This window comes from Meriones unguiculatus, chromosome 3 (genome assembly GCF_030254825.1).
Source record: "Meriones unguiculatus strain TT.TT164.6M chromosome 3, Bangor_MerUng_6.1, whole genome shotgun sequence".
In the NCBI taxonomy this organism is placed as follows: domain Eukaryota; kingdom Metazoa; phylum Chordata; class Mammalia; order Rodentia; family Muridae; genus Meriones; species Meriones unguiculatus.
The window spans coordinates 74,537,348-74,599,961 of record NC_083351.1 but is presented as its reverse complement, the minus strand read 5'-3'; the positions used below and the strand labels follow the sequence as shown (position 1 = coordinate 74,599,961).

The 62,614-nt window shown below is 42.1% G+C and overlaps 2 protein-coding genes across 9 annotated transcripts; both read left to right on the top strand.

Moving 5' to 3' along the window:
* The first annotated feature begins 12,582 nt into the window (after window positions 1-12,582).
* LOC110547519 (aldo-keto reductase family 1 member B7-like) lies at window positions 12,583-26,561 on the top strand. 8 transcript variants are annotated; one of them, XM_021635116.2, is made up of 10 exons: window positions 12,587-12,759; window positions 16,090-16,257; window positions 17,159-17,275; window positions 18,414-18,491; window positions 22,263-22,385; window positions 22,617-22,723; window positions 23,113-23,194; window positions 23,637-23,720; window positions 24,299-24,381; window positions 26,225-26,561. In XM_021635116.2, exons 1-10 carry the CDS (start codon window positions 12,694-12,696, stop codon window positions 26,265-26,267), a joined length of 951 nt encoding a protein of 316 aa, XP_021490791.1. In that variant the 5' UTR covers window positions 12,587-12,693; the 3' UTR covers window positions 26,268-26,561. The 8 variants fall into 8 exon arrangements, 6 of the variants coding, with proteins under 6 accessions (XP_060236191.1, XP_060236190.1, XP_021490791.1 ...); XR_009590761.1 differs by lacking the exon at window positions 24,299-24,381 and having other exon boundaries at window positions 12,583-12,759; window positions 23,605-23,720; XR_009590760.1 differs by lacking the exon at window positions 26,225-26,561 and having other exon boundaries at window positions 12,583-12,759; window positions 23,605-23,720; window positions 24,299-24,363.
* A 17,564-nt stretch (window positions 26,562-44,125) lies between these two features.
* Window positions 44,126-56,746, top strand: LOC110547521 (aldo-keto reductase family 1 member B7). The gene is made up of 10 exons (XM_021635121.2): window positions 44,126-44,418; window positions 46,896-47,063; window positions 47,625-47,741; window positions 48,828-48,905; window positions 51,406-51,528; window positions 51,760-51,866; window positions 52,278-52,359; window positions 52,814-52,897; window positions 53,392-53,474; window positions 55,091-56,746. The coding sequence occupies exons 1-10, from the start codon at window positions 44,353-44,355 to the stop codon at window positions 55,131-55,133; spliced, it is 951 nt and encodes a 316-aa protein (XP_021490796.1). The 5' UTR covers window positions 44,126-44,352; the 3' UTR covers window positions 55,134-56,746.
* Window positions 56,747-62,614: the final 5,868 nt, after the last annotated feature.

Sequence of the window (62,614 nt, the reverse complement as noted above, 5' to 3'; positions counted from 1 at the left end):
CCTCTTCTCTGCCTCGTCTCCCTGCGACCCCTTACCCCCTTCCCTAATAAACCTCCCACGTGGAACGATCTCCTGGTGTGATCTGTGAACCCGCGTGTAACCTCTACAGGAGCCCAATTCCTAACACTCATTCTAAGCATCCTGTCTCAACTCCTGTGTAAACAGGAACAAAATAAAAGCAACTAGACACAATGTTGAGCAGGGAGGAGCCAGAGGACAGGAAAGAGGGGAGGAGCCAGAAGGCAGGAGAGGAGTGGGAGGAGAAGGAGGAGAAGGAGGAGAAGGGGTGAGAGGAGAGCAAGGAGAGGGAGCTGGAGGAGAGATCTTGGAGGATGTGGAGCATGAACCAGACCTAAGATTTCACAAAAAGCAAGTGTAATGTGGGAAATCTAAATATTAGGAAACTGAGGGCTTGGAGGTTTAGGAGGGAGTAAATATTGCCCAGCATTGTGTTCTAGGTTAACTAAAAACCCAGTCTCTGTGTGGTGATTTGGTTATACAGCTGTTTAAGATTAACAGCAAGCTCTACTAGAAGATAAATCAATAATAAATATTAATTATCACTTACAACAAATGGCACCCAACTAATCTAAGAATCCATACCATTTAAATCATACTTAAATATAATTTGGAGGGGGAATAAGCTCCCAGTGATAAAACCTAAACTTAAAACCTAAAAACTCCCAGGTTAATTACTGTCTCTTTAAGAGAGACTGTTAAACAGGCCTTGGAGCAAAAGGCAGCCTACTGTGGGCAGACCCCAGACTTAACATAACAAAACTAGCGCCACTACAGTCTAACAGGATGGAAGAAACAAAAAAAAAAAAAAAAAAAAAAAAAAACAGACTTCTTGGAACTTGGCTGATAACCTATTCTATGGTTTTAAGACTGAAATAAAGGAAAGTCTAGAAATTGTAACTATGCCTACATTCATAGCCCTCAATTTAACTTTAATCATTGCATTAGCCTTTTATGTCTTCTCAAAGGCAAAGGCTTTAGAAAAGATACTAGAACATTATAAAAGAAAAAGTGAAGGTTGGAAACAGGACATAAAACAAGAAATACAAAAACATGCAGAACGGAATAAACAACAGGAAGGTAGGGCAGAGGTTTTAGAAGAGATACTGGAACAGCACAAACAACTAGAACAATATAAAGAAAAAATTAAAGTGGGAAGAGAGGCATAACACAAGAGATTCAAGAGATTATTGAACAAAACAAACAACAGGGAGATAGGTATGAAATGTGGGTGCAGACCTTAAGAGAAGAGTTTAGAATACTAAGTAAAGAAAATACTCAGGCAGAGGCAAAAGACAAAAATAAAGAAAGCCTACCAAAGGTGGTTAAAAAACAAACATTGGCTTATCCAGTCAGTATACAGCAGAGACCAGTAGATGATGATCATCCACTGAATTATCATGAAGCTGAATGGCGCCCTGTGGAAGTGCTAGATCTGAGGAAATTTAAGGAAAGTGTCACTAATTTTGGAATGCATTCACCATTTGTAAAACAAATGCTGACTTCCTGGTCAATCAGAAGTAAGGTAATCCTAAAAGACTGGAAGGAAATGACAAAGCAATATTAGAACCTGGGCTATATTTACAATGGCTTTCGTGGTGGAGAGAGAGCACACAAAAATAGAGCCAGAGGTGTTGGTGTTTCCAAGGAACAGCTGCTTGGTGATGGCCAGTATGCTGACAAGGAGATACAAGCTGTATATAATGAGGAAACCTTAGCATTATGTTGCTTAGCAGCCTTAAATGCTTGGGACAAGGTTGAGGAATCAGGAAAAAGGCTTGAGCCATTCTCCCAGGTCATACAAGGTCCAACTGAAACATTTACTAACTCTTTGCAAAGATTGACTTCAGCTGTGGATAGAAGTATATCAAATCCACTAGCTAGAAGAGCACTAATAGAATCTTTAGCTTTTGAAAATGCTCATACTGAATGCAAAGAGGCAATAAGGCCATTACGAGCAAGATCTGCTCCAATAGACGAATGGATTAGAAATATGATTGACATTAGACCTCATTCACCCAATTTGACCTTGATAGGAGAAGCTACCCCAAAAGACCTTGGGAAATGTTGTAATTGTGATGGGCGAGATTACTACAAAAGAAATTACCAGGAAAGCCAAAATAATTCAAGAAGGGAGCCTATGTTTCCTAGAATATGCAGAAGATGTGGCAAGGGTCGTTCGTCACTGGCCTAGTGAATGTAGAGCAGTCACAGATAAATGGGCTAATCCTTTATCAAAAAACACCCAAGGGGGCCTCTCGCAGGCCCCAGAACAGGACAGGATACTCCTCCACAAGAAAATTAAACACCACTGCTCTGGGAATAAACATTAAAAACTTAGACGAGGCCAAAGCAGATTCTATAGATAAATCAAAAAACCAGGAAGAGAACAAAAAACAAATATATTGGCAAGCCTTTATAAATGATCAAAGGCCAAAGTTAAAGATAATTTTAAATAATACTGAAATTGAAGGCATGGTAGATACTGGGGCTGATGTCACAATTATTACTTCTAAATCCTGGCCCCCAAATTGGCCACTTCAAGAGGTGGATATTCAATTCCAAGGAGTTGGAACTTTATCTAAAGTGAAACAAAGTGTTAGATGGCTTAAATGTACAGGACTAGAAGGTCAAATAGGAAAATTAAGGCCATACGTGGCTGAGATAGCCATAAACTTACGGGAAGAAATCTGTTACAACAATGGAAGACCCAGATTAACATCCCCCCACGTTCTGAAACAAGCCAAAAAACAGGTAATACTCCTGATAAAGAAGCTAAAATTATTAAACAGTGTCATCAAAAACAGTTTCAGACTGTCCAGGCTGTCCATAAACAAAATACAGCAGAGGCCGTCTTTTCAGCTGCTTGTTGGGAAGCCACTGCTGATAAAATCCCCACAGCCTTACCACTAAGGTGGTTGGCTGACCAACCCATTTGGATTGAACAACAGTCTATTAGTAAAGAAAAATTACTGGCACTAGAACAGCTAGTCCTGGAACAGCTGGAGGCTCAACATTTAGAGGAGTCCAACAGCCCTTGGAATTCCCTGTATTTGTCATCAAAAAGAAACCTGACAAATGGAGGATGTTAACAGATCTAAGAGCAATTAACAAAATTATGTAGCCAATGGGATCGTTACAATCTGGAATCCCATTGCCTTCCTTGTTACCTAAAGAATAGCCTATTATAGTGATTGATTTAAAGGATTGCTTTTTCACAATTCCTTTACATGAACATGATAGGGAAAGGTTTGCTTCCTCAGCACCCACTTTGAATAGAAGCTGTCCGATAAAGAGATATCACTGGAGGGTCTTACCGCAGGGGATGTTAAACAGTCCTACATTGTGCCAATATTTTGTACAACAACCGTTGGAGGTAATTAGTAAGCAGTTTCCTCAATCCATAATTTACCACTATATGGATGATATCTTATTAGCTGATTCAGATACGAAAACATTAGAAAATATTTTTGATGAAATAAATAGAACTTTGCCTTGTTGGAGATTACAGATTGCTCCTAAAAAAAAAATACAAAGAGGAGATTCTATTAATTACCTAGGATATAAAATAGGTCTACAGAAAATTCGACCACAAAAAGTACAAAATAGAAAAAACCAGTTAAGAACTCTTAATGATTTTTAAAAATTGCTGGGAGATATTAACTGGCTACAGCCTACCTTGGTTTAGCTACTCAAGAGCTAAGTAACTTATTTCAAATCTTACAGGGTGATAAGGACTTAAATAGTCCAAGAACGTTACCAGCTGAAGCTGAAAAGGAATTGGCTCTGGTAGAAAGGAAATTACAAGATGCATGTATAGACCGTATTGATCCAAAGAGGGCCTGTATTTTGGTTATTTTGCCTTCCACTCATTCTCCCACAGGAATTCTTATGCAGAGGAAGGACTGTATTTTAGAATGGATATTTTTGGCACACAAACAAAATAAAAAAACTAAAAACCTATATGGAAAAGGTTTCTGAATTGATCCTAAAAGGAAAAATGAGACTTTGTCAACTGGCTGGAATAGATCCAGCTGAAATTGTGGTGCCCTTTACCAATGCTGAGATTGTGTCATTATGGGCAGACAACGAATATTGGCAAAGAGCTTGTTGTGAATTTTTGGGAGAAATCAACAACAGATACCCAAAAAGCAAGTGACTTCAGTTTATAAAAAGAACAAATTGGATTCTCCCTCATATAGTAAAAGAAACTCCAATTTCTGGAGCTCCCACATTTTATACGGATGCCAATAAATCACAAAGGGCAGGTTATAAGTCAGAAAATCTGAGTAAAGTGGCGGAGAGTCCTTATGATTCAGTTCAAGAATTAGAATTATATGCAATTCTCTTGGTGTTATCAGATTTTCAGGAATCTCTTAATATAGTCACTGACTCTCAATATGCAGAAAGAGTTGTTCTGCATATAGAAACTGCTGATCTAATGCAGGATAATTCAGACTTAACTTCACTGTTCCTTCAATTACAAGTAATCAGAAATAGAAATAATCCATTGTATATAACACATATCAGATCTCACACGGGTCTACCAGGCCCTCTAGCACAAGGCAATGATGAAATTGATCAACTATTGATAGGAAGCATGTTAGAGGCCTAAGAATTCATAAAAAACAACATGTTAACAGCAAAGGTTTAAAAAGAGAGTTTTCTATCACTTGGCAACAAGCCAAAGAAATTGTGAGAAAATGCCCCACTTGTTCTCTATATAGCCAAACTTCACTACCTGCAGGAAGTAACCCTAAAGGGTAACCAAAGAAATGAAATTTGGCAAATGGACGTGCTTTATTTTACAGAGTTTGGTAAACTGAAATATGTGCACCATATTATAGACACATATTCAGGGTTTCAATGGGCAACAGCCTTAAGCTCTGAAAAGGCTGATTCAGTTATTACCCATTTATTAGAAGTGATGGCAATTATGGGCATACCTAAACAAATTAAGACTGATAATGCTACAGCATATGTCTCTAATCAAATGGAAGAATTTTTTTACATATTACAAGATAAAGCATGTAACAGCTATACCTCACAATCCTACTGGCCAAGCAGTCATTGAAAGGTCCGATCATACTTTAAGGGACATGCTTAACAAACAGAGAGGGGTATTAAAAAACCCCAGAGATAGATTACATAATGCTTTATTGACCTTAAATTTCTTAAATGTTAATGAACAACAAACAACAGCTGCGGAGAGACACTGGGTTATAAAAAAAAAACTGCTGAGTTATTTCAGCCTATATATTTCAAAGATACCCTAACTTCACAGTGGAGAGTGGGGAATGTGTTACACTGGGGAAGAGGTTTTGCTTATGTTCATGCAGGAGAAGAGAAATGGGTTCCTTCAAAACTAATAAAAATCAGAAATGACAGTGGAAGACCACCGGAAGACCAGAAATCAAGATCAAACAGAACAGGTAACATAAATTGATAATCCCTTTACCTGGAAATACCTCTGAAAATGACAGACATAAAAAATGTCTCCAGCCAGAACTCCATCAATACTTGGCCAATAAATCCTTGGCTATAATATCTTCAACATATATTATGCTAACCTTTTAATTGATATAGATTAAATTGGCTTACAGTTTAGTTTCATCCTGCACATTTCATACATTTATAATTTTAGAACTCTATAATGCTTGTGAGAAATTATATGTTTGCAGAAAAAAAGAACTGGACACCAGAGATGCTGGATCAAACCTAACAGAATCATTCTTCAGCATGATGAGACATTGACACATCTGTTCCAGCATCTTGCATGTTCCAGCATTCTGCTTGTTCCTGCCTCAACTGCTTCAATTGCTGTTTTCTCATCAAAGCCTGCTCCCAAAAGAACTTTGAAGAAAGCTACTAATTTTAACTAATCCAGCATTTTAGACTGTTCCAAAAAGGACTTTTATTAAGCCTGAAATTTTTCAACATTCAAATGTTATTGCTTGCTTAATTAACCATTTTTTATACACACAAACACACATACATATATTTTATAATAATAAGAAGCTCAGAGCTTTGTTGTGTGTGAATTAATTAACCATTTTTATTTGGGCCCCCTACAAAATTTTTACATGTCCAAAATGTCAGCTAGAAGAAATCTATGAGAACAGCGTCCAATTTTCCTTAAGGAGGGTTGGGTATGTTTTTGGTTGTTTGCTATGGCTATGAAATTTTATTGTCATTGGGAGATGTTTATTATTAACGGTCTTATTTAAAGTAAAACAAGGAATATACAGGGATATTTTATAGAAATAGAAAAAAGGGTAGATTATTGAATCTACTCAACTTAAGGTTTTAGTTGTTATTCCCAAATAAGGTTAATTTTAACTCTGGCATAGGATTTTGCATATTGATGCAAAAATAAGTATTTTTGATATATTGGTATAAGCTTTAGTATATTGATAGAAAGTCAAGGTTACTTCCAATACTTTTAAACTACTGTTAAAAGGTGGTTAGGATATTAGGTATGCAAGTTAATTGTTAGTTATTCAACTCATAGTCATGTCAGACACTAGTCTAATTTATCACAGGAGTATACATCATAGGTTTAACAGATAGATATGATTTTGTATACAAAGCGATTACATAAAGATAGAGAGTCTTCAAAAACTTCAGAGACCTACAGAATATGGCATTTAAAATGTTCTTATTATTTTAAAGATTCTTTGACAATGAGACAAGTCATCTCCTGGCAGCACCCTACCTAACTCAAAAAAGATAATGAGCATCGAAGAACCTCCATATGGAGATGGCTTCAAATGTGGCAAACAAGCTACTTGGGTAAAGAACATACCCTCGCTTCACAACAGACAAATTCTGCCTAAAATGGGCAAGCTTAAATGCAGGACAAGTCGACTGCTGAACTCTGCCAAGACAGGGTAAGCAAGTCCTAAATAGTTCCTGCTTCACGTATATGTCTGTCAAAATATTCTGAGCCAAAAGGCTGAAGATGATGCTCCAACACTATAGAGTTATGGGTGACTGTTAAGCAGCAAACTGTCTTTGTCAATTTTTTATTTTTTGGAAGCTGCTAACATGCACTTCCTATTTATTCTCATAACTAATTTTATTTCTTCTCAAGTCTCTGATGGGGTTGAAGACCAAATAGTTACAGTACCACATTTAAGTTTAAGTTGTTTAGAAGTTAAGAAATCTTTTCATATAGGTAATAATGATAATATAGGTCTCACAGCTCAGGAGTTCAAGATCGTGCTCTTCCCAGAAACTCCCCCAGACCAAGACTCGTTGCAAAAGCAAGAGGTTTATTAACCATTGCACAATGGGGTCGCCCCTGCCAGTCAGCAAAGAGTGGCACTGGGAGACAAAGGCCTTTAGGTTTTTAAAAGAAAAATTGTGGGAAATTTGAAGTTGCAGTTTTGGCAACTTAGGATTGGATGAGGAAGTTATAAAGTAAGATAATTGGTTAGTCTTAGGTGCTCAAGCTTGGCCAGTCCTGTCAAGTGTGGATGCAGCTGCAATTGAAGGTGGGGGTGGTTAGCTCATCCTTGAAGATTAGGGGCTACAGACTTTTGGCTGGAGGTCAAAAGCTACTCAGAAGAAGTCTAGGTTCGTTGCCCTCTGACCTCTAAACTTTGTAAGGTAACAGGTAACAAAGGACCAGACAATCACAGCTGTTTTCCATTGAGATTTTCAGTCAGCTATATGGACCTTAAACTATAGTTCTTCAAATCCCAGGACTCTATTCTGGATTATCTCCCACCAATGTTACAGGGGTTTGTGGGAGGACCATTGTGGGCTAGGTTACTACTGATGAGTTGGTTCTGTTAGGCCCAGCATGAGCCTAACTTCTAGAGGGGACGAAGAGAACTCAGGAGACCGGATTTCATCCATGCAAAATCGCAATTTTAACCATTGCACAATGGGGTCACCCCTGCTGGTCAGCAAAGAGTGGCCCTGGGAGACAAAGGCCTTGGGTTTTAAAAGGACAAGGCATGGGAATTTTCAGGGATTGCAGTCTTGGCAATTCAGGATTGGATGAGGAAGCTATAAGGTAATATAATTGGTTAGTCTTCCAGTCCTGTTAAAAGTGTGGATGTGGCTGCAATTACAGGTGGGAGTGGAGGGTGATTAGCTCATCCTTGAAGATGGGGGCTTCGGGCTTTTGGCCGGAGGTCAGGGGATACTCAGAAGAAGGAATGAAGCCATCTGGGTTGGTTGCTAAGAACTCAAAGACAAGGGCCTGGTCATTTTTTTTTTTCCTGAGTGAAGGTCACTGCTTGCTCACTTTTTTATCTCTGTCCTCACAGATGGCAAGGGTCACATTCCTCCATTCTCTGGAAAGGTACTAAGAGGCTTTAGCTTAACTTGGGGCTAAAACTCAAAAATATAGGCTTTATAAGACATATAGGTTACAAAGTTAGTCTAATCCTTTCAGTTCTGTGGGATGGACAAAAAATTGTATGTCCTGGAAAGAAGACCCAGAAAGATAAGGGGAAGGCCACTGGAAAGTGAAAGGACAACAGAAGAAGAGGGCAGCGGATGCAGGGGACACAAGAATGGCTATCCTCCAAAGTGAAATGACAGTTGGAGATCAAGATGGCCTCAGATGCAGAGAAGGCAAAAGCAGTCGCTGCCTCAAAGTGACAGAGATCAGCAGAAGGACCAGCCACATGCAGAGCAACAAAGAAAAAACCAAGTCTTCATTAGGACAAACAGCTCCCACCAAGGAGATGGGAGGGGCGCCAGGGGTGAGAGTCTGCTCAGGGGCTCTCTTGTAGGCTTCCAGGTCAGCCTCCCTCCTGGTAAACTTTTTTTTTTTTTTTTTAAATCCCTGATTGGTCCTGTCCAGGGTATCCTTCCTTGGGTATTCTCTTTCCTCCTGCCAGCTGAGCAGTAAGTAGTTTGTAACAGTTGCATTCTTGTGGTTACCCTCAGGTGGGGAGCAGTGCATTTAGGTGGAGGAAACAAGCCTGGAACCTAGGAGCAGCCCTCCTAAAGGGCCCCAGCCCTATTTTCTCTGAGTTCTCTTGTCCCTTATTCAGTTGGTGGCTAGAAATGTGTCAAGTTCAGAGATACATTCTATCAGGTCAGATACTGAAGTAGATGTTATTGAGGCTGTTAGCCACCTAAGCTTGTTTAGCTCTTGCTCTAAAACTTTGTAGGCCATTGACAGGCAAGATGAAGGGGTCTGCAGCATCTTTGATATAAAGGTAGCTTTTTCAGGATAGTTCTTCCCCTTCTGTATTTCCTTTTGACTCCTGTTTACTCTCTAGGTTAAAATCTGCTGCATTTAGGATTTTTCTATTGTTATGCCCAGATCTTAAAGTCTCCCAAAACCATCAGGAGCCAGACCACGCATGCAAGAGCAAAGAGCTTTATTCAGGCTTAAGCTTGGTCTCCCCATCGTCACCAATGCAGTAGATCAGAGAGGAGAGCCCTGAGCAGCAGGGTTTTTATTGGAGTTTGAGGAAGGACTGGGAATTTCCAGCTTAACAGTTACACAATTGGCTGAAATTCAGCAAGGGCAAGCTTGTTACAAAGTGATTAGCCAACTAACATAACTAACATTGAGCGAGCTATCTATAGACCTCAGGAATGTTAGGTATTTCTGTGCCGTGAATGTTCTACAAAGTCAGTGGGCTGCCCAGCACAGATGCCCCATCCTGAAATAAGATACTGTCCCATTCTTGTGGTTACCTTCAGACTGTTACTCGGGTAAGGAATTTTATGGCCTTGTTCCTGGGACTGATGACTTTTTTTTTTAGGGGGGGTCGGGTCAGGCTTGATCCTCACTCTGTAAGTAACCCCAATACAGTCATTAGTTTACTAGGTACACTTACTGTCTCCGGGTGTTGTTGCTAAACTGTAGTGAGTAGATATTTGGCCCTTTAATGAATTGTCAGTGAACTAGGCTCCAGAAATTCTATCCTAGTCTTGATGTTTTCTCTCAGGCTCACTTTGAGACATGGGGTACAACTGTCCTATGATTTAAGAACCTCAACTCAGCTGGATATCCCCTGATACAACCTCATGTTATTAGTAATAATCATCTCTAAACTGGAGATTTGGAGTTTAATTTTCTTAGATATTTTCTATTTTCTGTCTCTTTTTTCTTTTCCCTTTTATAACAAATATTAGCTTTATACATCAATTAAATGAAGTTGAGAATTCTTTACAATGATTATTGAAATATAAACAAGAGTATGAGACTGTGTTACTCTATAAATGGCAGTAGGGAAAATCTACTTGAAAAGAGATTAATTAAGATACAGATCTCAGGATAAACAGGTAAATTCCAATTTCTGAAGATCTAGCTGAAGGAAAATGTCTCAATGCTTTGTTTACAGTATACACCTTAACATATATTCACATTAGAAGCTGGCTGGAAAACAACTCCAGATGTAAGTACAGCGAAAAATGATCGAAGAAATGTCCATAAAACTGTACCTTCAAGAACCACTAAATTAAAAAAAAAAAGAACCACTAAATTGTTTGATATAAAAGCAATTTAAAATGACTTTTTACAAATGTGGGGAAAGTTTGTTTTACAGTATTAACTTTAGAAATACGCATGTATCTAGGAACAGACACATCCGCACATGCGGTCAACTGTTTGCACAGATGAAGTAAGACAACATTGGGCAGTGCCAGCTTGAGAAGTCTGGCAAAACCATCTTTTCATACTTACACACATCTTTACGGTTCATAATCTCCATACCATGTATGTAGAACATCTTAAAACCACAGAGGGTTTTTTATTATAGGTGCAGAATTTTTGAAGTTCACTATGAACAAAACTGGTCAAGTCATCAAATCTGAAAGACAAGCAAAGAAGAATGAAATAAAAATAAGGAAGGGAAGGGAGGAGGAGAGAGGGAGAATTTTGGTAGTAAAAGGTCATTTCCAAATGACTAATAGGTAATTTTTACTTTTCGAACAGTTCCACCCCTACAATCTTACAGCAGCTGTGGTGTTGTGGGGTCTGCTTAAACCCAACATGACTCTGTAAGACCTGGGGTCTCACAGCTCAGGAGTTCAGTCGCGCCCTTCCCAGAAACTCCCCCAGATCAAGACTCGTTGCAAAAGCAAGAGGTTTATTAACCATTGTACAACGGGGTCACCCCTGCTGGTCAGCAAAGAGTGGCACCGGGAGACAAAGGCCTTTAGGTTTTTAAAAGAAAAATTGTGGGAGATTTGAAGTTTTAGTTTTGGCAATTTAGGATTGGATGAGGAAGCTATAAAGTAAGATAATTGGTTAGTCTTAGGTGCTCAAGCTTGGCCAGTCCTGTCAAGTGTGGATGCAGCTGCAATTGAAGGTGGGGGTGGTTAGCTCATCCTTGAAGATTAGGGCTGCGGGCTCTTGGCTGGAGGTCAAAAGCTACTCAGAAGTCTAGGTTTGTTGCTAAGAAACACTATCTCAAGGACAAGGGTCTGGTCGTTCTTTTGCTGAGTGAAGGTCATTGCTTGCTTGCCCTTTTTTTATATCTGTCCTCACAGATAGGGTCACATTCCTTCACTCTCTGGAAAGGTACTAAGAGGCTTTAGCTTAACCTGGACCTAAAACTCAAAACTATAGGCTTTAGAAGACATATAGGTTACAAAGTTAGCCTAACCCTTTCAACTCAAGTACTAGAGCAATGCAGAGGATAAAATGTACTGTAATCAAGCCATAACCAATTGGTGGAGTTTAACTGCAACCCTGAGGGGATGTTGTCCAGCATATTTAAAAGATGAAACCATAAAGTGAGGGAGAGCAGGGTGGGCTGTAGCATTGTCCAATCATATTTTGGCATAAGGAGTTGAGCAAGGGAGGGTAATCAGGGTAACAGTAGGTTCCTGGGCCTGGGAACATGAACTTAATTTGACCCTGCCAGCAAAATGGAGAAGCTGTCCTCGAGATGGCTGGACTCAGACAACTGTTTTCATACAACAGGAGGGTTCATCTACTGGGGTGTCCCCAGGTCCCCTAGGGCTTGGAATGTTGAACTTAGTTTCTACCTGCGGTTAAGTGGAGGCTGGAAGTGGAAAGGCAGTAACTTAGAGTGAGCTTCTTTTGCTTGTCCCCAGCAGTGTGAACACAGACAAAATCACAGAAATTCCCAGAGCCACAGGGGCTACTATAACCTCACATAAAAATTGTTCTGCAAGGACATTGGCCAACTGTGTTAATCTCACACTGCCATCTCTTGTTAGTAATACTGTAGCTAATGACATAGTGATTTCAAAAATAATTGATCTGGCTGGTCTGACAGTAGCTGGCTCTCAGTATTAACTCACATCAAAATGATTGCTCTAAGCCTCCTTGTTTTCCCTTGAAATTTTTCTCTCACTGAAAACTTCTTGAATACCCACAGGGTTTACCTGGGTATGTCCACTCTCATAGCAATGGCCTTCCTCAAATAAACTTACCAACTCATCTTTCACTTCGTGTTATTTATGTCCACAGACCTGTGTGGGCGCTCCTGCAGTAGCCTTGAATTCTGCAGCAGGGAGACTGTGTTCTGCAGTGTTTAACTTTTGTTTACACTGATCAGTCCTCGGAATAACTGAAATGTACTTCCTGTTCCAGCACCCGCCCCTAGGCTGTGGCTGCTTGCCAGCAGGAAGAAGAGCCTGCCTCCTCAAACACACAAAACCTTTTCCGGACCCTAAAGTAGGCCAGAAGCGCCTGGCTGCTCCCTCAGAACCGTTTCTGCAGCAACCATGGCCACTTTCGTGAAGCTCAGTACCAAAGCCAAGATGCCCATTGTGGGACTGGGCACTTGGAGGGTGAGTGTGCAATCCTGGGACACCTGCTTTTTTCAAGTGGGGAGGGGGCCCCCCTGGCATTTCTTCCTCTTTGCACGGCATTTTCTGGATAATGGTCAGGAGAGTGGGTGGGTGGTGGGAGGGAGGAGGGAAAATGGGGCGGAGTAAGGTTGGAACTCTAGAGCCAGGCCCCAAGTTGCTTTCAGCTTTTGTTCTGCTTCCGGGCTCTGGGCTCAGACTGGCTGGTAGCTTCCCTAACGAATGTCAGGTTTCCAGCAGTTCTGTACTAGACAACAAACAATAAAATACAACAAAACAAACAAAAACAAAACATCTCCAGGCAGTTCATCTTTTCCCGAGCTTTTCCTCTGAATTACATCTCAATTTACAGGTTTGAGTTGTGTATTTATTTCTGGTTAATTTATTTGGAATGAGAACACAGAGCTCCAAATAACACAGCTCCCTTTGCTGCCCGTGGCGAACGGCTCGGTTTGGCAGTTCTAAGCAGTCTGAGACTGCGGAAATGCAGTCTCAGCCCCCAGCCCGGGCTACCAAACTAGCACCTGCACTGTAGGAAGATCCCCACTAGTTTCCACACATGGACGCCTGAGCAGGATCAGGATGACAGAGGGGCTGGGCAGGGAGTCACCACCTGGCTAGGCTCACCTCTCCTGGCAAGTTACTCAAGGCCCATCCATACTTAGTGACACAGTTTTGCTCCAAATCACAATTTCACATCTCTCAAAACCACAATCACTTGTGGGTCTCCAGGGAATCTATTCACATGGAAAACTGCATAGAGATGAACTTTCAGAATTTCAACAGCAGAGCCTGGAAGGAAGTCATTTTCAGGATGAGGAGCACCTGCAGTAGGGTGGGGCTTTGAGCCTGGACCCCAGCGCTTCTGAGAGGCAGGCAGCAATTCCTGGTCCTAGAGATGGTACAGCTATTGATCTCTGCTGCATGTGCTTCACCATGTCCGACAACTACAGAAAGGGTTTCTCAATTTTGTGAGAGATTAATTTATTTATTTATTGTTGTCTGATGCAGGCTCATCAGACAACGTGTAGTCCAGGCAGCCATAGAGCTCATTAGGCATTTGAGCCTGGCCTTGACTTCCTGACCCTCCTACGTTGCAAACGCTTGGAATTACAAGCATTAACCACCCCACCCAGAAGTTGATGTGTTTTTGTTTTTTTGTTTTGTTTTGCTTTTATTTTTAATCAGGCAATGATGAGTTCCTTGCTGGCCCAAACTCCCTGTCCTTTGTCTTTGTCTCCCCTGTGCTGGATTCAGGCTTGCACTATTAAACCTGGCTAACAGTGAGGGTTTTTTAAATTTATTTTTATTATTTATAGTTTATTCACTTTACATCCTCCTCATACCTCCCTCCCTCCCTTCTCCCCTTCCACCCTCTGTCTTCTCCACTCTCCCAGTCCACTGATAAGGGAGGTCCTCCTCCCCTTCCCTCTGATCCAAGTCTATCAGGTCTCATCAGGAATGGCTGCATTGTCTTCTTCTGTGGCCTGGTAAAACAGTGAGTTTTGAGGTTTGTTTTTGAGGCAGAGTCTCACTGTGAAGCTCTGTGAGAGACCAAAGACTTAAAAATCAGTGGGTTTTGTTTTAAAGTTTAAAGCCTGAAGGAAGGCTAGCTAGGTGGAGACATGTCCAGTCATGCCCTGAGGGGAAGAACTGGCCTTACTACATTCTTTCCCTGCCCACTAGTTATACAGTTGCTAGGAAACTGGCCCATTTCCCCTAGGGAGGGACACCAGATCATTAGTGGTTTGGGGCCCTTCCTATAGCCAATCAATTCAAAATGCAATATCCCTTTTGTGTTTCGACCAATAGATGCTTGCCAAGGAGGAATTCTGCTTTGGGTGCACTGGGAGAGACCGGAATCTTTAAATCACCCAACTAACTCAAGCACGAGGCTCTCAGCTCTCACTGTTTCCGCAGTGAGGGGTGTGAGCCCAAGCTGCAGCTTGTAATAAAAAGATCTTCATGTGTTTTGCAACGGACTTGACTCCTGGTGGTGGTCTTTTGGGGTCTTGCAATTTGGGCATAACAATGGCTAGTGTGGGACTTCTTATGTAGAAGAGGCTACACTCAAAATCAGAGAGCTCAACCTGCCTCTACATCTACATGCTGGGTTAAAGGCACATATTACCACTATGTCTGGCATAACTTTTTAAAAAATTTATTTGTCTGTTAGATGTTTGTGTGCATGCAAACATGTGCATAAAGGTACTCAAGTGTCATGGTGTGCATGTGGCCTTTGAAAGAATAATTTGCAATTTCTTCTACCAATTTCTTCAATCATGTGGGTTCTGGAGATTGAACTCAGGCCCTAAGATTTGGCAGCAAGCCCCTTTATCCTATAAATCATCTTGTTTGTCCTGAGATGTGAATTTTAAGTGTTTATTTTCCCAATCCAATATCTGCTTGGCTAAGTGAGAGCAGAAGGTGGTATTTCAAATGATCTTTTTTTCTTATTGGTGGAAATAAAAATCCATTGCTATGTAGTTTCCTATTTGTTTTTTTCCCTGAAACAGTGGTTATATTATGGATTGTATATGGACTATCTACAATGCCCAAATAAGTGACGTGATATACTAAAATCTTTACACTCTTTGTGGCAAGCAAGCATCACAAGGACCTCCTGGGCTCTCTGTCTCTGCTGCTATTTTGCAGTCAAGTTTTAAAAAGACTGCAATCTGCTCAGCCTCAAATGCTTGTGGTAAAGTTCATATTAGCTTATAATGACTGTAGTTTACGTGCTTATAACTGTCTGGGGTCTGAAATTCCTCTGGGACTCTTTGAAGTTGAGTTTAGCCTTTAACAATTTATAAGGGGAGCCATTTGTCCTTCCAAGCAACTAGAGACCCTTCAAGATCAGCATAGATTAGAGAAGAGCTAATTTTTTGTCTAAGAGGACATGGGCGATAATCATAAAATTAATGTTTAAAATAACACATATGAATGAATGATAATCCATAAATGAAACCAGTTATATTATATGCTAATAAAAATCAATCTTTTGTTTGTTTGTTTGTTTGCTTTTTTGAGACAGGGTTTCTCTGTGTGGCCTTGGCTATCCTGGAACTCACTCTTTAGACCAGGCTGGCCTCAAACTCACAGGGATCTACCTGCCTCCACCTACCAAGTGCTGGGATTAAAGGTGTGTATCACCACCACCTGGCTCACTCTTTTTAAAAGTTTTCCCCCATCGCACTGTCCACTTAAAATAGATCCTAGCAAGACTGTGGTTTTGAGAATCTGGTCCCTGTGGACCTGTTAGAGGAGGAGTTGGAAGAATAGCTTTTAAAGGTCTTTTCTATTACCTTTCAGTCTCCCCCAGATAAAGTCAAGGAGGCTGTGAAGGCAGCCATTGATGCTGGGTATCGCCACATTGACTGTGCCTATGTGTATCAGAATGAGAATGAAGTGGGAGAAGGGATCCAAGAGAAGATCAAAGAGAAGGCTGTGAAGCGGGAAGACCTCTTCATTGTCAGCAAGGTACGGTGACCCACTTGGTGGACATGAATTCAAGACAAGTGGAAGTATATGGGTTTGGACAGCTTCAAGAGCTTTATCAGTCTTTCCTATTTGTAGTAGTCTCCCAGACTCTCCCTCAGCATCGTATCTCTGCGTGTATATCCACACCAAGTTAGTCTTAGTAAGAAATCGCTGATGCTGGACCTCCAGCCTTACCGGTTGTTATATTAGAAATGGCTCCGTTGTACCTCCTGGTGCTCTTGACCTCCCTGTTTTCTGTCAGTGGAAACTACCCTCCAAGTGGCAGTAAGGGGTACAGCCCCTGAGCCCTACTGCTCAACACTGTGGGCTCCCTCAGTGACTGTGTTCCTGACATTCTTAGACACGCCTATTTTGGAAATGATATGAGCATTTTTTTATTGTCATGTAGGAACCTCCCTTTGTTTCAGGTGTTAGTTTGACATATTTGAGAAGCTTTGACTTTGCAGTGGACACAGCATGCTAAAACGCTCTTGTTTCAGGAAGCTAACTGGTGTGACAGACAGACTCACTGCTGGAGTGGTCATGCCTGATGGCCTTCGAGATCAGAGAATACTAACTGGGTTAACTGCTCCCAGTGGCAACGGGATGAACTTTAAAGGCCAGACACAATGCCTGCCCCCTGAGAGCTGACAACCTAGGAAGAGAATAACACAGGAACATCACAGTTGTTGAATGTGCTAAATGAAGCAGAAAACCAAGAACGCGTATGACTTTGATTTGCTGAGTGCTGGTCACCTACTGCTTTGTCTTTCTTAACTAACCTTATTAAGTATGAATGGTTTTTCCTGGGATTAGAGCAGCTGCAAATCTCAAAGCAGGGAAATTGACGCTGGCTGGCCTTGTCTCCGGAATCCTAAAGTCTTCTTGTCACACCCTGCAGCTGTGGGCCACCTTCTTTGAGAAAAGCCTGGTGAAAAAATGCTTTCAGAAAACTCTCTCGGATCTGAAACTGGACTATCTGGACCTGTATCTAATTCACTGGCCACAGGGATTTCAGGTTTGAGGCTCTTTTTGCCCCCTCTCCAGCTGCTAAGCAGATGCCAGAAAACATTATCTATGCCAGAGCTGGGGGTGGAGAATGGGCTGTATCAGGAGCTTTGTGCACAGCAGAAAGCCAGTGCCTGTAGAGCGGTCTAGGGCCGTACTGGGAGCACCACATGTTTATGGTTTTGGTTTTTTGTTGTTTTGTTTACAGTTGATTTGAGAGAAACTGATCTTGCAGTTCAGACAAACTGCAAATTGGCCTGTCACCTTCCTAGTCATTCCCAGCCGAGGTTCCCCTCTTGTAACAAATTTTAAGGACCAACTCTCCTGTCAATTATAGCCCCCCCACACTGGTGAGGAGCACCCAGGAGCAAACCCCAAATATAGCATTAGCAGACAGTCAGTATAATCCGGAAAACTGCAGCTCAGTGCTGCTCCTCAGAGTTGAAAGGGGTCGGGGGGGGTCTGGAGAGATGCTCTGCAGTTAAGAACTCTGGCTGCTCTTCTAGAGGACGCGGTTTGACTCCTAGCTCCCACGTGGAGGTTCACAGCTGCCTATAATCCCAGTTCCAAAGGATCTGGCATCCTCTTCCGGCCTCCACAGGCACTAGACAAGCATGTGTTACACTGACTTTGAAGGCAAAACACCCATTCACAATATGAAAAAAAAAGAAAGAAAAGAAAAAAGGAATTGAAGGAATGTGAATTCGCATTCTGCTGCCCACATGACCAGTTTGGGTGATGATAGCATGCTATCCAAACTTCAGGTTAGAAGCTGAGTAGAATCTCCCCCTGCCAGCCATGCCCTTTTGATATAACCTTTGACTAATGACTTTGAAACCAACATGCCTCAAGTTTCTATGGATTTGGGTGTGTTTCTGTGGTGACAATGATGGCTATTATAACATATTAAGGCCAGATGGTGAAACAGTGTCCCTCAGTGTCAGACATACAGGGTTTACATGCCACAGTGAATTGATACATATATTTTATTGACATTTGCTGTCTAAAATGTGTGACAAATATGCTATGCAAGTGGGTTTTTGTTTGGTTGTTTGGTTTTTTGGTATGCCATTTTCTTCAAACCTTGCCCCACAGATCCAGATAGATACTCAGATGTAGATCCTAATGAGCTTTTTTTTCATTTACAGTCTGGAAATGTCTTTTTACCCACAGATGATCAAGGCAATATTCTCACCAGTAAATACACATTCTTGGATGCCTGGGAGGTAGGTTCCAGCTTCGCCAAGTATGCTCAGGGAGAAAAATTTCTGGCAGTGCTCTGCCCAGTTCACAAACCCCAAAAGACCAGGAATAACTAGACTCCACTGTAAATACATGAGGTTCTTTTTATTGTAAATTACAAGCTGCAGCTTGGGCCCACACATCCCACCAACAAAGCGGTGGGAGCTGAGCGCCCTGTGCCCAGATTAGTTGGGTCATTTAAAGATCCTGCTCCATCCCAGCATGCCCAAGGCAGGGGCAATTCCTGCCTGGCAAGCATCTATTGGTCAAAATGCTACATTTTGAATTGATTGGCTATAGGAAGGTCCCCAGACTATAATGATCTGGTGTCCCTCCGTAGGGGGATGGGCCAGTTTCCTAGCAACTGTGTCTCTAGCGGCTAATTTTTAATCTTTTGGTCTCTCAGCAGGACCACTTTAGTCCCACCCTGGCTTGAAAAAGCTGACGTTCACTGCATCTAATTTTAATGCTATTATTTGTATGTTTTTTTTTCCCTCTCTTTTCTAAAATTCATTTATCCACTTAGGGGAGAATCACGCTTGTGTAGGTCAGAGAACATTGTGGAAGTAGACTCTCTACTTCAACTGTTGTGGGGTTCTCTTAAATCCAACAGAACTCAAACACCAGGTCAATGTAGAGGACAAAAACGAACTGTAATCAGGCTATAATCATCCATCAGTAGATGGATGAGGGACGCAGAACAGACTCGGGAGCTGAACTGCAGCCCTGAGGAGATGTTGTACAGAATATTTAAAGGATGAAACTATAAAGCAAGAGGGAGTGGGGTGGGCTGTGGTGTTGTCTGATCGTATTTTGACATAAGGGGTTGAGCAAGAGAGTTTCCGTCAACCAGGGTAAGAGTAGGTTCCTGGGCCTGGAAACATGAGCTTAATTTGGCCCTGCCAGCAAGATGGAGAAGTGTCCTTGAGATGGCTGGACCCAGACAACTGTTTCCTTACAATAGAAGCTGTTGTCCTGGGATGTCCCCAGGTCCCCTAGGGCCTGGGACCTTAAACTTAGTTTTTCCATATGATTAAATGGAGTCTGAGACTGTTATGGTAGTACTTAGAGTAAGTTTCCTTTGTTACCAACACAACTATGTGGGTTTTCAGGAACTAACTTTGGTCGTCAGTCTTGGCCTCAAGCACCACCATCCACAGAGTATGAAACATTTTAAAGGAATAAAAAGATAATAATGCTGAGCTGGATATGATTGGTGCATGCCTTGAATTCCAGCATTCAGAAGAAAGAGAGAAGAGAGAAGGCAGATATTTATGATTTCCAGGCAAACCTGTTCTACATAGCAACTTCCAGGTCAGCTGGACAGACACAGTGAGACCTGGTCTAGATAGATAGATAGATAGATAGATAGATAGATAGATAGAGGTAGGTAGAGAGAGAGAGAGAGAGAGAATCTTGGTCAGTGTCATATTGCTGTAAAGAGACACCATGACTGAAACAACTATTATAAATAATTGATGGCTTGCTTACAATTTTAGAGGGTTAGTCCATAATCATCATTGTGGGAAGCACACAGGCAGAAACGGTGCTGTGCTGGAAAGTAGCTGAGAGCTACGTCCTGATCAACTGGTTGAGAGAGAGACTCTGGGTTTGACATGGGCTTTTGAAACCTTAAAGTCCACCCCCAGTGATACACTTCCTCTGATAAGGTCACATTTACTTCAACAAGGACATATCTTCTAATTCTTAAGTAATGGCATTCCTCGATGGCTAAACATTTAAATATTTAAATGGAGGCTATTCTTTTTTATTAATTTATTTATTTTCCATCCGTATCACAGTTTCCCCTACCCTCCTCCTAGCCCTCCCTCTCACCTCACCTCCCTACCATCCTCTAATCCTCCCTTTTTCCTCAGAAGAGGCTCAGAAAAAGGGAGGCCTCCCATAGATATCAACTCATATGGGGGCCATTCTTATTCAAACCACCACAGGTAGGTAAGTAGGTAGGTAGGTAGGTAGATAGATAGATGTAGACCAGCATGACCAGAGATGTCACATGAGGTGGTAATACAGACCTACAGCTAATCCAGTAGAAACCTCACTGACCACAATTAATAACAGAGAAAGAAAATCTAAAATAGCATAAAGAGGTCAATATGAATCATAAACCTTACTCAAACCTGACCCAGGTCACAGAATAACATTGCTCTTATTTCAATGGGAAGTTACTGGGACACTTAGCTCTCATCAGTGCTAAACTCTCGCCTAGAAAAGGTCTTCCTCACTCACCTGGTGCATCTCAACCTGGTACACTGAAATCTCCAGGGGCCATTTTGAACATCCTAAAATCCACTCTGCATCCCAAAGAAAATCAGTAAGCTGCCCTGGGAGTGGAGCCTGAAAACTCATTTCTTTTAGAGCCTCCGGATGGCGCAAGATGCAGCCAAGTTTTAGAAACAGTGGACAAAGTGCCAGCTCAACACACCGTGCTTGTCCCTGCCTCTCAGGCTTCTCCTCTCCTTCCTTCCAATCTGCCCATGATTTTACCACCTTCCTCCATGTTACTTTTCCAGGGCCGCAAATGTCTCTCCTGGGATTAGACAATTCCTTCCTTTCCTCCCTTATTCCTATGCTATTCAAACTGTCTAATAAGCTGAGGTAGCCTAGCACTAAAGCTGACAGCTCACTGACAGAAAACTTAGCACTTAAATTTTATATATTTATATTCTAGCAACTCCTGGAAAGGAACTTGCAATAAATGAATTATGAATTCATATCTATTTTGTGGCTGCACTATAGGGTTGGACAATTATCTTTGGACAAGTTTAGAACAAAATCACTGTGGATAATAAAAATAAATAAATGCCAACTTTTTGGGTTGATTCCATTTTGGCTAAGCAAGTAGTCAACCGGATGGATTTCAGCCCAACTGCAGCCTCAGGTGAGGTGCTCCCATTAGGATCCAGATATCTTCAAGGCCTACCTCAAAGTGTACCATACCATGTTTGGCAGGGAAGAGAGGAATTATGCCTCAGGCAAGCAGATGAGCCAGGGTAGGCGCATAATCACAGTTTTATTGGGGACTGGGGTGGGAGGTTCATACCTCAAAACCTACCTGGGCTGCAGCGTGAGGTCAAAGGCTATCTGTTTGACCTAGAGAGACCCTATCTCAAAACTGAACTGAAGAAAGTCTGGGGGAATAAGGATGTCATCCAGCCATGAAGTGCGTGTCCAGCTCATGAGGAACTTCAGGTTCAATCTGCAATACCATAAAATAAAAATCAAAAAGACAGCCAAGAGAAGAGATTCTTGCCACAGGGCCTGTTTTCTGGATAACCAGGTTTAGGTGAGTTGAGAACAGAAACCTTCCCGTTATGTCTGAGCTGGGGGTGAGGGAGCCAGAGGGGCTGAAAGCAGCCCTAAGGGCACCACCATCTGGACCAAAATTCTCCTTTAGTGCTTCTCTCAACCTTGTGTAGAAGCTGTTCCTTCTATCCAAGGACAAAGCTCGCCAGCATCCCATATCCTCCTACAGCCTTCTAAATGAGCAGTTCTTAACCTGAGGGTCAAGATGCCTTTGGGGCCTGAACAACCCTTTTACAGGGTCACATATCAGCTATCCTGAATATCAGATATTACATTATGATTCATAACAGTAGCAAAATTACAGTTATGAAGTAACAACAAAAATAACTTTATGCTGGGGGTCAGCCAAACACGAAGAACTTTACTAAAGGGTCGCAGTGTTAGGAGTTGAGAACCATGGCTCTAGATGATACTCCTCACTGTGACAGGGCATGGAGGAACTGGTGGACCAGGGGCTGGTGAAAGCCCTGGGCGTCTCCAACTTCAACCACTTCCAGATTGAAAGGCTCCTGAACAAGCCTGGACTGAAACATAAGCCAGTGACCAACCAGGTACATTCTGTTTGGTGCAGGGTCCTGCTCTGTGCCTGCTTCAGCCCTGGGAGGCCAATGGACCGAGCCACCTTTCAGGGATCAGTGTTTTGAATGCTCAGGGAGGTGGGAGGCAGATCTCTGGGTCTGGTTTGTAGCTCATCTGTCAGTGGGTTGTATTTGGTCTTTGTTTGTCTTTTCTTGTATGGAAGAGGCCTACTTCCCTAATAATGGAGGTGTTCTCTCTGGCAGGTTGAATGCCACCCCTACCTGACACAGGAAAAACTGATCCAGTACTGTCACTCCAAGGGCATCACCGTTACAGCCTACAGCCCTCTGGGCTCTCCAGACAGACCTCAGTAAGGCTTCAGAGCACTGGCTCTTTCTTTCATCACTCTTAAAATTATCATTTTATAATTTGTTAATATTAGCATGTAATTTTCAGGGCACAAGGAAAAGTGTGTCTATCTTGGGCAACATGTTGGGCCACCCAAAAGGTAATGCAGCTATAATAATGTTTGGAAAAACCAAACAGTCGTCATGGTTCACACTCAGAGAACATGCCATCTCCATCCTGCAGTACTGCTGAAGCTCCTAGTTCCATAGATGGGCTCATGGGAGAGACACAGAACCTTCCATCTTTTTGCCCATCTCACAGATAGAGGTGGCTGCAATGTTTAGCCTTGACACTGTCCTGGCAGTGATGTTTATGAGCATGTAGCCATGGTGATTTTCATTCTTCCTCTAGAGCCAAGCCAGGAGACCCTGTAATCCTGGAGATTCCCAAGATTAAAGAAATTGCTGCAAAGCATAAGAAAACCGCAGCACAGGTAATATGACCTGTGTTTCCCCCTTTCCCTTTTTATCTAGCAACCTCTTACTGCAGTCATGTGTTTTATTCGAATTGCCTTCTTTTAATCTGCTGGAGAGGAAGAATTGAGGACTGTAAGTCTGTTGGGATCTCCAAGGAATACAGCTGGCATCAGAGAAGGGTTGCCCCTGTCCATCAGCTTCCTGGCAAGCTCCTGGGCTCAGCCTTAAAAACATGGCAAACCAGAAAGTCTCAGCCTTATGACCACAGGCTACCCTCCTTCTTCCTATCTGAGGAAATTTCAGCATTGCTCCTGGGTGAGGGGTCATAGGATGAGGACTGGCAAGTGTCTTTAGTAAAGAGACACTTAAAGAGACAGTTAAAGCCACAGAGAAATGTTGATATATTTTATTATTCACTTCACTGTAGGTGAGTGCCTGCTTTTCCCTCTTTGTGCACAGGTTCTGATTCGGTTCCACATCCAGAGGAATGTGGCCGTGATCCCCAAGTCTGTGACACCCTCCCGCATAGAGGAGAACATTCAGGTAAGACCTTTTCATCTGATAGTTCTCAGAGGAGTTGGCTAGGGACAATCCTATTCTTAAGCTTCAATCCCATCCCTTCATTGCCAGTGTGTCTTCCCTTCTTCCAACTATCCTATCCTCTCTTAAGCTCAGTGGCTGGCCTCAACAGAGCTGCACTGATTACTTCTGGGTCAAGGATGGGCTGGAGGCAGACACTAGCAAAGGCACGTCAGGTCTGAGCACAAATGTGCTTTATCCCAGATAAAGATGTCGGCTTACCCTTGAGTACTCAGACACTGCCCACAGACTTTCCGGGTCACCTGCAGACTGCCTTTGTCTACTTGCCCACTTTTTTGCAGAAGGGCATGGAATGGACTGAAGACCATGCCTCTGACAGGCCATCAGGGATTTCAGTCATTGCACATATTTGCATACCTACAAACCCTCCCTGTTCAACACTTATCCCTCTAAACAACCCAGTGGTAATTTACAGAATAATTTGGATGTATTGTGTACATATTGGGAGAAACACCTAGAACCTCAGATTCCTACCAACACTTTGCTTACTAAGGATGTTTTCGGAACTCTGGCTTTTCTAGGTCTTTGACTTCCAGTTGAGTGATGAGGAGATGGCCACCATCCTTAGTTTCAACAAAAACTGGAGGGCCTGTGGCCTGTTTGCGTAAGTGACATTGAGAGGTTGATCAAGTCTTTTTTCTAAGGCTTTAAAGGGTTAGTAGGAAGGAACTGAAGGTATGTAGAATGACTTTTGTCTTCAAATAGTATTTTCTGGCAGTTGTGAAAAAGTTTGAGTCTTGGGGAATCACTAATAGAGACATTGCTATTTGATGCTCAATTTCTGAATATTGCACACAGAGCTAGGGTTTTTGAGGAAGGAGTTGTTACTATTATGTAGGAGTCAGTTCTCAAGCTCTCTTTCCCTCAGTAACTCACTATCACGTGCTATGTGCCAGGAATGATCTAAGTATTCAGGACATCACACTATAAACTTCCTGTTCCTGGTCTTATATTCTACAGAGGGAAAAAGTGAGGTAACTCCAAATACGTATGTCAGAGAGTAACAAATGCTATAAAGAAAAATGAAATAGGGCAAAAAGCACAGGAAGTAGTGAGCCCTGGTAACAGATGCATTGACACATGACTATCCAGGGGAAGCTTCCGTGACAAAGATACAGCTGAAGGAAGTGAAAGATGAGCCACAGGGCTATGTAGGAGAACTGCACTGTTGGCAAAGAAAGCAGGTGGTAATGCCCTGATGCAAGAGGATTAGAGCACTTGAGTCAGAAAGTCAGTGATGCTGGAGCAGAATGAGTGAGGGCTGCTACCGGAGGGAAGGACAAGTCAGAGACAACTTTAGGCTACAAACATACAGTATATAGACCAAGAAGACCCTGATTTTATATCAGGAGAAACTGAGAATCCAGGAGAGGATTTTGAGCAGAAGCTGGCAAGAGATGACATGATTTAAAATGTCATATTGACTTCTGCATTGAGAATGACAGGGTGGTACTATAATAATCCAGAGAGGAGGACAGTCATTGTGGTGGAGATGAGGAAGATCAGATTTGGGATAAATGGAAAAAAGCTATTTGAGTTTGAAAAAAAAAAAAATTTGTTTGCTTATTTTTGTTATTGTTTGAGAAACTCAAGAACAGAATTTTCATAGAGAAATCAAGAATCTGCTTGAGATGTATTTTTGATGTTTCTTTGGCATCAAGAAAGACTGGCAGATGAAATTGGGTATGTGAGTGGAGATCATAGATTAATGGACTTGAAAGTAAACTAAACTGCCTTGTACTTGAAACTCCACCACTTATTCATTAGCATGGAGGCCTTGGGCAGTTTGGGTGATGTCACCAAGTTGCTTTATGATGATATTAATTACAGCAAACATTCACTGAGTATTAGTTTAGGATAAAGCAAACACGTTAAGCTCTTTGCTTATATTGGTATCTTATTTACTACTCATAACCAATTTATCGATTTCTTTTCTTTTCTTTTCTTTTCTTTTCTTTTCTTTTTTTTAAGACTGGGTTTCTCTATGTAGTTTTGGCTGTCCTGGACTCATTTTGTAGACCAAGCTAGCCTTGAACTCACAGAGATCCACCTTCCTCTGCCTCCCCGAGTGCTGGGATTATGGCGTATACCACCACTCCAGGCTTGATTTACCAATTTCAGTAGTATTTCCCACTTCACAACTGTCTGAGAATAAATTGAGACAGTTCTGAGGCCCTCAGCTGTGTGTCAGTTTGCTCATGGTTCCTCCTTATGATGATTAACTGGTGACCAGGTCCCTGCTGATTTGCAGGTCCTCCTTTTTCAAATACTTCTCTCACTTTAGGGAGAGGACCATGGTCTGTGCGCCCCATCTCATTTCCCCAAGCTCTTATGGGAGAAGAGGCTGAGGGAGCACAAATATGGCTGAATGTATCACCTAAGAATGCCTCTTAGATCATGCTTGTTGCTTCTGTGGAACCATTTCTTCTTCCTGCTTGTTGCTGCAGGGCAAGCCATAGTGAGGACTTCCCTTTCCACGCAGAATACTGAAGCTGAATCACCTGATGGGTTTGCCTGGTGGACCTCTTCACTGATATGCAACTCACTCCTCCTGAGTCCTATTTTTTCTTTGCTACACCATGAGATGCCATACTGAGCCAGCCACGATAGGGCAATTCTGCATTTAAATTCTCATGTTCAACTAGAAGCGGACTGTCACAGGGAAATGTGACTCAGCAAAGGACAACGGCTTTCACTAATTTGCTCTGGCCAAATGTTTGTCAAACACCAGGACCACTAGCAACATTGAGGATAAAAAGAATAATAAAATAGAAAGGAAACGCCCAGCTGAGTGCAAAGGCTTCATTTTTTTAAATTTCTTTGTTTCTAGATCTGTTTTTCCAACATGCCCTCCCAAATTGTAAGCTAGAAAAACTATATTCTCTGCTAAGTTATTTTCTGATAAGCATTTTGTTATACTCAGGTCTTAAGGTCCCCAAAGACCACCAGGAGCAAGAGCAAAGAGCTTTATTTGGGCTTAAGTTCAGTCTCTCCACAGTCACCAATGCAGTGGATTAGAGAGGAGAGCCCCAAGAAGCTGCACAGTAGGGTTTTTATTGGGGTTTAACAGTTACATGATTGGGTGACCAAGGGCATACTTGTTACAAAGTGATTGCCTAACTAACATATAACATTGAGCGAGCTATCTATAGGCCTCGGGAATGTTAGGTATTTTCTGTGCCTTTAAATGTTCTATTACAGCGTGGGCTGCTTAGCACAAATGTCCCACCCTGAGATAAGATAATTTCTCATTCCTGTAGTTATCCTCAGACTGTTCCTTGGGTAGAGAATCTTATGACCTTGTTGCTGGAATTGGTAACCTATGGCCTAGTTCCTGGTGACCTTTGGGGGTGTCAGGATCAGTTCGCTCAATTTCACAACAGAAATGAGAAAGGGAGCTAACACCTATCCAAGGTCAGCTAAACCTCAACACCAGAGATAAATGAAAGAGAAGAACACAAGAAGCCTGGGACTGAAAACCAAACAAGAAAGAGTTAGTACAATGCCAATAAAGAAATGCTGTGAGAATCAACATGAGCTAGAAGCAGCCTTGTATACTTTCCACCCTAGTAAGGGAACCCAAGATGGAATGTTATATTCACCTTAGGAGAATCTGACCCCTGTGTACCAACAGCACAAATGATCTTGAAGCCATCTCTTTGCTTTGCTTTCTTATATTCCCTGACTCACAAATGATGTATTTAAAATTCTCTCACTATCTAAAAGTTATAAATACATAACACCTAACTCATTCTTTTATATTAAGAGTTTTCTTCTAAACGTTGTATGCAGTTTTAACCAAGTAAATTTTATTATGCACATATATTCATCAGAAAAAATGGTAGAAAAATAAGTATTGTAAAAGTATAAACCAAGAGTCAATTGGCAAATTCACAAAGCTAGAAGTACATAAACAAAGATTTTATTAAACACTCTGAGGTTGATTGAAAATAGCAACAACTTCTTTACAATAAATCCCATCAAGAAGTGAAGTCTCTTTCTTATCCTCAATTTCCTGCTGTTTTGGAGACTTGCTTGGCCAAGAGAATGTGGCAGAAGTGAACTACATATATCTGATAAATAAAGACACTGAAATGCTATTTCCTCATGACTTCGTGAATAAGTCCAAGCCAGTCTCCCAGCAGATGGGAGAAGACCCTTAGGTAAAGGAGTTCCTCTCTCCCCTTGAAACTCCCTGCTCTGCCAGGTGCCTGTAATATCCAGTTCATGAGACCCCTGAAAGACGATCAGTAATTGACTCCATTGCAAAACACGAGGGTTTTATTTTGAGCTCAAGCCTGGGCCATAAGCCACCTTTGGGAACAAAAAAGCAAGTGACCCCTTCTTCCGGGAGATCTGGGTTTTTAAAGAGAAAAACTGCAAACAGAGAAGTAATAGCCTTGGCGTTAGAGGATTGGGTAAGAGGGTCTCTAGGGAAACTGACCTTTAAAATGATTGGTCTGTTTTAGGCACCAGAACCGCAAACAGTTAGGCCTGGCTACTTGGGGGACATCTGATCTTGAGAAATACCTGGAATGTCCTGTTACATGCAGATTAGGCTGTAGCCATCCTGTGGGTTTTCTTAGGGGCAAGGCAACATGACTCCAGTCACACCCTGAGGTTTATCTGGGTGGAGGACTGCTGACCATCTGGTCTGGTTACTAAGCAATGGTGTTTCCTAAGTATGGAAAGAATGTGGTCTGGTGGTCTCTCTGCCACTGGGTGGGTCTGCTTTATCTTATCTGATTCTTTGCCTATGACCCTGCTCCCAGGACCCTAGTTACATTGCCCTGGGAATTTAAGACTTTAAACTTTCAGGGCCTCCCAGTGCCCTGGGACACATTCAGCTGCTGAGGTGCACACTATCTCCTGACTTCCATTGCTGGGCACTAGGCCCATTTTCACCAAGCCGGATACTCCAGGACCATCCAAGCCCTGCTGCAGCAGGAACATCCAGCACAGGGCTGCCCACTGGACACCCACCACACCAGAATCATCCAAGTTAGACCCACCTTTCTGATATCTGCTTCACCAGGAACATCCAGGACAACCAGATGATTGAAGGACAGCATAAGAACACCATCAACAAGAGCCAGGGCAATATGGCGCCTTCAGAGCACAGCTATACTACTGCAACAAGCCCTGGTTATCCCAACAAAACTGAAGCACAAGAAAATGAACTTAAATGCAATCTAACAAAGCTGATAGGGACCTTTAAAGAGGAAATTAATAAATTCCTTAAAGAAATACAGGAAAATACAATTAAACAGGTGAAGGAGATGAATAAAAACTGTTCTAGACTTGAAAATGGAAGTAGAAGTAATAAATAAAACATAAACTAAGGGAATCCTGCAGTTGGAAACCTAGAGAAGAGAACAGGAACAAAAGATAGAAACATCTCCAACAGATTATAATAGATGGAAGAGAGAATCTTAGGAGTAAAAAATACCATAAAAGAAATTACCACCAGTCAAAGAAAATGATAAATCTAAAAATTTCTTGACACAAAACACCCAATAAATCTGGGACACTATGAAAAGATCTAACCTAAGAATAATAGAAATAGAAGAAGGTGCAGAGTTCCAGCCCAAGGACAAGAAAATATTCTCAACAAAATCTAGAAGATATTTCCCCCAACTTGAAGAAGGAAATGCCTATAAACATACAGGAAACTTCCCAAACAATACTTAGATTGGACCAGAAAAGAAAATCTCCTGCCACATAATAATCAAAATACCAAATCTACAGAACAAAGAAAGAATACCAAAAACTGCAAAGGAAAAAGGCTGAGTAACATATAAAGGTAGACCTCTCAAAATTATATCTGACTTCTCAACAGAGGTTCTAAAAGCTAGAATGATCTGGACAGGTGTCTGGCAACCCCTAGGAGGCCACAGATTCCAACCTAGCAAAACTCTCAATCACCAAAAATGGAGAAAACAAGCTATTCCAAGATAAAACAAAATTTAAACAGTATCTATCCACAAAGCCAGCACTATAGAAAATACTAGAAGGAAAAATCCAACCCAAGCAGATTAACTATACCCAAGAAATAGGAATTAACAATCATTGGTCATTAATATCTCTCAATATCAATGGATTCAATTCCCCAATAAAAAGACAGATTAACAGAATGGATGAGAAAACAGGATCCATTATTCTGCTGATAAGAAACACACCTCAGCAACAAAGATAGACACTACCTCAGAGAAAATAGCTGGAAAAAGGTTTTCCAAGCAAATAGACCCAAAAAGCAAACTGGAGTAGCCATCCTAATATCTAATAAAAGACAATTTCAACCAAAGTTAATCAAAAGAAACAGGGAAGAACGCTTCATAATCATCAGAGAAAAAATCCACTAAGATGACATCTCAATACTGAACACCTATGCCGCAAACACATTCATAAACATTCATAAAGAAACAAAAGCTTAAGTCATACATTTAACCCCACATGTTAATAAAGGGAGATTTCAACACCCCACTCTCCAATCATCAAGATAGAAACTAAACAGAGAAATAATGAAACTAAACAGTGTTATGAATTAAATTGACTTAATGGATATCTACAGAACATTTCACCCAAACACAAAAGAATATTTCTTCTCAGCACCTCACAGAACTTTCTATAAAGTTGACCATATAGACATCCACAAAGCAAACCTAAAAGATACAAGAAAATTGAAATAACTCCTTGCATCTTATCAGATGACCATAGATTAAAGCTGGACTTCAACAACAGAAACAACAGAAAGCTTATACATTCATGGAAACTGAACAACTCTCTGCTCATTGGTCACTGGGTAAGGGAAGAAATAAATATATTAAAGACTTCTTAGAATTCAATGAAAATGAGGGCATATCATACCCAAACCAATGGAACACAATGGAAGCAGTGTTAAGAGGAAAGTTCATAGTACTAAGTGCCTTCATAAAGAAATTGGAGAGATATCACACAAATTTAAAAGCACACTTGAAAGCTCTAGAACAAAAAGAAGCAAAAATACCCAAGAGAAGTAGGCAGCAGGAAATAATCAAACTCAAGAATGAAATCAATAAACTAAAAACAAAGAGAGCAATACAAAGAATCATCAAAACCAGTTGTGCTGGTTCTTTGAGAAAATCAACAAGCTAGACAAACCCTTAGCCAAACTAACTAAAAGGCAGGGAGACAGTATCCAAATTACCAAAACCAAAAATGAAAAAAGGGACATAACAACAGACACTGAGGAAATAAAAAAAAAAATCATTAGGTCTTATTTCAAAAACATGTACTCCACAAAACTGAAAAATCTAAATGAAAAGGACAAATATCTACATAGATACCACTTACTAAGTTAAAGCAAGATCAGATAAACTATTTAAATAATCCTATAGCACCTAAGGAAATAAAAGCAGTCATTAAAAGTCTCTGAACCAACAAAAAAAGCTTAGGGCCAGATGGTTTTAGTGCAGAATTCTACCATACTTCCAAAGAGCTAATACCAATACTCCTCAAACTATTCCACAAAACAGAAAGAACATTGCCTAACTCATTCTATGAGGCCATAATCACCCTGATACCTAAATTACACAAAGACTAAACAAAGAATTTCAGACCAATTTCCCTTATGAACATTGATGCAAAAATATGAATACAATACTCACAAACCAAATCCAAGAACACATCAAAGATATCATCCATCATCATTATGCAGGCTTCATCTGAGGGATGCAGGAATGGTTCAATATTCTAAAATCCATCAATGTAATTCATCATATAAACTAACTGAAAGAAACTCATACAGGTATCTCATTAGATGCTGAAAAAGTCTTTAACAATATCCAACACCCCTTCATGGTAAAAGTATTGGAGAGATCTGGGATACAAGGCCCATACCTAAACATAATAATAAAGGCTATATACTTCTTTCATAAGATTCCCTGCACCTCTGCCCAAAGGTTGCCTATAAGTCTCAGCATCTGCATTGATAGTCTGCAGTGCAGAGCCTTTCAGAGGCCCTCTGTGTCAGGCTCCTGACTTGTTCCCTCTTTTCTCCTTCTTCTGATGTCCAGCCTCTTTGCCTTTCTGGATAGGGATTGAGCATTTTAGCAAGAGTCCTTCCTCTTGATTAGTTTGTTTAGGTGTACAGATTTTAGTAGGTTTATCCTATACTATATGTCTATATGAGTGAGTATATACCGTGTGCATCTTTCTGCTTCTGGGACAGCTCACTCAGGATGATCCTTTTTAGATCCCACCATTTACCTGCAAATTTCATGATTTCCATGTTTTTTATTGCTGAGTAATATAACATTGTGTAGATACATCACAATTTGTGCATCCATTCCTCCACTGAGGGGCATCTAGGCTGTTTCCAGCTTCTGGCTATTAAAAATAAAGCTGCTACAAACATGGTTGAGCAAATGTCCTTATTGTGTACTTGAGACTCTTTTGGGTATATGCCTAGGAGTGGTATAGCTGAATCTTGAGGAAGCGCTATTCCTAGTTGTCTGAGAAAGCGCCAGATTGCTTTCCAGAGTGGTTGTACAAGTTTACATTCCCACCAGCAGTGGAGAAGGGTTCCCCTTTCTCCACAACCTCTCCAGCATGTGTTGTCTCTTGAGTTTTTGATCTTAGCCATTCTGATAGATGTAAGGTGAAATCTTAGGGTCATTTTGATTTCCATTTCCCTGATGGCTAATGAGGTTGAACATTTCTTTAAGTGTTTCTCTGCCATTTGATATTCCTCTATTGAGAATTCTCTGTTTAGCTCTGTTCTCCATTTTTTAATTGGATTACTTGGTTTTTTGCTGTTTAACTTCTTTAGTTCTTTATATATACTGGATATTAGTTCTCTATCAGATATAGGGTTGGTGAAGATCCTTTCCCAATCTGTAGGCAGTCGTTTTGTTCTGACGACAGTGTCCTTTGCTTTACAGAAGCTTTTCAGTTTCATGAGGTCCTATTTATTGATTGTTGATCTTAGAGCCTGTGCTGTTGGTGTTCTGTTCAGGAAGTTGTCTCCTGTGCCAATGAGTTCAAGGCTCTTCTCCACTTTTTCTTCTAAGCGGTTTAGTGTGTCTGGTTTTATGTTAAGGTCTTTGATCCACTTAGACTTTAGTTTTGTGCAGAGTGATAAGTATGGATCTATTTGCATTTTTCTACATGTAGAAATCCAGTTAGACCAGCACCATTTGTTGAAGATGCTGTCTTTTTTCCATTGTATGGTTTTGGCATCTTTGTCAAAGGTCAGGTGTCCATAAGTGTGTGGATTAAGATCTGGAGAGGGCAGAAACTCTACAAAGAGAGCAACAGAACCAAAAAATCTGAGCACAGGGGTCTTTCGTGAGGCTCATACTCCAACGAAGGACTATGCATGAAGATAACCTAAGACCCCTGCACAGATGTAGCCCATAGCAGTTCAGTATCCAAGTGGGTTCCATTGTAATAGGAACAGGGACTGTCTCTGACATGAACTGATTGGCCTGCTCTTTAATTACCTCCCCCTGAAGGAGAGGCAGCATTACCAGGCCACAGAAGAAGACAATGGAGCCACTCCTGATGAGACCTAATTGACTAGGATCAGAGGAAGGGAAAGAAGACCTCCCCTAGCAGTGGACTTGGGGAGAGGCATGCATGCAGAGGAAGGGAGGAATTGGGACAGGAGGAGGGAGGGAACCACAGGGGGGATACAAAGTGAATAAAGTGTAATTAATAAAGAAAAAAAAGACACATATAATTTTAAAATAAAAAAAAAGGCTATATACAACAAGCCACTAGCACACATCAAATTAAATGGAGAAAAATTTAAAGCAATCCCACTAAATTCAGGGACAAGAAAAGGCTGCCTACTTTCTCCTTATCTATTCAACATAGTACTTAAAGTTCTAGCTATAGCATAAGACAACTAAGGGAGATCAAGGGGATACAAATTGGAAAGGAAAAACACAAAGTATTGTTATTTGCAGATAATATGATAGTATACATAAGTGACACCCAAAATCCTACCTGGGAACTCCTACAGCTGATAAATACCTTCAGCAAAGTGGCTGGATACAAAATTAACTTAAAAAAATCAGGAACCCTCCTTTATACAAATGATAAACAGTCTGAGAAAGAAATTAGAAAAACAACACCCTTCACAATAGCCACAAATAATATAAAATGTCTTGGTGTAACTCTAACCAAGCAAGTGAAAGACCTGTATGACAAAAACTTTAAGTCTCTGAAGAAAAAAATTGAAGAAAATAATCAGAAAATGGAAAGCTCTCCCATGCTCATGGATTGGTAGGAGTAAATAGTAGAAAATGGCCATCTTACCAAAAGCAATCTACAGATTCAATGCAATTCCCATCAAAATTCCAACATAATTCTTAACAGAACTGGAAAGAGTATTTTCCAAATTCATATGGAAAAAACATTTTAAATCTAAAATAACTAAAACAATACTGTTCAATAAAAGAAACTTCTGGAGGTATCACCATCCTTGATTTCAAGCAGTACTACAAAGCAATACTAATAAAACCCGCATGGTACTGGCATAAAAAAAAAAAAAAAAAGACAAGAAGCTCAATGGACTCAAATAGAAGACCAAGAAATAAACCCACACACCTATGGACACTGGATTTTTGATAAAGAAATCAAAACCATACAATGGCAAAAAGAAAGCATTTTCAAAAAACAGTGCTGATCTAACTGGATGTCTGCATGTAGAAGAATGCAATAGATCCATATATATCATATTGCACAAAACTCAAGTTCAAGTGGATCAGAGACCTCTACATAAAACCAGATACACTAAATCTAATAGAAGAGAAAGTGGGGAATAATCTTGAACTCATTGATACAGGAGACAGCTTTCTGAACAGAGCACCAACAGCTCAGGTTCTATCAACAATTAGTAAATAAGACAACAATTAATAAATTTTCATGATACTGAAAAGCTTCTGCAAGGCAAAGGACACTGTCAATAGAACAAAAACTGCAGCCCCCCAAAAAAATAAAATAACAAACAAACAAACAAAAAATGCAGCCCACAGACTGGGCAAGGATCTTCAACAACCCTACATTCCCTACAGAGGGTTAATATCCAAAATATATAATGATCTCAATAAATTAAACACAAAAACCCAAATAACCCAATTTTAAAATGGGATACAGAGCTAAATAGAGAATTCTCAACAGAAGAATATAGAGAAGTGAAGGAGTCTGGTAATTGGAATTCTGCCTCCTGGCCTTGGCAGATGCGGGTCTTATCCATTTCTCAGAGACTGTCCTTGGCAGTCTCTGCAGGCGGGGCGCTCTGAAGTAGATAGCAAGCTCCCTGCAACCTTGGGAAGCAGACAGCAGACTTTGTGTTACCTTGAGTGAATTCTTGGATGCCTTGCCAGGTGGCACAGATATGTTGCTACTGTGAAAAAAATTTGCTTGTACCCTTTGCTTTATAAGTGTTGTTTGCACGTTCAGTAAACTGAGACTTGATCAGGAATCTGTCTTGTCTCCATTCTTCGCGTCTGACCTGAGACCCACCCCGTAGGTGGTGCAACCCCTGACACTATTAGTGATAGTCTGCTATGCTTGCAGATAGGAGCCTAGCCTAACTGCCTTCTGAGAGGCTTCTTCCAGCAGCTGTTGGAAACAGACGCACAAACCCATAGCCAAACAGGCCAAACTCAGATAGTTTTGTGGAAGAGTGGGAGGAAGGATTGAGGAAGCCAGAAGAGTCAAGGACACCACCAGAAGACCTACAGAGTAAACTAACCTAGGCCAGTGGGGACTCAACAGAGACTGAACCACTAACCAAAGTACATGCATGGACCAGACCTAGGCCCCCTACACATATGTAACAGAAGTGCAGCATAATCGACATGTGGATCCTGTAACAATGGGGGTAGGGTCTGTCTCTGACTCTGTTGCCTACCTTTGGAGTCCTTTCCCCTAGCTGGGCTGCCCTGTCAGGCCTCAGTGGGAGAGGGTGTACTTAGTCCTGCTGTGTCTTGAAGTGCCAAGGTGGGTTGGTACCCCTTGGGGGCCTTCCTTTCTCTGAGGAGAGAAGGGAATGGGGGAGGGGTGTGAAGAGAGAGGGGGGGAGGGAGCTACAATTGGGCTCTAAAGTGATTAAATAAAATACATTAAAATATATATTGTGATACACAGTATATGTACATCTTACAATCAACAAATAAAAGGTCTTTTTCTGCATTAAAAAAAAAAAGGAGGCCCAGCCCTTTCTGTAATCAGATCCAACCAATTAAAGCCAAACCTGAGAGGGAACCTGACTAATGCCATGTGGACCAAACCATTACAGTCAAAACCTCATACCCATAAGAACTCAAACAAAAATGGGTGCTGTTACAATGAGCTGACATCATACCCAGATATTGCTAACTGCTTGTTCCCAATTACCCGGCAAGAGTCGCCTTCTTCACTGACTCAGATTTGATCGCCTAAAGAACAAATATGAACAAGAATAATACACCTTTCTTTACTTTGTGATTCACAGAGGATTTCCAAATTATATTATAACACTTGCACTCTCATGCCACCCAGAGTGCATAGGGAGTGGATTTAGGAGACTTTGTTCTGTACTCTGGTGCCACCAGAGATATGCAGGTATTATTAATGTTGAAGTAAATAATTTAGCAAGACATTATGGTGTGTGCTAAGGTTTTCTACCTATAGATACAAAATGTCATATCAATAGACCCTGGTAAACAGTGACATCATACACTATCTGGGAATTAAAATCTGCTTCAAGATCTAACCAGAGTTAACAAATGAGGGTGCACTAAAGGCAAAAAGAATCACAAAAGAATAGAAGGAAACACACCACCTATTGTCAGCCCCAAATAATGTCACACCATGGCAACACCTATATCCTTTCCATGGGCTACTGGCTACTCAAATCAGGTCAGGACTTGTCCATCACTAAACTGAATCTAGAATTGTAATCTTTAAAGTCAACAAATAAAATAAAACGTCTTTTTCTGCACTGAAAAAAAGAAGCCCCAGCCCTTCCTGAAACCAAAATCCAACTGATTAAAGCCAAGCCTAAGAGGGAACCTTAGATTTTCTCTACTCTCTTTCTGGACCTCTTTTTGCACAGGAAACACCCAATGGGCCAGAAAAGCCTCCTCTTCCCTTTTTTCTTCCAGTGACTGAGTTCCTATCTACATCAAGGAAGTTTTGCTTTCCAACAGTCTTGTATGCTAAACTCATGGTGAACAAGCAGAAAAAGGTCCAAAGTCCATAAACATGGAAGGAACAACTAAGTCCTTCCAGAGGTAAATGGACACACAAAAGGTGGTATAATTGGTGCTGGAGGGATGGCTCAGTGGTTAAGAGTGCTTCCTGCTCTTTCAGAATAACTGAGTTCAGTTCAGCACCCATGTCTGGAGTCTCACACCTGCTCAGTAATTCCAGGTCCAGGAAATTGGGATGCTCTCTTCTGGTCTCTAAATGTACCCACACATGAATAAAATTTAAATATGATACATACAGACAATGGAACAATAATCCTAATGAAATAGAAATGACCCATCATCAGGGCACTAAGAGGCACAGAGGTATTCTGGGTTTACAACGTTAAAATATGGACATCAGCTGGGCATGCTAACACATGCCTGTAATCTCAGCATTTGGGGAGGTAGAGGCAGGTGGATCTCGGTGGATTTGAGGTCAGCCTGGTCTATAATTCGAGTCCAGAGAAACCCTGTCTTGAAAAACCAAAAGGAAAAAAAAAATGTACATTTTTCATGAATGAGTTTTTATGCTAGCTACAGGACATACTTGGAAAGAGATAATATAAAGATAGGAAACAGACTCACATCAGGAATCCAGTATGTAGAATGTAGACGCATGAGGATTAAGACTCTTAAGTTCATCCTCAGGTATATATCTGGTTCAAAGCCATCATGGACTACATGTGACTCTGTGGAGCTGAGAAAAAAAGAAAAAAGAAAAAACTAACAACAGCTTTTAAATAGAATTTCTTCCAGGCATGGTGGCGCATGCCTTTAAACCCACCACCTGGGAAGCAAGTTCATCTCTGTGAGTCTGAAGCCAGCCTAGTTTATGTAGTGAGTTTCAGGAGAGCCAGGGTTATGTAGAGAGACCCTGTCTCAAAACTAAATTCAATTTTGCTTCTTGGTTTATGAAACAAAGAGTTACTCTTTGGGCAATCTGAAATTTAAACTTCATAAAAAATAGATCAACTTTGATGACTCAGTTTTAATATTTTCAAGGGAGTCTCTTTGTAGGGGAATCATTCAAATATTAATAGCTGGTGATACTCTCAAGATTGTGGAACTTCTGGAGGCCATCCTGCTCTACATAGCAAGTTCTAGAACAGCCAGAGCTTCAAAGATAACAAAAACAATAAAAATTATTGACGTTCTAGTTAATGATTAAGAAATCCTACTTTCAGCTCGGTACAGTGGTACAAGCCAGTAATCCCAGCTCTCAGGGAGGCAAAGGCAGGCAGATCTCTGAGAGTTCGAGTCCAGCCTGGTCTACAAAGTGAGTTATACGCCCAGAAACCTGGTCTTGAAAAACAAAACAACAACAAAAGAAATCTTAGTTTCTAGAGTAGAATAATCTCATCCCTGCACTGAATGAGGAGTGGATGGCTTACCTATCTAGTGTTTTAGTTAATACAGTGAGCTGATGTTTTCAGACTCTGAAGACTTACAGTGTCTGGGAATCTGTGTGGTGCTTTTGGGGACTTCATGAAGCTAAAACTTTTCTGAGGCATTTTCTTCTATTCTGCATAATGACATCACCAATCACCGTACCAATCTGAATGGGGGAAATCTCACAGGGCCTTGCCCCTTAGACAAAATGCTACATGAAACCAATGGTTGCTGGAAAAGAATCAGTCTTATTCAAGAATGAGCCCTTAATATGTCATCCACTCCCAAGTGGTGAGATTTAAACACACATATATATGAGCAACACTAAATGGACTCAGTAAGTTTATATATATATATATTTTTATGTGTACGTGTGTGCATTATGTAATAGTATATACGTGTGTGAATTTTAAAAAAAAAGAGGCCATGAATTTGAGAAAAATGGGGGTAGATGGGAGAAGTAGGAGCAGGGAGAAAGGTAGGGTAGGAATGATATAAATATAGTACTCCTGGATGATACTAGGGTGATAAATGGAGAAGGGGTTAGAGGAGATCCAACTTCCAGCAGTCTTTAATGAAAGCGTACACTCAGAAGTTAATGCACAGTGCTCTTTCGAAGGACTGGAGTTCAGTTCCTTCCACCCACATCAGGCAGCTCATTGTTGGGAACAAGCAAAAGAAACTTATCCCAAATGCAGCAGCTGGCAAGAGGCTGGGCCAGCTTACCTCCTGCTCCCGTGTCCCCTGGGTCAGCTCTCCTAATTGCATCCCTCCCCTGCCCCGCTCAGACATATGAGTGGCAGCTCAGCTCTCCCATGGAGTAGGAGCTCCATGGCCTTGGAGTAGGCTCACTCGTACTCCTGGGCCTAGGGCCCACTCCACTGTGCTGCCTGGGAGAAGATCAGGGCTCTCTCCTTTGACTGCTGCTTCCAGTGAGAGGTGGGGCCAGCTCTCTAGAATGTTGCAGCCAGTGAGGGGCAAGACCAGTTCTGGACAGCCCCTGGACATCTATGTGGTCCTTGACAGCTGCGCTGGTCAGGGAATGTGCTCATGTTTTCTAGTGGTAATATGAGCTACAGAGCCCTGCCGGTACACAGCTATTGCTATGGGCTCAGACATGGCCCTCAGCACTGGCTCAGGCCAGGATTCAGGCCCCAGGTGGCAGGGCTGCCACTCACAGCAGCCTAGTCCTCTCTACCCTGGAGTCTCAGGTTCCATCTCTCTTCATAATGCTTAAGCCGTTCCACTTCTCTCTCTCTCCCATCTGTACACACCTAGGCAATGTGATGGCTTCTGCTACAAGATGGAAACACAGCTGTTGGGCCCCTGTGTGACAATCCTGCATGTTGTGGTGGCAAGCAAGGTGTCTATAGCCTGCCTGTGCAAAGTGCTGGGGCATGACAGTGGTGGCAGGCTGTCTGCAAGTCTCTGTCTGTCTTCCCCCTGCTACACTGTGCTGCCTGGATTTGCTCTGCTAGGTTTGATTACCAAGCCAAGCATCAAGCTAAGAGGTACAAAGGACGGCCATCTGCTCTGCCTCTGGCTGATAGAAGAACACTATCACCACCAAGGTGTCTCTTTGCCTATTGCCTGGGAGGACCTTGACTTTTTAAAATACGTGGTATCAAAAGAATGACATTTGCTTTTTGGCAAAGGCAAAATGTAAATTTCTGTCACAGCCATGGTCATTCTTAGATTGTCATTAATCACAGGGCATTCACATTTGGCTCAGAATAAAATCCTGTTTTCCTTAAAGCAGAATAGTTTGGGTTTTTTTTTTTTTTTCAGAGCTGTTATTTTATCCCAGCAGCTAGAAATGTAGCAGAAAAGTAGACATTGCCTGGCAAAAACGTTACACCCTTTCTTCATGTGACAAATATCTTCAACTGTATTTACAAAAAGAAAAAAAGTTATCTTCATGATGAACTGAGAAAGCTCCTGGCTTGGAATGTTTCTCAGGAAAGTAGAACACAAGGAGAAAATTTACGCAGACAACAGGAAATGGACAAAAGGCCTAAGTGAGATAAGCTGCTTTCTGCTAACTATGACGACCAAGTGACAGCAGTTGCTGGAAAGTAATTACTTTCCAGGAATTATCCTTATTAGGAAAAGGGTCCCAATGCCATGGTCTTGAGCGGGGAGAGCATTTGAAAGAAATGATCATATATCAAAAGCAGCAGAACAAGGCCCTTTGCTAAGCTTTCCTTTAGAACCTGGAGAAGAGCTTCACTGGGAGAAGCTTAAACTGAGGCTAGATTCAGAGACAGAGATGGCTACCACAAAAGTGGGGGTGGAGAGGACAGAGAAGCTGTGTCATTCTAAATGAAAAATGGTTCCCATAGACTCATAGGGATCATAAGGGTTAGCATTATTGGAGGTTTGATCTTGTCAGTTTGATCTTGTGGCCTTCTTGGAGGAAGTGTGTCACTAGGGTTGGGCTTTGAGGCTCAAGTCAGGCCTAGTGGCTCACTCTCTGAAAAGAAAAGTATCAGCTCAGGTTATCAGCACAAAGGAGATCTATTTGCCCCAGATTGACAGAGGACAGGGGATAAGAGACAAAAACAGGTAATAGAGGAAAAAGGAAGAGGGGAAAGGAACAAGGGAAAGGGAGGAGGAGTATTTGTGCTGAGGGTCAAAGGACTGACCCTCGATGGAGAGGAGATAGACATGTCCCACAGGAAAATGGTAGTTTATAAAGGTAACATAGGAAGCCCTGTTTTAGGATGAGGTGGTTAGTTTTAATTGGGCATGTTAATTAGGTGAGCCAAATGGAGCTTTTGATTGCTGGACTTCAGTACTTTGATAGCTAGACCTTGGTGGTCAGCCTCAAGAGAAGGAAGGGCCTAATAAGAGAATAGACCTTCGAGGCTATATTTAGGAATGTAATTTAGTTTTTTGTTTTTTTTTTTGTTTTGTTTTTGTTTCTGTTTTTAGCAAGATCTGAGGGACTAGAGGAAAAGGGCAAGGCCTGTCAAACCCAAGGCCTGCCACGCTTGAGCTGGGCAGAGCAGAGTCCCTTTATTCTCTTCCTGGTGCCTTTGGATCCAGATGAAGAACACTCAGCTACCTCTCCAGGACCATATCTGCCTGCATGCTGCCATGCTTCTTGCCATCATGACAATGGGTTACATTTCTGCACTGTAAGTCAACCCCAGTTTAATGCTTTCCTTTATAAGAGTCGCCATGGCCATGGTGTTCTTCACAGCAATAGAAACTCTAAGACAGAAGTCTTCAGAAAGAATCCACGGCATAAATGCTAACATATGGCTTTGATATGGTGTGAGTGGGGGCGGGTTATGACACAAAATACACTCTAGCTGGCTGCTGTTAGGATACACCAACACAGAGCCAGGGTCAATTTAAGATATCTTTGGACTCTAAAAGCTTTTTCCTTTAGGATCCCTGCAACAGTATGGGTTTAGAAGGCCCAGGTATTAGAGAATTTGCTTTAAATTTTTCTCTTGTTGGGAACAAGCCAAAGAAACTTATTCTAAGTACTACCATTTTGTTTTCAGACTACATTTAACCATAGGGAGAAAATAAGGTCCCTAAGAAAGCTGGGACTTCTCAATTGCTTAACAGCTTCTATTGTAAGGAAACCATTGTCTAAGTCCAGCCACCTCCAAGACAACTTCTCCATCTTACTGGCAAGGCCAAATTAAGTTCATGTTCCCAGGCCCAGGAGCCTACTCTTCTCCTGTTGTTGAAAACTTCCTTGCTCAACCCCTTATGTCAAAATATGATTGGACAAGGCTACAGCCCACCCTGGTCCTCCTTGCTTTCTAGTTTTATCCTTTAAATACTCTGAACAACATCCCTTCAGGGTCACAGTTCAGCTCCTGAGTCTGTTCTGCCCTGACAGATCAATAGTGGCTTGAGTATAATAAATTTATGTCATCTGCATTGACCTGATGTTTGAATTATGCTGGACTTAAGCAAACCCCACAACACTCCATTGCAGAGCAGTGGAGACCTTAAGAGATGGGGTGTAGCATGTATGAAGGCCTAGGATCACTCTCCAGCACCCCAAAAACAATCATGGCGATACATGCTTATGACCTCAGCACTTGAGAAGTAAAGGTAAGAACATCAAAATTTTAAGGTCACCCTGAGTTACATGATAAGTTCTTGGTCATTCTGGGGCACATGAGTCCCTGTATCAAGTAAATAAATAGGTTCAGGAGGGATGGCTCAGTTGTTAAGAGCAATGCTGCTTTTGCAGAGGACCTGAGTTTGATTCCTGGCACCCATAGTAGAGTTCACAACTGCCTATACTTTGGGCTCCACAGGACCTGATGCTCTCTTGTAGCCTCCAAGGGCACCTGCACACACACAATTTAGAAATAAAAATAAATCTTAAAAGATAAAAAACAAAGCCACAAATCAAAAACGCCAGCAGTTATACAGGTGGAGTCATTAGTAGGTGGACTACAGGAAAGCAGAGAGAGCTCTTCCATAGGATTCAGAGGTTGTCACATCTTCAGGTGGTGATCAGAGGCTATCCAGTTCAGAGGTACATTCACAGAGGTTTGTTGAAATATTGCTTATTCCTCTTATAAACCAACTGAAAACCAACTAAATATCTAAGAACAGTGGAAATGGCCAAATAAATGTGCACAAAACCAAACCTTTTATAACCATTAAAATGTTTGTTGTAAAAGTATTTTTGAAATGGTGTTTTAGGGCTGGAAGGAAGGTTCAGCAGTTATGAGAAAAGGCTGTTCTAACAAAGGCTGCAAGTTCAATTCCTAGCACGTACATCCAGTGACTCACAACTACCTGTAAAGCTCCAATCCTCTTATGGACTATAAAAGAACCTGCACATACATGATGGACACACACAAAGTAAAAATAAATAAATTGAAATGACTTATTATTAATGCTTGAAAAGTTTGTTTTATAAAGTTAATTTATATATAATTTATAAGAACTAAGAGACATATGCTCAGAGAAAGTATTGATAACACATATGCAAACACAGAAGAAAATAGCCCTGGGAATGGCAATTTGAGTGATGAGAATAATTGTGCTTTATATTCTCACCTTCATAAACAACCTTGTTTTTCATATTTTTTCATAGTTGAGTACATGACATTTTATGATCACAAAAGTTTTTAAAAACCAGGCACAATTTTTAAAGCTTCATCATAAATACAATTGGTTAAATCCCAAATCTGAAAGAAAAGAATAAGAGGAAGGAAGAAAAAGTAGAAATGGAGATGGAAAGAAAAGAAAAGAAAGGAGAAATGAAGAAAAGGAAGAGCATTTTATTAGTAAAAGATTTTGTCCAAATGATTTAGCAGGTAATTTTCATCCTCAGGGAAATCTTTGCCTAACAATCTGACAGAAATTGCATTAATACAAATTAAATTGCAGACATTTTCCAAAACCACAACCTGGCACAAAGGTGTCCACGACCTACAAAAGATAACTATAAATAATAAATAAATACCCTTCCACTAGGTCACTTGTCAGTTTCCTCTGTAACAGATGTCCTTGTTCCTAATTCTCTGGTCAAGGACAATCTGCTTCAAAATAATTACTGTAAGACGTCTCATTTTTCCTTGACATTTCCCTCAAACAGCTTGAACACCACACAGTTCACTAGAGTTATAGTCACTCACATGGCAATGTCCCTTCACAAATAAGCTGACCAACCTATCTCGGATGACCTTTCAACCATGTTGTTAAGGTTCACAGAACTCTGAGCCTCACTTCCAGGAAACCACACATTCTGTACCAGTGGCGTTTGCACTGTGCAGCGTTTAATCTTTGGACACATTAATCAGTCTAACAAAAGACTGGAACAAACCCTTGTTCTAGTGCCCCAACCCTTGGCTGTGGCTGCTTGCCAGTGCCATAAGAGCCCACCTCCTTTGTCTAGGAAATAAAAACTTCACCAGACTTCTTATTGAGGAAGCAGGCCTTTCATCTGCTCTCTCAGAGAAGTCTCTGCAGCAACCATGGCCACTTTCGTGGAGCTCAGTACCAAAGTCAAGATGCCCATTGTGGGCCTGGGCACCTGGAAGGTGAGTGTGCAATCCTGGGACACCTGCTGCCTTTGAGGGGAAGGGGTCTTGTCATTTTCCCTTCTTTGCACAGCATCTGCCTTGGGTTTGGAACCCTAATGCCCTTTCATCTGGGGCTGCTTTGGGTTGGAAAGTTCCAAGATAAGCCTTTCCCAGAAATGACAATAGCTTCCATGGCTGGTATCAGGTTTAAGTTGGTACTATACTTTAGAGAGAAAACTATTTTCAGGGTAGTTACTCTTTTAGAAAGCTTCTCCTTGGAAGTCAGAGGCTCTTCTGAATGACTGGGAGAGAGCATAGAGTTCTGAATGGCCTTGCTCCCTCTTCTGCTCATAATAAAAGAAGACCAAAGATAAAAGTGGCCCGGGAGCCTGTTAGAAAGGCAGAATCTTAGGCCCCAGCCCAGGCTGAACAGAACTGACCCTTGCACTTTACCAAAACTCTGAGTGATTCCCACACACATTAAGCTCTGAGCAGCATGGGGACCACAGAGCCTGAGCTCTGGGAGTCAGCTCAGGATCTGCCCCAGGTGTGTTAATCTCTGCTGGCAAGTTGTTCCATGGCTCCATCCTATTGCTCATCGAAGCAGATTTCCCAGGAAATATTGGGACAAGTCTGACTTTATTCCATCATCTTCTAACTCTACCTTCTTTGCATTTTCTCTCAAGTGATAACATGACAGTAGCCAGGAGCTATTTTTAGTTAATTTTAGCTTTTTAAAGCTAAAATTAAAGCTAAAGCTGTTTCCAGGAGCAGTTTTTAGTTTTGATTTTGGTTTCTTGAGACAGGGCCTTATTCTGGAACCTAAACTGACCTTAGGAGAGCTTGGAGTAACCCCCTTGCCTCAGTTTCTTGAGGTGTCTTCTTCATCCCTGGATCAGGAGTGGTTTGGGCACCCATCTCTCCTGTCTCAGAGACTCGTTGTCAGTCTTCCTCCTCTGTTTCTCCTTTCTTCTTTTCACAATGGGTAGGGTTTCTCTTTGTTTCCCGACTAGACTGGAATCTTCCTAGAGTACTGAGACTTGTAACCAGATTAGAAATTCCACATTCCATCAAGGTAGCAGGTGATCACAAATCTCCAGGGAATACACTCACCACGGATAAATTTAGAAGAGATAAACTTTCAGACTTTCTAAAGCAGATCTAAATACTGTAAAGGGGTCAAGGTGCTACTGGAAGGATGCTGTGCTCATGAGTGAATATACAAGAGGGTCATGCTCTGGGCCTGGACCCCAGTGTGTTTGAGCTTCTACCAATTCTTTGTCCCCATGACCGCATAGCTAGTGACCTCTGCTTTATGTGCTTCTCGGGGTTTGATACTTAAAAAAAAAAAAAAAATCTTTGGATTTTTGTGAGAGATGAAGCATTATTTATTTGCTATTGTTTGAGTGTCTTATGTAGCCCAGGTTGGCCTATAACTCATTATGTGGGTGTGACTGACCTTGATTCACCTACTCTCTACTTCCCAAATGCTAGGATTGCAAACATGGGCTAACAAATCCAGCAAGATGTTGTTGTGTTTTGAATACAATGGTAATATGCCCAGGCTGGCCGTAAAGCCATGCCCCTTCTGCATTGTGCCTCTCACAGTGGGATTACAGGCATGTAGCACTATACTCCACAGAGACATGAGTTCTCAGCACTTATTTTCCTAAACCAATGCCTGGCTAGGCTAGGTTAGGACAGAAGATGACATTTCAAATATTCTCTTCTCTTGCTTTGTCTTCTTTTTTTTTTATCAGTGGGGAGAGAATCTACTGTTATAAAGGATATGTTAGGTTTAAAACCTGGTACAAAAGGAGGAGGTGCCTACTTAACAGCTTTCTGTTTCTTCTTTTTTCGGAAACAGTGATTGCATATTGGGTTGCATCCACCCAGGCATACTAAGTTCCAGGTGATATGCAAAAAACTTCACAATCTTGTGGCCAGCGAGCAACACAAAGGCCTCCTGGGGCCAGCTCATAACTGTTGCTGTGTTTTGCTGTCAGGGTTTAGAGAAATTGAGGAATCCACTCAGCCTCATACTGTACCATAGTACAGTTCAAATTAGGTTGCTATAATGGTTTTTGAGATCCTTCTTAGTGTCTGGCATCTGAGAATTCCTTTTGGTCTCTTGAGAATCTAGTTTTCAGCCTGGCCTTTAGCACATTGCAAGGCGAGCCATCTGTCACTCTCAGAAACCGGAGACACTTCAAGATCAACCTGGACTAGACTAGGACATGGGTGATGATCATTGCAGTGACATGTATTAAGATGCCATGATGAAATCCATCACTTCATATGCTAACCTAAACATCTAATGAAATAAATTAATCTTTTTTTTTCCTTTGAAAAGTTTCCCAGTGTATGTCTTCCTCTCCAATGTTCACTTGGAAATGGAACTCCAGAAATGCTATGGTTTTGAGAATCTGGTCTATGTGGAGCCTTTAAGATGGGGGCTTTGGGAACATCTAATGGTCTTTTCTATTGCCTTTCAGTCTCCCCCAGGCAAAGTCAAGGAAGCTGTGAAGGCAGCCATTGATGCTGGGTATCGCCACATCGACTGTGCCTATGTGTATCAGAATGAGAACGAAGTGGGAGAAGGGATCCAAGAGAAGATCAAAGAGAAGGCTGTGAAGCGGGAAGACCTCTTCATTGTTAGCAAGGTACGGTGACTCACTTGGTGGACATGAATTTGAGGCAGGTACAAGTATCTCTGTATGGCCAGGTTCAAGAACTTATTAGCTATTTCCTATATACCTGTATGTCTCCTAGCCCCTTTCCCTGTCTTCATTGCAGCTCTAGGTAGATTTCCACATGCAAACACACACAATGTTGGAGTGGCTACAACTATATATACTCATTGTCATTCATCACAGGACCTGACAGGCCTGGAGCTGAGGGAGGACTAAAAGGGCCAGAGCTTGAACTCTAAGAGCCAGAAACAGCTCTTGCCCTCTGAAAAATGAGAGCCGCAGAAAGGCATAACATTTTAGGCAGTGGGTAACTATGTTAAGTGACCCAAGAAGCAAAAAGCATACCAAGAGCATAGAAGAACAGTTAGGAAATGACCTGCTGTGAGCTGAAGACCCACTGAGGTGCATTTCTTATTTGGTGTATTATGAATGAATGGCTTGTCCTAGGGTTTACAAATCCCAGAGCAGGGAGAGTGACGGTGGCTGGCCCTTCTCTCCCTAGTCCTATTGTCTCCTTGTCACATCTTGCAGCTGTGGGCCACCTTCTTTGAGAAAAGCCTGGTGAAGAAAGCCTTTCAGAAAACCCTCTCAGATCTGAAACTGGACTATCTGGACCTGTATCTAATTCACTGGCCACAGGGACTTCAGGTTTGAGCTGTTCTTTGCCTCATCTCTATCTTCTGGGAGATGCCACCAAATGGGTTCTGTGCCAAGACTGTGACACTGGAATGAAGGAATGAAGCAGGAGATTTTTTTAAATCTATTTTCTGTGCATGAGTGTTTTGTCTATATGTATGTATGTATGTGCACCATGTCCATGCTTGGTGCCTGTGAAGATCAGAAGAGAGCATGGGGTGTCTGGGAACTGGAATTACGAATAGTTGTTAAACACCACATGGGTGCTGGGAACCAAACTTGGGTCCTCTGAAAGAGCAAAAAGTGCTCTTATCTGCTGAGTCATCTCTCTGGTCCCCAGAAGATCTTGTGCAGGGCAGAAGAGACACTGTTGAGGAGTAGAGATTACAGTACCAGGTAGTACTTGGTGAGCCACATGCTTGGTTTTTTGCAACTGTGTTTGAAAGAAACAATAATTTATGCCATCAGCTCAGATAAGCTGCAATCGGCCAGTCACCTTCCTGTTAAATCCATGCCCAGGAGTGCCCTAGGCAGAATGTCTAGAGATAATCTTGCATAATTCCTTATTAACCAAAGTATGCCCAGGGGCGACCTCCAAGTATGGTGATATCGGTGTTAGGCAGTTGAACCTGAACAATTACTATCAAGTGTCTGGGGCTCTACTCCTAAGAATTTGGGGAATGTGAATTCTCATTCTGTTACCTTCACGGTCTCCAGAACTCCAGCCTTCTCAAGGCTGCAAGGTTAGAAGAAGTTGGCTATTCTCTTCCCCAGATACCCATGTTCTTCTAATGTAACCTTTGTCTAGTGACCTTGAAATTAAAAATTGGTTAATTTCCATGATGATAATGATGGCTACTTTAATATGCTAATGGATTTGGAGCCAATCCAGCATTACCAGAAATAAGAAACTCACATCCCATGGTAGATTGATACAGACATTGTATTGAGGATTACTGTTTTTATGTGAGCTCTCCAGAGTTTGACCAAGTGCTGTGAAGGCAAGGGTATTTCTGTTTTCACTGTCCTGAGCCATTTCTGCAGGGGCTCAGGCATCTACATGCATATTCTAGTGAGCTCTTTGTTTTTCACTTACAGGCTGGGAATGAAATATTACCCACAGATGATAAAGGCAAAGCTCTCATGAGTAAATCCACATTCTTGGATGCCTGGGAGGTAGGTTCCAGATTCGCCAAGTGTGCTCAGGGTTAGAAATCCTCTTTCAGGCTCCTTCAGAGACTTCACTCTGGCATGAAAAAGCTCAAGTGCTTCGTTTACAATTTCAGGATTATTATTTTCCAGGTCTCCTTTTCCCCTTTAAAGTGGTGGACGTGGAAGTACTTGGGAAGGTCAGAGGACAGCTATCAGAAGTACCTTCTTTCCTTCTACCATATAGATTCCAGGAAAAAACTGAGAGTGTCTGGCTTGGCAGCAAGGACCTTTACCAACAGAGACATTCCCCTGGTCCCATGAAACACTTTCAGAAACAAAAAATATCTTGCTTCAAGTCAGAGGCTCTGATAGACACCAACAGGACTAAGTATGACAGCAATGCAACAAATCTATGGATCCACAGAAATCCAATACAAACCAAGTCAGAAGCTCTGACTGACAGGACTGAGTGTGTCAGTGAATAAAAAAAAAAAAGATAGAAAGGAAGGACATGACTGCTCCCAGGTAGGGTGGAGGAGAAAGTTTATTATAGATAAAAAGAAGACATAGGCAGAGGCAGAGACATTTAGAAAGGTCCGGAATGGACTGGACCCTGAGCCATGTGGGAGAGGGTGGAGAGGAAGGGAAGGGGGAGAGAGGTAAACCAGGTGCAGTAAGTAGCCAAGAAGGAAAATGTAAGAGGGTGGGTAACCAAAATGGCTGAATTACATAGGGAAGAACGTCGGGGAGGAGCCGTCCAGCCCTTGAGCTGGAGAGTTTGGGGTTAAGGGTAAGGTATGCCAGCCATACCCTGTAACAGGTACAGACTGAGGGATTCTGGGAGAACCTGGTGGCCAGGTTAAATAGGCATCTCAGCCATTTGTCCAAGGGTTTGAGACTTCATAGTCAGCAATGTGACAGTTCTGTGGACCCACGATATACAAACTCTAGGGAACACCATCTGAAAAAGGCAAAGGAGAATCACTGTCATTCCAAACCTGAAGAACACCACAGTATCTCATTGCCCACTGGCCTTTGTCTCACCAACGTTAAACTACCCGGCTAGTAAAATCCTTCCTCATCCATGCATGCTGTGGTTTTTAACTTTGTCATCAGAATCTCTAGAGGAATTTAAACATCCCAATGCCTACGTTGTACCCCTAGAGAAATCCTCAGAAGCCAGGGAGTGGAGCCTAGACATCTATTTCTTTCAGACCTGTCAGAGTACTCCAAGTTGTAGCCAAAGAGGAGACACCGCATGCCAGCTGAACACACCCTGCTGTGCCTGTCTCTAAGCCCTTGCTCCTGCCCCCTCATCTGTTCATTTACTACCTTCATGTTAATTTCATTTACTTTCATGTACATTTAATTTCATGTTCATTTACTACCTTCATGTTAAGAGGGAGAGGGAGAGGGAGAGGGAGAGGGAGAGGGAGAGGGAGAGGGAGAGGGAGAGGGAGAGGGAGAGGGAGATTAATTTTTCTTTTCAGGCCCAATTTAAACTCTCCTTCTGATGACTCTCCAGGGATCAGATGATTCCTTCCTTTTCTACCTCATCCCTATGCGAATTGATGTCAAGTAAGCTGAGGCAGCCTAGCACTGATGCTGGTGGTTCAGCGATAGAAACCCTAGCACTTGCACTTGGCTGTAACAGTCTCCAGCAGGAGGAACATTGTATATGTTTACATTCTGGCAACAGAATATAGACAGGAACTTAGAATGGATGAGTTATAAATTTATGTTCATGATGTGGCTGTCCCTATCAGGTTGCATAATTACCTTTGGGAGTGTTCAGAACAAGCTCATTGTATTTAGGTAATAAATAAATAAACCCCAGATCCTTGGATGGATGTAATTTGTGTTGGACAAGTGGCCAGTGGGTCAGATGAGAGGTCACCCAGGTCTAGACCAAGTGCCCCTGCCAGGGCCCATATATCTGTAAGGCATTCCCTACTGTCTACCTGTAAGCACAGCTGTGTTAGAGACTGAGCCGTGAAGAACACATTTCAAATTCTGTCTGGACTACAGAGTAAGTTCGAGGCCAACCTGTAGAACTTAAAGAGACTCTGGCTCAAAATTGAAAAAATGTAAAAGGGCTGGCACTACAGACATAGCTCAACGGTGGATTGAAGAACAATGGTGGATTGCCTATCTAGCACACAAGAGGCCATAGACTCACTCCCTAAGAGCACAAAGTATAAAACAAAAAGACCATGGAGACTTTTTTTTTTTTTTTACATTGTGACCATCTCCTGGATAACCCATGTCACTCAATTTAGGTCATTTTTGTCAAGAACAGACAACAAGTAAAACCTTCCTTCTCCTTCCTCATTTTGTCTGAGCTGGGGAGAGGGGATTAGAAGGGCTAAAAGCAGCGGTAACAGCACTACTGTCTAGAGCAAAACTCTCCTTCAGTGCTTCTCTTAACCGCACCATGCAGAAGCCATTCCTATCCACGCACTAAATATGCCAGCATCCCCAAATCCTCCTACAGCCACCTAAATGACATTCCTCACTGTGACAGGGCATGGAGGAACTGGTGGACCAGGGGCTGGTGAAAGCCCTGGGCGTCTCCAACTTCAACCACTTCCAGATTGAAAGGCTCCTGAACAAGCCTGGACTGAAACATAAGCCAGTGACCAACCAGGTACATTCTGTTTGGTGCAGGGTCCTGCTCTGTGCCTGCTTCAGCCCTGGGAGGCCAATGGACCGAGCCATCTTTCAGGGATCAGTGTTTTGAATGCTCAGGGAGGTGGGAGGCAGATCTCTGGGTCTGGTTTGTAGCTCATCTGTCAGTGGGTTGTATTTGGTCTTTGTTTGTCTTTTCTTGTATGGAAGAGGCCTACTTCCCTAATAATGGAGGTGTTCTCTCTGGCAGGTTGAATGCCACCCCTACCTGACTCAGGAAAAACTGATCCAGTACTGTCACTCCAAGGGCATCACCGTTACAGCCTACAGCCCTCTGGGCTCCCCAGACAGACCTCAGTAAGGCTTCAGAGCGCTAGCTCTGTTATCACTCTTAAAAGTATCATTTCACAGGTTGCTAATATTAGTCCGCAATTCCCGAGGCACAAGAAAAAGTGTACCGATGGCAATGTGTTTGGCAACCCTGGGATTTTCGGGACAATGTTTTAAAAATGGTAGTATATCTGACCCCCTGGAATACTCCGTTTCCACCATCCAGTGCAGTGCAGTCTTCTCAAAGTGCTAACGCAACTAGAGCCCATCCCTGAAGCCAGGCACAAAGCCAGACGCAAAGTTTTCAGATCCCCCTGCCTGCCTAGCAGAGGGAAAAGGCTGCAATGCTCAGCCTCAACACTGTCCTGGAAGCGCTGCTCACTGACCTGCTGTAGTCACGGCGATTTCCACTCCGGCAACCTTTCTTTCTTTCTCTAGTGCAAAGCCAGAGGACCCTGTAGTACTGGCGATTCCCAAGATCAAAGAGATTGCTGCAAAGCACAAGAAAACAACAGCTCAGGTAAAATGGAGTGTTTTTCCTTTTATCTCAAGATCCACTTTTGTAGTTGCGTGCCTAACTGTGTTGCTTGCTTTTAATCTCTTGGAGAGTCAGAAATGGGACTGTTGTCTGTTGGAAGCCTCAGAATAGACAGCCGGTATCAGCAAAGCAAGGCCTGCCTCTGCCCATCAGCTCCTGCTAAGGCCTCAGGCTTTGGTTCAGGTGCCACTTGTACAGGAGCTCAGCCTTATGTCTACAGGCTTCCCTCCTTATTCCTAACTAGGAAAATCATAGTGTTGTTTCCAGGATCAAGGGACGCAAGAAGGGAGCTGAGAAATGACCTCAACAGTGAAGCGCTTTGTCAATATTAATATTGTTGTTAAGCCATAGGGAGCTACTTAGGTAGTTGTCATTTCGCCAGGAGGAGTTCTGGAAGATAACTGGACACCTGCATTCTTCTCTTCTTCCTACACAGGTTCTGATTCGGTTCCACATCCAGAGGAATGTGGCCGTGATCCCCAAGTCTGTGACACCCTCCCGCATAGCAGAGAACATTCAGGTAAGACCTGGCTGTTCATCTCATAGTCCTCAGTGAAACAGATGACAGGGAAGAAGGGCCCCTGTCCTTCAACTTCTCATCCCACCCCTTTATTGCTAATATGTCTTCCCTTCTTCCAAGCACTTTATCAACTCTTTAGCCAGAAGGCTGGCCCCACCAGAACTGAGATGATCACCAGTTGGCCAGGGATGAACGGGGGCAGGCACCAGCAAAGCCCTGTGGCCAAGCATTGTGCTGACCACCTGCAGACTGGCTTGTAGATACATGGACTGGGCTTGAAAACTGTCCTCTGAGAGGAGTCACAGTCATTGTACACATTTAGCACACCTGCAAGCCCAATCTCTTCCCTCTTAGAACACTAGACCCTACACATAATGTACTCTTAATTCCGAGAATGTGCTGGCCATGGGCATATTAGGGGAAACGCCTAGAACTTCAGATTCGCACCAACACGTTCCTTACTAAGGATGTTTTTGGAACTTTTGCTTTTCTAGGTCTTTGACTTCCAGTTGAGTGATGAGGAGATGGCCGCCATTCTTAGCTTGAACAGAAACTGGAGGGCCTGTGGCCTGTTCGTGTAAGTGGTACCAGGTTAGGTAGGATGTTGATTAGGCCTTTTTCTGAGGTTTTTAAAGCATTAGTAGAAAAGAACAGAAGGCATGTGAGATTGTAGGAAGACTTTTGTCTTCAAATACTTTTTTTTTTTTTTTTTTGGCAGTTGTAAAAAATTAGAGTTTGAGTCCTGGGGAATCACTAAGAGTAAAGACACTGTTATCTGATGTTCAATTTCTGAATATTGCACACAGAGCTAAGATTTTTGAGGAAGGAGTTATTACTATGTGGGAGTTAGAAGTTCTCAAGCTCTCATTCCCTCAGTAACTCACTATCAGGTGCTATGCGCCAGGAATGATCTAAGTATTAAGGACATCACACATAAACTTCCTGTTCCCAGTCTTATATTCTACAGAGGGGAAAAGTGAGGTAACTCCAAATATGTATGTCAGAGAGTAACAAATGCTATAGAGAAAAATGAAATAGGGCAAAAAGCACAGGAAGTAGTGAGCCCTGGGTAACACATGACTATCTGGGGAAGCTTTGGTGATAAAGATACAGCTGAAGGAAGTAAAAAATGAGTAACATTGATATTTACGGAAATAGCAATCACAGCGAGCGTTGCAAGTGTCCTGGTGTAACGTGTTCAGAGGACTTGAGAAAGGATAGAGAATATAGTGGAATGAGTAAGTGTTATTTATTGTAAAAAAAAAAAAGTTGAGCAACTTTAGGTTAAGCTCATGCAGGTAGTACAGACTATGGACAAGTCTTTGGTTTTTTAGGTATAAAGGAGGAGTAAGCAAGCCATGATGAAATTTTGAGCAGAGGCTGGCATGATTTGAAATGTCTTAAAAGATTCACAATGGCCTGTGCATTGAGAGACTACTATAAAAACCCATGGAAAAGATGACAGCCACTGGCCCTGGACAATGGTGTCGGGGAGAGAATGAGGGAGACCACAACTAGATACATGGGAGCATGCAGTCAATTTAATTTGCCAAAAATAATTTTTTAACAGTTCAATATAGTTTTTTTTTGTTTTGTTTGTTTGTTTTGCTTTTGCTTGAACAACTCAAATGCAGAATTAACATTTTGGTAAAATCAAGGGTTTGTTATTATGTTTATTATGCCTGTTGGGTATCAGCTAGAAGTTGATGTGGAGCTCATGCATTCGGCAGCCTCAGAAGTAAATGTAGACACTTGGTGATGTCACAGAGTGACTTTTTTTATCTACAAAGTGGGGATGACAATATTAATTACAGCAAACTTTCAGTGAACACAAGTTTAGGTTAGAACAGACACTCTAAGCTCTTTGCTTTTATTAGTATCTTAGTTAATACTTATAACCGATCTGTCAACTTCAATAGTACTTCCCACTTCACAGTGATGTGGGAATTAGAGACAAGGCTTCTGAGCCCTCAGCTGTGTGTCAGCTTGCTTATGAACCCCCGTTATGACAATTTACTGATGACCGGGTCGTTGATTGTTTCCTTTACACTCCTCTCATAATTTGGGAGAAGGTCATGTATGCCACCCGCTCCATGTCTTGTTGGGGAAGAGATTGAAAGAGCACAGGGAGAGCTGAATATATCATATGTTTGCTTCAGTGCACTATTTTCTCCTTCGTGTTTGTTGTTGCAGCACAATAAACGAAGAGGACTATCCTTTCCATGCGGAATACTGAAGCTGATTCACTTGCTGAGATTGCCTGATGGACTCCCTCTTCCTTGTGTGAAACTCACTCTTCCTGAATCATATTTTAGCCAATTTTCTCTAACATCTATCTCAATGTAGGCCACAATCAGGCAATGCTGAATTTATATTTTTGTGTTTAGCAAGGAGCAGACTGTCACAGGGAAATGTGACTTAGAGAAACAAAGGACAATGGCTCTCATGAGCAAGATCTGACCAAATGTTCGTTAAATGCCAGAAACTCTGGTTAACACTGAAGCTACAAAGATAAAGCAATAAAAAGCAGTAACAGTAACTCTTGTAGTATGCTGCCCATTGCTCTGTCAACCACCACTGCCAAAAACAACTTGTAGAGCAAAGGGCTGATTTGCCTTACGTGTTTCAATCACAGGCCATCATAGAGGAAGTCATGGCAGAAACAGAAGCAGGAACCAGGTGCAGAACTGAAGCATGGACAATGGAGAAAGGCTGCTTCCTGCCTTCCTCCACGGCTTATGCTGCTTGCTTACTTACAGAACCCAGCACTGTCTGCCCACAGTGGCTTCACCCACGGAGGGCTGGGTCCTCTTACACCAATGACTCATTAATCAAGAGAACCCTCCACAGGCCATCTGAGGGAGGCAGCTCCTCAACTGAGCTTCCCTCTTCCTCAGTGACTCCAGTTTGTGTCACGTTGACAAAAACTAGTGAGCATAGCCACGGAAATGCCCAACACAGTTTGAAGTGCTTTGGAATGAGTGAACGAACTGCATTCAAAAATCTCATAATTCCTATTTTACAGAAGAAATAGAGGCATCAGGGAGCCAAGAACTTGGTGATGGCCCCAAGTGGTATGTGGCTAATGCGAGTTTGAAAGGAAGGTTTTCTCAGAGAGAGCTCGAGGCACTTGCGTGCCCTCCTACCAAGCCATCACCTGAGCCCTTCCCTCTACTTTCCCCTGTGACCTTCTCAGTTTTCCCATCTTGTTTTGTAATATGCCATCATGCAGCAGAGTCCGGCTCTATTCTTTGAGAGAGAGTGGCACCCCTAGTGTCTTACAAACTTAACACCACCAACATCTTGCAACATTTGGTCTAAGTGAAAAAAAAAAAAAAAAAAAGAAGGAAGAAAATGGTCTAAGGGCTAAGTGGTGACAGTATAAACAAAAATTCCTGGAAAGAATCACTCCTTCAGCTGAACCTTTTGCAAAGCTGATTTTGGGACTTGAACTTCCATGATGTTGAAAGATCAGAACATCTTTTTGAAATTCCAAAGCCAAATTATCCCAAATATATCTGGGCACAGGGGTCTTTTCTGAGACTGATACTCCAACCAAGGACCATTCATGGAGATAACCTAGAACCCCTACTTGGATGTAGCCCATGGCAGCTCTGTATCCAAATGGGTTCCCTAGAAAGAGGAACAGGGGGGCTGGAGAGATGGCTCAGAGGTTAAGAACACTGGCTGTTCTTCCAAAGGTCCTGAGTTCAATTCCCAGCAACCCCATGGTGGCTCATAACCATCTGTAAAGAGATCTGGAGTGCTTTTCTGGTGGGTAGGCCTACATGCAGGAAGAGTACTGTATAAGTAATAAATAAATAAATCTTAAAAAAAAAAAAAAAGAAAGAGGAACAGGGACTGTCTTTGACATGAACTCAGTGGCTGGCTCTTTGACCTCCCCACTCCACCCCCCCATGGGAAGAGCAGCCTAGCTAGGCCACAGAGGAGGACATTGCAGCCAATCCCGATGAGACCTGATAAGCTAGGATCAGATGGAAGGGGAGGAGGACCCCTCCCATCAGTAGACTTAGAGAGGGGCAGGGAAGAGATGAGGAAGGGAGGGTGGGATTGGGAGGGAATGAGGGAGGGGGCTACATCTGGGATACAAAGTAAATAAACTAATTAATACAAAAAATTAAAAATTAAAAAAAATATTCCTAGCCATCTTTAGTAGCCTTAATAACCTTTTCTTACCTACTTCTGTATGTAACCAGGATACTCAAGACAACTGGCAAAAATCGGGGATGGAGGGTAGGAAGACTCACATGATATTTGTACAAAAACACAAGTACAGAAAAAGCAGCAAGATGACCAAGGGTGCTGTGGCCTCCTGGGACAGCGTAGACCTCCAGCAGCTTTGCGGATCTAGATGCGCCGTACTGTACTTGAGAGTGCTGTGCCAACTTCACGAGACCCCAAAAGACCACCAACCACACCGGGAGTCAAAAATCGCATACAAAGCAAAGAGCCTTTATTCAGGCTTAATCTTGGGCTCCCAGAATGAACTGTCACAGTAGTCAGAAGCTGGGAGCCCCAAGCCAAGAAAGAAGCTAGGTTTTATAGGGTTTTTAGTAAGGGGAAGGGGCTTCCAGACTTGGCAGTTACATGGTTGGGTGACATTCAGCAAGAGCGAGCTTGTTACATAGTGATTGGTTAGAGGCAAGCTGTAACCATCTACAGTAACTATTTTGGTAACCATAATGATAACATAATTGTTTTAGTAAGCATAAGAACAACGGTCATTTTGACCTGTTTTCTGTTCTGCCGGTTTCAGGGTTGGCACATTTTGTGGTCATTTTCAGAAATGTTGTGGCTTTCTACAAGTATAAACATGTTTTTCTGAAGCAGAGGTAACTTTTAGGTCATGTATAAGATGGAGGCCAGTGACAAAATGGAGTCTGTTATGTTCAGGCCCTTCAAGAGGACCTAGTAGAGCACCAGGGGAAACACCTGGAACAGCACAGTCTGCCAGCTTTCACCGACCAACAGCAGAAAGCAAGATTCCTAATTGTTTGGTGTGGTGAAAGCTACCTGCTTCTATGGTAGGCGTTCATTTCACAGCTTAATGATAAAATGGTAATTCTAACTGGTAAAGACTGAGCCCAGAGGAATGACCCTTTCCACAACCTAACCACACTGCAAACACTCAAACTGGCAGATGTTTCACTCTAAAGCTCAAGCAAGTTTGCCACAGAAACTAACAGAACTGAGATTCCTGTCCTCCTGTGTCACTCTGGACACTAGGCGTCTGTCCTAGCCTATAGACATTGATTGTTCATTTGGTATGGATGTTTGTGGAGAGGGGTGCCTCTAGCATGAGAAAGTGATTAGTAAGCCAATTTCTCTGTCAGCCCCAATGTCAACAGCTTTGGCCCATTCAAAGATCTCAGGTCGTCATGCCAAGCTTGCCCTAACTGCGGAAAGTGGTAGAAGGTAGTTCTGGTATATTCTCCTTTGCCTCATGCATTCTCAAAGAAAGAGGGCTTACCTGAAAAGAGGGAGGCTTACAGCTTCTCTGTGTGTAGTTATTGTCCAGCCCAAATTCAGAAATTCCAGTGAGAGAAAAATCTCAAGTCACAGCACATATCTTACTAGTGGCTTAAAAATATTGAGTTTAAAAAATATATACTGAGTTTTTCTTAGTTCCCATAACACCTAGCCTTCCTGTGTTTCTAGACTGTTAGATAACACAGGATCACTTTAGTTTTAAAAGTATTTTTATTCAGTGTCATATTTTTTTCATATCCCACTTTTTTTTTAAATTCAGTTGTGCTTTGTTGAGGTTTTGGGAATGTCCCTACTGGCTCCTTTACTTAATCAGTGGGTGGCATCCAGAAACTGGGTAAACATTCTCGGTAGAGCTGCTGACATCAAGCTAGACGCAGCTCAGAGGCAGGAAAGTACATAGGTTCCCAGTAAACCAGTACCTCCTACATGAATAATCATCTGTCTGAGGACTTAACTCATTTTATTCCTGGAGTAGACAATCCATTTTCAGATGGCACCTTGCTGCTACAGAGAATTCTAATCCATTCCATTTGAATTATCACTCCTGCGTGATGTTTTCTCTGTATAAGGTTATTTATCTTGAATTAACAATAAAGTGTTTCTCGTTTGAGCACTTTACTGTCAGCCCACTCTGTTCGTGGGGAGGAGCGGGAGCTAGGAGACTGTCTCTGCTGACCACTTCTACGGAAACCTTTGCAGGCCACCTGAGATGCTATCCCCAGTCTGAGCAAATGGGACATGGTGCGGTCACCTTATCTACAACGGAGAGCAAGCCCCAAAGTTCAGAAACCCCAACAGTCACAGATTGAATATAAATATCCTCCCAGGAGGTTCCTGTGTTGAACTTGGCATTGAAAGGTAGTGTGACTATTAGGAGCTATTGTCCAGTTGTAAGAGATAATTAGAACAACGGCCTAGGAAGCTATATGTTTTTTTGAAGCTTCTTCTCATTCTGTTTTTTGTTTTCTTGGTAGTGGTTTTGTTTCTTTGTTTGAGGGTTTTATGTTTTGTTGTGGTGGGGAAGGTTTTGTTTGTTTGTTTGTTTGGGAGTTTTATGTTTTGTTGTGGTGGTGGGGCATTTGTTTGTTTGGTTGGTTGGTCATTATGAAACGAACAGCCTGCTTACCACCACGGTACTCTGCTCCACTGCTGTGAAGACAGGAATCCATGGATGGAAAAATCTGGAACCATAAGCCAAAATGTGTTTTCTACTTTATTTTATGTATTTATTGATTATGCACATGGTCTTGAGGCAAGATTTTTGAGAGTGACAAGGCCTCTCTTGCCCAGTTGAGCTTGCCCACAGTTCTAAGATCTTCACCGGCATCAGGTTCCATTTGTAACAGTGGTCCCGAGTTTGTTGTCCCATGGCAATGAGAGTTACAGACAGGAACTCTCCTTGGTATAAGCCATGTGAAAGCAGGCTTTGACACACATGCCGGCAAACATTCCCACACATAAAATAAACAAATCTCTCAAATTTTAAAAGAACTATTACACAACAGTGGGAAATTAGGGGGGAAACAGGAAAAAAGGACACAGATGTCCACAGATGTTATCGGGCAATGTATAGAGACAGATAAAAGGCATGACTGTGCTTTCACATTCATTCCTTCTAATACATCCAGTTGCAACAGATTCATTGTAAGTAAACTGATTTTGTAAGCGTGCAGCTGCTGGACAGAGCCTGAGGTCATCTCTACTGACATTGATTACATCTCTGGGTTATCATAAGCAAGACCAATGGAGGGCCCACATGCTGTATCCTTGACACCTTTACCCGACCAGGGAGATGATTATGCACTGTTCATGTACTGCTTGCCCGATTAGGACTAAGGCCTCCTCCCTCAAGGCACCCCCGTTCATCTCTGAGTCTCAATTTAACCTTGACTGTCTGTTGGCTGCTAATCACTTGGCCGTATTGCTACCTTCTGCATAGAAACCCCGCAGGTTTCTACGGGGCCCTTTCCATCTGCACAGTCAACCTGTAGCTTTACCATTGCAGTGCTGTCTGTGTCTCAGCACCACAGTGTGGCCGCAGGCTATCATGGTCACCCTTGTGTACTGGATGGTCGCAGTGAAGAGACTCTAGCCAGCCTGAGTGTAGCAAACATGGATCTAGCAGGCCTTGCCCTTCTCCCCTATTCCTTCTGCCTTGCCAAAACCCATTAGATTACATTCCTAAAGTTAGCCACCAAAATTTATTTCCTTATTTGGCCACTCCTCCCCCTAAGGCTGACTACCAAAGTATTGAAGTCCAGCAATCAAAAGCCCCTTTGGCTCACCTAATTAAAACACTTAATTAAAATTAAACATTTCATCCTTAACCTTTTTTTTTTTTTTATAAACTACCAGTTCTCTATGGGCCATGTCTATCTCCTCTCTATTCAGAGGCAGTCCTTGTCCTCTCCCAGGACAAATACCCCTTCCCCTCTCCCCAGATTTTTTCTCCTTCTCTCTTGTCCTCTGTCTCTTGTCCCTGTCTTTTAGTCCCTGCCATTCATCCCTCTGTGGCAAATAAATCTCCTTTGTGCTGAGAACTTGGTCCTCAGATGCCTTGTGCCGAGTCCTGTGACTGGGGATATAGTTCTTAGATAGGTGTTTCTTTTCTCTTTTTTTTCAAAATTTTTTATTTTAATTTTAATTTTTATTTTTTTTAAAGATTTATTTATTTTATATGAGTGTTCTATCTGCATTTACACCTGCTAGAAGAGGGAATCAGTTCACATTATAGATGGTTGTGAGCCACCATGTGGTTGCTGGGAATTGAACTCATGACCTTTGGAAGAGCAGACAGTGCTCTTAACCACTGAGCCATCTCACCAGCCCTTTAATTTTTATTAATAAAACTTTATTCACTTTGTATCCCCCCAAGAACTCCTCCCCTCCTCCCCTCCCAATCCCACCTTTTCTCCCTCTTCTCCACGCATGCCCCTCCCCAAGTCCACTGATAGGGGAGGTCCTCCTCTCCTTCCTTCTGACCCTAGTCTATCAGGTCTCATCAGGAGTGGCTGTATTATCTTCCTCTGTGGCCTGGTAAGGATGTTCCCCCTTCAGGGGGAAGTGATCAAAGAGCAGGCCAATCAGTTCATGTCAGAGGCAGTCCCTATTCCCGTTACTATGGAACCCACTTGGACACTAAACTGCCATGGGCTACATCTGTGCAGGGGTTCTAGGTTATCTCCATGCATGGTACTTGGTTGGAGTATGAGTCTCAGGAAAGACCCCTGTGTTCAGATTTTTTGGTTCTGTTGCTCTCCTTGTGGAGCTCCTGTCCTCTCCAGATCTTACTATTTCCCACTTCTTTCCTAAGATACCCTGCACTCTGCCCAAAGGTTGGCCATAAGTCTCAGCGTCTGCTTTGATAGTCTGCAGGGCAGAGACTTTCAGAGGCCCTCTGTGGCAGGCTCCTAACTTGTTTCCTGTTTTCTCCTTCTTCTGATGTCCATCCTCTTTGCCTTGCCTTGCCTTGCCTTGCCTTTCGGGATGCTAATTGAGCATTTTAGCCAGAGTCCTCCTTCTTGATCAGTTTCTTTAGGTATACAGATTTTAGTGGGTTTATCCTATATTATATGTCTAATATCCACTTATGAGTGAGTATATACCCCAACTTCATATGAAATAACAAGAAACCCAGAATTGCTAAAACAATCCTCTACAATAAAAGACCTTCTGGAGGGATCTCTATCCCTGATCTCAAGCTGTACTATAGAGCAACAATACTAAAAACTGCATGGTACTGGCATAGAAACAGACTGGTGGATCAATGGAATCAAAGAGAAGACCCTGACATAAACCCACACACTTATGGATACCTGACCTTTGACAAAGATGCCAAAACTATACAATGGAAAAAAAGATAGCATCTTCAACAAATGGTGCTGGTCTAACTGGATGTCTACATGTAGAAAAATGCCATAGATCCATACTTACCACCCTGCACAAAACTAAAGTCCAAGTGGATCAAAGACCTCAATATAAAACCATATACACTAAACCTGTTAGAAGAAAAAATGGGGAAGAGCCTTAAACTCAGTGGCACAGGAGACAACCTCCTGAACAGAACACCAACAGCACAGGCTCTAAGATCAACAATCAATAAATGGGACTTCATGAAACTGAAAAGCTTCTGTAAAGCAAACAACACTGTCATCAGAACAAAATGACAGCCTACGGATTGGGAAAGGATCTTCACCAACCCTATAT

Excerpts from the sequence above, each read along its gene's own strand:
- LOC110547519 (XM_021635116.2), top strand. The coding sequence starts at position 12,694 with ATGGCCACTTTCGTGAAGCTCAGTACCAAAGCCAAGATGCCCATTGTG. Across the intron at positions 18,492-22,262 it reads CATTCTTGGATGCCTGGGAG|GGCATGGAGGAACTGGTGGA; the intron begins GTAGGTTCCAGC and ends TCACTGTGACAG. Across the intron at positions 23,195-23,636 it reads ATAAGAAAACCGCAGCACAG|GTTCTGATTCGGTTCCACAT; the intron begins GTAATATGACCT and ends CTTTGTGCACAG.
- LOC110547521 (XM_021635121.2), top strand. The coding sequence starts at position 44,353 with ATGGCCACTTTCGTGGAGCTCAGTACCAAAGTCAAGATGCCCATTGTG. Across the intron at positions 51,529-51,759 it reads ATAAGCCAGTGACCAACCAG|GTTGAATGCCACCCCTACCT; the intron begins GTACATTCTGTT and ends TCTCTCTGGCAG. Across the intron at positions 52,360-52,813 it reads ACAAGAAAACAACAGCTCAG|GTTCTGATTCGGTTCCACAT; the intron begins GTAAAATGGAGT and ends CTTCCTACACAG.